Source organism: Castor canadensis, chromosome 4, assembly GCF_047511655.1.
Source record: "Castor canadensis chromosome 4, mCasCan1.hap1v2, whole genome shotgun sequence".
In the NCBI taxonomy this organism is placed as follows: domain Eukaryota; kingdom Metazoa; phylum Chordata; class Mammalia; order Rodentia; family Castoridae; genus Castor; species Castor canadensis.
This window is the reverse complement of record NC_133389.1, coordinates 155,880,379-155,952,467: the sequence shown is the minus strand read 5'-3', so window position 1 is coordinate 155,952,467 and position 72,089 is coordinate 155,880,379. Positions and strand designations below refer to the sequence as shown.

General features: G+C 38.6%; 1 protein-coding gene across 11 annotated transcripts; it reads right to left on the bottom strand.

Moving 5' to 3' along the window:
- Positions 1-26,242: 26,242 nt before the first annotated feature.
- Positions 26,243-71,468, bottom strand: Zdbf2 (zinc finger DBF-type containing 2). Of its 11 annotated transcripts, none has more exons than XM_074071553.1 (9): positions 71,211-71,468; positions 66,925-66,978; positions 66,192-66,264; positions 62,910-63,014; positions 51,895-51,986; positions 48,908-49,042; positions 44,078-44,205; positions 31,241-38,331; positions 26,243-28,071 (listed from the first exon to the last, which is right to left on the bottom strand). In XM_074071553.1, the coding sequence occupies exons 7-9, from the start codon at positions 44,134-44,136 to the stop codon at positions 28,040-28,042; spliced, it is 7,182 nt and encodes a 2,393-aa protein (XP_073927654.1). In that variant the 5' UTR covers positions 44,137-44,205; positions 48,908-49,042; positions 51,895-51,986; positions 62,910-63,014; positions 66,192-66,264; positions 66,925-66,978; positions 71,211-71,468; the 3' UTR covers positions 26,243-28,039. The 11 variants fall into 11 exon arrangements, with proteins under 11 accessions (XP_073927654.1, XP_073927655.1, XP_073927652.1 ...); XM_074071554.1 differs by having other exon boundaries at positions 48,908-49,009; XM_074071551.1 differs by lacking the exon at positions 51,895-51,986.
- Positions 71,469-72,089: the final 621 nt, after the last annotated feature.

The window sequence follows — 72,089 nt, the reverse complement described above, 5'->3', positions numbered from 1 at the left end:
TATTAACGTATATGCTCTCCTTTACCCAGATCTCCCAAAGTCACTATTTGCCATTGACAGCCTCTCAACACTAGGGGAGCTGTGAGGAGTCTGGTGTAGCAGCAGGGACCAATCACAGAGAGCAAGTGGTAGATTAGGTCTTTCTTCACCTGAATCAACTCTTTCTACTAAATCTTGAAAGTTGGTAAGAAAATATATTCTAAGTTTATTTTCTCTTTAGTCAAAGAAAAAATTTTCATTTGTAAGTGACATTAATGACATCCTCTCCTCCCAGAGAAGAGCAAATAGAGTGAAAGAGTAGTGCTAGGCAGCTACGACTTAGAGGGCACACACTTTCTGGATCTGTGGTTTTCCAGAAGGACAATGAGGTTAGATAAGGTCTATAAGAGGCAAATTATGCTTTTAATATTATAGAGTTTTGGGAGGGTTTTTTGTTTTTTTGAGGGGCTTTTTTTGGTACTGGGGTTTGAACTCAGAGTTTTACACTTGCTAGGCAGGTCTCTTGAGCCATACCTCCAGCCTTTTTTACTCTAGTTATTTTGGAGATAGCATCTTCCTTTTTGCCCTGAAGAGCCTGGACCATGGTCCTCCTATTTGCCACTTCCCATGGTAGTAGCTGGGATGATGGGCACACAGGTGGGCACACAGGTTGAAATGGGGTCTTGCATGATTGTTTTTTTTTTGGTCCCAGGCTAGCCTAAACTGCAATCCTCCCAATTTCAGCTTCCCAAGTAGCTAGGATTATAGGCATGAGCCACTGGCACTGGGCTAGGATTCAGACTTTCTTGGCCCCGTCCAATTTAGGGAAGGAAGGAAGTTTTGGCAGCACTTGACGACAAGAAGCTGCAGACAACAGTGCAGACCCACATCAGCAAGCCATAGACCCTTCCCAATGGTGGTGTCCACATGGGGGATCCAGTTAGCAAACCAAGCGCAATCTAAAGGCATTTTGCTGAGCCTCTCACAGTGGTGACCACATATGCTGCTCTCTGGGTCAATTGTAGAATTTTCTTCTACTTTGGTCCTTAGAGAAATCACTCTCAGGAAAGTAGCTATGAATTCTAGCCCTACCCTGTCAGATCTCCAGGGGAGGTAGTCATAGATGGTAGTGTGCCTTTCACAAGATACTTATTTAACCTGGCCTAATGCCTAAGTGTCCATCCTATGAACAGGTGTCCTCACAGAAACTTGTTTACACTGGCCAATGCCCTTGTAACTCTAGTCTGACTTGACCCCAGTTTATTCCTATCAAGATAGCCACTCTGCAGGAGAACCTGACCAGGAGGAGAATTAGGTTCAGGTGTGCCAAGCAGGTAAGACACAGAGGAAGCAGAATAATGAAGTTCATGAAACAACAGAAACATTTTATTACTTACATATCCACAAGAGAGAAGTTCGTGGGAGGCTTGGAAATCACAGGCTGCTCAATCAGTAGGGGACTAAGGGACCCTATAAGATAGATGCCTGTGATTCTTTGTCTGTATGGAGTAGATATTCTTTGGGGAAATCCAAAGAATCACTAAGTCCTGCTTCAAGGCTTGTGGGATCATGGCTCCACAGAACTAGCCATCATCTGCTTAAATAATGCATCACAGAAGATCTGAGGAAGGAGGTATGGAAGGTTTGAATGGTAAAGTGAGAGTAATATCAAGAAAGTGAGCAATTTTACTGGGGAGGTAAATGACAATACCTGGCAGAAGTACTGATGTTATCTACTCTCAGAGACCTTCCAGAGAAGACTTAATTCAAAGGAATGGTGACAAAGGTGAGGATTGCACATCCATGTCAAATTGGAACAGCAAAAATGGGGGCAGGAGGAGGTGAGTAAAAATGGGCCTTTCAGTGTCTCCTAAACCACACCACATACATAGATGACAAAGAGGATTAATAAGCAAAGCTCCTCTAGGTCAGCCATACATTTAGTGAAACTTGCTAGCCATTCAATGATGAACAAATGAAGATTCTAATTTGAAGAACATTGTCTCATATATCCCTCATGTCTCATTTTGTTTTATTCTCATAAAGGTGTCACTGCGTTTAGCTACTGAAAAGGTCTCCAATGTGACCAAATTACTAAGCTCTAAAACAGGCCCTTAGCTAAATTATAACATAGCTCTTTTAAGTTCCGAAGACCTGTGACCCAACCATGATCTGCAGAGTGCATGCCTAAAAGATGATTACGATAATTGCACTTACTATAAATTAGGTACATCCTGCCAAAGCTTATTTAATTCTGAATCATAATCCAGCCAGTTTATATCCCTTCCAAACTAGAGGAAATAACATTGTAGTTCCCTTCCGCTCAGCCATGAAGATAATGAATTAAAGCAGAAGAGTTAGCAAGGTAGAAAAGACACTTTCAGGGAGCTCTCATTTAAAATGGAAATGAGCTGTTAAACTGAGGACAAGAGGAGGAGAATTAGTTCAAAAGCCAACACTTGAGTTATGATAGCTCCAGTGTGGTACCATAATGACTGACTTCTAACCCATGATTAATTTAACCAGTCACATGAGTCAACCTGCCACTTATGTCAAAATGACTTGGCCTGAACAATGTATTCTGAAAATAGTTCCAGCAGATGTGAGAGCAAGTGGGGAAGAGGGTGGAGAAAGGGGGAAGGGAAGAGACAGGAGTTGAGAGAAAGGTGGGCCCTGGATGGGAAGCAAACTTCCATGTATGTGACAGTTCGCTAGCGTGACTTCAACACCACATGCTCTACAACTTAGGCTCAATTCTAGGTGTCCCACCAAGTCAGAAGTACTTCCAACTCCCAGGAAGACATTGCTTGTGAATATGTTCATAAATGCAAAATTAGCACTCATCTAGCTACACAGTATAATTTAAGAGATACTGGAAGGTCCCAGCTGGACATAGAACCTGAAATCCTCATTGTTGTAACCCTATCATTAATGATGTCATTCTCTGGAAGTTCTCTAGAAAAGCACAAATGTTGGTAATTCTGCCTGCCAGGCCACCTTGTTACCTACCTGTCTAGAAGCTGAGGCTTCCCTGTTGTCTTGGCCAACTCTGGGAATTTGTAACGAACACAGATTCTGGATGGTCTGCAAATGACTAAGCCAAGTTAATAGATTTTTTAAAAAAACATGTGGCTCTTTAAAGATGTAAGTGAAAAGGCCAAGTGTGGGTATACACTTCTGCAATCCGAACTACTTAAAAGGGTGAGGGAAGAGGATTGCTTGAGTCCAGAAATTTGAGGATAGCCTTGGCAACATAAGGAGATGTCGACTATCTCTAATAAATAATAAATAAATAAGGTGAAAATTCAGTAAAGAAAGTTCCTTGTCCTCCTAGCTCTTTTAAAAATTAGAGATAAAGCTGGGCACCAGTGGCTCACACCTGTAATCCTAGTTATTTGGGAGGCTGAGATCAAGAGGATCTAGGTTTGAGGCCAGCCCAAGCAAATACTTTGAGAGACACCCCTCCCCACAAGCTCCAAAATAACCAGAGCAAAATGGACCCGAGGTATGCTTCAAGTGGTAGAGTATGTGCTTAGCAAGCATGAAGCCCTGGGTTCAAACCTCAGTCCCAAAAACAACAATGAAAAAATGTTTAAAAAAAATTAGAGCCTGGCACCAGTGGCTCACACCTGTAATACTAGCTACTCAGGAGGCAGAGATCAGGAGGATCGTGGTTCGAAGCCAGCCCAGGCAAATAGTTCACAAGACCTTATCTCGGAAAAACCCATCACAATAAAAAAAAAAAAAAAAAAAGGCTGGTGGAGTGGTTCAAAGTGTAGGCCCTGAGTTCAAGCCCCAGTACCGCAAAAAAAAAAAAAAAAAAAGAATAGAGATCAGTTCTCTAGCCATAAAGGAAATGCAAATCAAAACCACATTAAGATTCTACCTCACCCCTGTTAGAATAGCCATCATCAAAAACACCACCAACAACAGGTGTTGGCGAGGATGTGGTTGCTAGTGCAACCACTCTGGGAAAAAAATTTGGAGGCTTCTTAAAAATCTAAACATAGATCTGCCATATGATCCAGGAGCCCCACTCCTGGGGATACACCCAAAGGAATGTGACACAGGTTACTCCAAAGGCACCTGCATAGCCATGTTTATTGCAGCACTGTTCACAATAGCCAAGTTATGGAAACAGCCAAGACGCCCCACTACTGACAAATGCATCAAGAAAATGTGGTATCTATACACAATGGAATTTTATGCAGCCATGAAGAAGAACGAAATGTTATCATTCACTGGTAAATGGATGGAATTGGAGAACATCATTCTGAGTGAGGTCAGCCAGACTCAGAAAACCAAAAATCGTATGTTCTCCCTCATATGCAGGGCAAATGCAGCAATGTGGTTGGACTTGGGTCACATGACAAGGGGAGAGCACATACGGGAGGAATGGGAATAGATAGAAAATCCAAACATGAAAGCATTTGATGTCCCCACTCCAGAGGAACTAATACAGAAACCTTAAAGTGACAGAGGTCAACATGAGAAGGGGATCAGGAACCAGTGTAAAGATCAGTTGGAGATGAATCAACCTGGGTTGTAACACTTTTGTACATGAAAGCAATGCTAGGAATCTCTCTGTATAGCTGTCCTTATCTCAATTAGCAAAAATGCTTTGTTTTCCTTATTATGCTTATGTCTTCTCTTAACAAAATTAAGGCTAAGGGCAGAACAGGTTCTGCCTGGAAGCAAGGGGGGGTGCGGGGGGGAAAAGGAGGAGGGGGGGTGGGGGGGGAGGGAGAATTGACCCAAAACAATGTATGCACATGTAAATAAATGAATAATAATAATAAAAGAATAGAGATGAGAGATGAGACTGCTTAGTAACAAGTCTTGAAGCAATGCAAATGAAGGAACAATAGTTACAAGTGCAAGCATGGATGATTCCCACAGCTAATGCTGAGCAAAAAAACAAAAAGAATACATTTATACAAGTCCATTATTATGAAGTTCAGACACAAGCAAAAGTAAATTATGCCTTAGAAGGCAATAGAGAAGTAAAGAAATGACAGTTGGGAGGGAGGGGACAACCTGGTATGCTGGTAACATTCTGTTTCTTGAACCAAGTGATGGTTACCCAGGGATTTATTTTGATAATTCATTTATGGGGGGGAGGGAGGAGAGGGAGGGAGGAAGGAAGGGAGGGAGGGAGGGAGGGAGGGAGGGAGGAAAGGAGGGAGGGAGGGAGGATAGTAGGAAGGGAGGGAGGGAGGGAGGGAAAAAGGAAGGAAGGAAGGAAGGGTAAGGATGTAGAAAAATTGGAACCCGTGTGCATTGCTAGCAGGTAAAATGATGCAGCTGCTATAGAAAATGGTGTGGCCATTTCTCAAGAAATTCAAGATCGAGTTACTATATGGTCAAACAGCTCCACTAATGGAAGCAGGGACTTCTGTTCGTAGCCAAAAGAGAGACACAATATTCTGTAGCCATACAATGGAATCTAATTCTGCCTTATAAAGGGAAGGCAATTCTGATGCATGCCACACATGGATGACCTTAAGGACAGTAAGCTAAGTAAAATAAGCCTGTCACGAAGGACCTGTTCTGTATGATTTCACTTACACAAGGCACTTAGAATATCAAATTCACAGAGGCAGCAAATAGAATGGTGGTTACTAGAGTCTGGGAGAAAGCAGAGAATGAAGAGTTGCTGTTTAGTGGGTAGAAAGCTTCTGACGGGGAAAATAAGAAAGTTCCAGAGATGGACAGTGGTGATGGCATACAGTCATGTGGGTGCCACCAAACTGTACACTTAACGTGATTACAATGTTAAATTTCAAGTCATGTATATTTTACCATGGTAAAATTAAAAAGTCAACCACCACCAAATGTGGCCCCACAACTCAAACTGTACTCTCTGCCAGCTGCACAGGGACTACTTGGGGAGCTGGGCTAAAATACAAACTCTAGGGCCCACGTCAAGATTCCAACTTAGAACGCCTGAGGTGAGGATGAGCACTTTCTCATGTGCCCTGGACTCTGCTGATGCACAGCCTGGTTTGAAGGTGAGACTCTACAGTCTAACCAAATGAGATTTAGAGGCAAAAAAACAATTTTCTATCTTTTGTTTATAACTGACTCAGTCCCAAAAGTAATGACTTTACATGATTAAATTTGATTTAGGATTTTCATGATACATAATGCTATCATGATCTGCAAGAAAAGCCTAAAGTTTATTGAATTGAAGACTGAAAGCTTGACTTCATGTACATTTATTATTAAAAGAAATGATGGCTGTGAATCTTTTAAGACTGTTTTTTGGACAAAGTCTCTCAACTCTTATTAATATTGTGTTAAAATTACTTCGCAGTTCCTGAACTAGCAGAGAAATGCCATCTAAATGCCTTTTTGCATTTGTCTTGGCAAACAAATGGCATTCTAGAAAAGTTCAGTTCCTTGCTTGTGGCATATCACAGTGTATATCTTGAAAGTCAGCTTCCACCTGAGAAAATCAGTGTCCCTTCAGTGAAGCACTAGGCAGTAATTATATTCCATTTGCATCTGCAGATTCATTCATTATTAACAGCTTTATGAATTTACATTATTGATTAGTACCTTTCTCGAGCCAGGAAGTTTTTTCTAAACTAAGAACTTAAAGGTGTCTACAGACAATTCTTGGTAGGCAGTGACACATGGCATAATGGAAACATTGAAATGAAACCCAAAGACCTAGTGTGGTAGACTATGTCCCCACCCCGATCCCCTCTTGAGGACTAAGGACAGCCAGCCCTACATATCCACCACTTATACATCTATGGATTCAGCCAAACACAAATTGAAAATTTTGGGGAAAGGACTGGCAGAGTGGGTCAAGTGGTAGAGTACCTGTCTAGCAAATCTGAGACCCTGAAGTCAAACCTTAGTCCCCCCCCAAAAAAAAAAAAATATATATATATATATATGGAAAAATGTGTCTGTACAGGAGGATTGTGTAGGTTATGTGTAAATGCTGTCATTTGTATAAGGGAGGTGAGCACCGCAGAGTGTAGCATCCATGGATTGTCCTAGAACCAATCCCCAATGGATACCAAGGGACAAGTACTCATTGCTTCATCTGAATGATAATGCCCTCGGCCAAAAGGCTATGCCTCCATGCCCCACTCCCTAACCTGATACCTCCCATCAGCCTGCACACAATGACTGGCAGACCTAGCCCCCACACTCCATCTCTGAAGATTCATCCCATCTTTTAGAGTTTCCAAGCTAAGGCTGCAACATGGTTCAACTTCTCTCCGCTAATTCTGCTTTCCTCACTCCCAAGAGCTAGTCTAATAAATCATTTGCAACAGAATCTCCATCTCAGAGTCTGTTGCCATGGAAACCAGACCTGCATCATCCCTGCTCTCAAAGTAGCTACGTGAATAGAAGTCACTTAACCAAAGCACTCTCTGAAATTGAAAAAAATCTTACTAAGCTTCAGAACACAGATATCTCCACTGTCATGCTAAAAAAAAAAGTTCTGCAGTGGCAGATACCTGTCCTTATGTTTCACCTACTATAGCCAAGTTCATAGGTTTTGCAACCAATTCCTTTAGATGGCAAGGAGGGGAAATTCTGTATCACTAACATGCTTATCAATTCCAAAGGAGCATCGAGTCTTTCGCTAGATAGGAAATTTCCTGAGGTGGCAATAACTCAGGTTGATCAACTCATAGCTTTCTCAATACCTCCCAGGTAGGGCTGGCAGAGTGGATCAAGTGGTAAGTGTGCCTGCCTTGCAAGCATGAGGCCCTGAATTCAAACCCCAGTGCCACCAAAAAAAAACCCAACAAAACCTCCTCAGTATTAGCACTAAAACTCACTGTCCCAGGAGGCCCCTTTGTCACAGATAAACTTGAATGGTTGATCACTCTACTGTGGCTTCCTATGTCCCCTGGCCCCCTTAGACTTGCACAGCTACTCATTAGCTTGAGAACTCTGGCTGTCTGCCTTGAACATGAGGTAGAATATGGGTCCCCATCCATACGATTAGGTCACTTCTCCTGATGGACACTTTCAGAGCCCTCTATTTTTCCTTTGTAAGGCTTATTATGACTGAAACTGCTGATTTGCCATTCTTTAAGTGCTGTCTCCTCAATTAGGCTGCAAGTGTCAGGCAAGTGTCAGGTGTATCATGATTGTTCATGATTGTATCCTCATTGCTTGAAACACAAGCAAAGACCAACAAATATTTGTTGAACAAATGCATGAAAAGGAAAGAAAAAAGAAGTGTGATGCATGAGCACCAGATGGAAGGAAAGACTGAAAAGGATGTGGTGTGGGCTAGTTGGAGTGAATGCAGATAAATAAGGAGTGAAGGGTCCAACACACCTGCATGCAGCCTTGTGCCGGGGTTTAGGTATCACTGTGGCTCTTGTTACTGTTAAGCTTTTCCTTAATTCTGACACCCAGATTTGACAAATATTCATAATTGTCTGTAAGATCAATGACTGGTGCCTAGAATGTAGTAGGCTCTTAATTTAAAAAAAAGAAAAGTGTTGTTTGAAATGAACGAACCATGTTAGGGAACTTTACATAAGCTCCCTGATTAAGAGATTTTAAATTCTTAAGATCATAGTGCTTTATCTTAGTAGAGGTTTGATCAAATGTTCCATTTATTCTACATATCAGAGAAACAGCATACCACATCTTGGTTTCCTTAAAATATCAATATTTATGATTTTGGTTTTTTCTCACTGGCTACCACTAAAGAATAAAGCAAGTTGTTTCATATTACAGAAAAACACACTGAAATTCTCTTTTTATATATCCTCACGAGCATTCTGAAAACCTTTTTAGTGTAACTCTTCACCCATATAACAACTTTTTTCTCTTCTTGCTTAAACTGAAAGTGCCTAAATTGAAACGTGCTTGAAAAATAGAGAATAGAGAAGGTCTGTCTTCTGCAAAGTTACTTATCAATAAATGTTAGCATTTGCAACAGTAACTCATGAAAACAGAATTCATATTGACACACCATCCTTTTAGGTTCTGGTATAACGAGAATTAATTTTGAGATATGAAAATGCACTTTCTCAGTATGAGATACCAGAATTGATTCCTGCTTTCTTCTCTATTCTTGTGGCTTCATGTCCTTGAACTATCCCACGTTCTCTGGAACCTAAACAGCTTTATTTATCAAGCTGAAAGTCTACCTTTTATCTCATCAATCTATAAAATATGTATAAAATTTCATCGTGCTCATTTTTAGCTTATAATAAAAGCATGTGAACAAAATGGTATAAATAAACAAACTAGAATAAATAGTTGGTGGTTAAATAGTTCAAAGCCTCTTTGTCCATAGCTAACTTCAATGCAAAGCTGTGGGGCCTGCAGCCCTTACCCCCTCTCGCGGGGCTTCCTGACCAAGGCTTAATGCTCGTAAGCATTAAGAAAAAGATGCTCTAAGCTGGGCGCCAGTGGCTCGTGCCCATAAATAATCCTAGCTACTCAGGAGGCAGAGATCTGGAGGATCGCAGTTCAAGCAAGCCCCAGCAAATAGTTCCTGAGACCCTATCTTGAAAATACCCAACACAAAACAGGGCTGGCAGAATGGCTCACGTGGTAGAGCACCTGCCTGACAAGTCTGAGACCCTGAATTTAATCCCCAGTGCCAACAAAAAACAGATGCTCTAAGCATCAAAGCATGACCACTGGACCATTACGAATCTGTTATATCATTTAGGAGGTCCATGAGATAGATGAAAGTATTAATATTAATTTCATAATATTAATGAGACATTATTTGGAGGGCTCCTCCCACCACCACCATAGAAATGTTGGCATTTCTATTGATAGCACAAAGCAATAATGAATAAAACATTGAGAATGTGGCACCAAAGTGTGCTATCGGTCACTAAACTCTTCAAAATGCACATATGGAAGGGAGGCAATTTCACTTAATGTCTTTGGTGAAGCACTAAGAATTGTTAATCTTATTGAATGTGCACTGTTAAATACATGTCCCTTACATATGCCATAAGATGATATGGGAAAAGCAGCACACATAAAGAAATCCTACTACACACTAGAAAAGTAAAATGACAGTCTCTAGGAAGTGTTGGTTGGTTGGGGAACTGGACTTGCTGATTTTTCTTATAACACTACTTGATTTTCAAGAACAAATGACAGGCAAAGTAGGCTAATTTGGATTAGGATATTTGGCCAACATTTTGTTGAAAACATGAGTCTTCAACTTCAAGGAGAGCAACTAACAACCTTACTGTCAAGAATAAAATACAAGCTTTCAAGAGAAAACTAGGATTCTGGAAAAATTGTGTTCATTCCTGTGAGCTTAACAGTTTGCCAATACTTAAACACTTTCTTGATGACATTGGTAGTAATATAAATAAATGTGATTTTTGTATTAGATAATGAAATGTGTCAACATTTGGGAGAGCCACATAATTCAGTGAAGTAATATTTTCCAAATGACCAATGTATGATGTTACAAAATTATGCATAGGTAAAAAAAAAGCCATTCAAATTTGTGCAAGATAGACTAGTGGATTTTCATGTAACAAGACATAAAAAGATCATTGGTATGGCTTTAGATCTATACCATAACCCTTAAGAAACTACCATTTGTCAAGTTCTGCTACAATTTCAAAGAACAAAATCCACAATTACCTTCTAACAAGGCTATTAAAATACTCTTCATTCATTCCAATTTATCTCTGTGAAGTTGAATTTTCTTCATAACCCAATCAAAGCTACATATTACAATGGCTTGAATGCAGGAGATATGAGAATCTAACTGTCTTCTATTAAATCAAATACTAAAAAAAAATCTCCAAAAAATGTAAAACAATGCCACTCTTTTAATTTTTTGTTTTTGAAAAGATAGTTATATTTTATTAAAGTGTGCTATTTCTATTAACATATGATGAAATTGTTATTGCTATTTTTAATTGAATTGAAACATAAAAATCTTAAACTTAGTTTTAATTACCAATACAATAAATATAGATGTACGTTACCCATATAAACAAAAGTTTTATAAGTATAATGAGGAGACAGGTGTGGCAACACACACACGTAATCTCCAGCACTTGCTAGGCTAAGGTAGGAGGATAGTGAATTCAACTTGAATATTCAGCCTGGGCTACACAGTAAGACCCTGCCTCAAAAAAACAAAAACAAAGGTCCTGAACCCAAAAACCCTGAGGGCCACTATTCAAGACGTTAACATGCCTATTTTGATTAAGCCAGTCTGATTCACGTTTAATCTAAACTAAAGTTGTAAATAATAAAGGGAAAGGAAAAAGAGTTGAGTTTGAAGATTGGGGCCATACCAGTATAGAGATAAAGATCTTCCCATTACTCAAAGCCCAGAACAAGAATTCAGAGAATATAGGAGAGATGACCCAAAGGTAAATGATAATTTGTCTTCCACACTCCCTGACTTAAGGAACTGTAGAAATATTGAGGGTACTCTGGACATTCCAGAAGATTTGGAAATAAGATTTATTCAAAATATTAAGAAGAAAGATGATTCAAATTCATATCTGGGTAATACAAGGTTCCAACAGATATTTTCTCCTATAGAAATTTCATTTCAAGAAATTATATAGTTAGGGTGGTCATATGCAAATCTATAAATGTAATACAGCACATCAGTAGAAGCAAAGACAAAAACCACTTGATCATCTCAATAGATGCAGAAAAAGCCTTCGACAAGGTCCAACACCACTTCATGATAAAAGCTGTAAGAAAACTAGGAATAGAAGGAAAGTACCTCAACATTGTAAAGGCTATATATGACAAACCTACAGTGAACATCATACTTAATGGTGAAAAACTGAAACCATTCCCCCTAAAATCAGGAACTAGACAAGGATGCCCACTATCTCCACTCCTATTCAACATAGTACTGGAATTCCTAGCCAGAGCAATTAGGCAAGAAGAAGGAATGAAAGGAATACAAATAGGTAAAGAAACTGTCAAAATATCCCTACTTGCAGATGATAGGATCCTATATCTTACAAGACCCAAAAAACTCTTAGACACCATAAACAGGTATAGCAAGGTGGCAGGATACAAAATCAACTTACAAAAATCATTAGCTTTTCTATACACCAACAATGAACAAACTGAGAAGGAATACATGGAAACAACTCCATTTATAATAACCTCAAAAAAAATCAAATACTTAGGAGTAAACTTAACAAAAGATGTGAATGACCTCTACAAGGAAAACTATACACTTCTGAAGAAAGAGATTGAGGAAGACTATAGAAAGTGGAGAGATCTCCCATGCTCATGGATTGGTAGAATCAACATAGTAAAAATGTCGATACTCCCAAAAGTAATCTACATGTGGAATGCAATTCCCATCAAAATCCCAATGACATTCATCACAGAGATTGAAAAATCCATCCTAAAGTTCATTTGGAAACACAAGAGACCAGTGGAACAGAATAAAGGACCCGGATATGAAGCCACACAACTATGCCCATCTCATATTTGACAAAGGCACTAAAAATATACGATGGAGAAAAGACAGCCTCTTCAACAAATGTGGTTATCCATCTGCAAGAAACTAAAACTAGATCCATATCTATCACCCTGTACCAGCATCAACTCAAAATGGATCAAAGACCTTAATATCAGACCCGAAACTCTGAAGTTACTACAGGAAGAGCAGGAAACACTCTGGAACTAATAGGTATAGACAAGGACTTCCTCAATAGAACCCCAGCAGCCCAGCAACTAAGAGAAAGAATGGACAAATGGGACTTCATAAAATTAAAAAGCTTCTGCACAACAAAAGAAATGGTCTCTAAACTGAAGAGAGCACCCAACAGAGTGGGAGAAAATACTTGCTAGCTACACATCAGACAAAGGACTGATAACCAGAATATATAGGGAACTTAAGAAACTAAACTCTCCAATGGAATTTTATGCAGCCATGAAGAAGAACGAAATGTTATCATTCGCTGGTAAATGGATGGAATTGGAGAACATCATTCTGAGTGAGGTTAGCCTGGCCCAAAAGACCAAAAATCGTATGTTCTCCCTCATATGTGGACATTAGATCAAGGGCAAACACAAGGGGATTGGACTATGAGCACATGATAAAAGCGAGAGCACACAAGGGAGGGGTGAGGATAGGTAAGACACCTAAAAAACTAGCTAGCATTTGTTGCCCTTAATGCAGAGAAACTAAAGCAGATACCTTAAAGCAACTGAGGCCAATAGGAAAAGGGGACCAGGAACTAGAGAAAAGGTTAGATCAAAAAGAATTAACCTAGAAGGTAACACCCACGCACAGGAAATCAATGTGAGTCAATGCCCTGTATAGCTATCCTTATCTCAACCAGCAAAACCCCTTGTTCCTTCCTATTATTGCTTATACTCTCTCTACAACAAAATTAGAGATAAGGGCAAAATAGTTTCTGCTGGGTATTGAGGGGGGGGAGCGGGAGGGGGTGGAGTGGGTGGTAAGGGAGGGGGTGGGGGCAGGGGGGAGAAATGAACCAAGCCTTGTATGCACATATGAATAAAAAAAAAAAAAAAAAAAAAAGAAACTAAACTCTCCTAAAATCAATGAACCAATTAGGAAATGGGCAAGTGAACTAAACAGAACTTTCTCAAAAGAACAAATTCAAATGGCCAAAAAACACATGAAAAAATGCTCACCATCTCTAGCCATAAAGGAAATGCAAATCAAAACCACACTAAGATTCCACCTCACCCCTGTTAGAATAGCCATCATCAAACTTACCAACAGGCATTGGTAAGGATGTGGGGAAAAAGGAACCCTAGTCTACTGCTGGTGGGAATGCAAGCTAGTGCAACCACTCTGGGAAAAAACTTGGAGGCTTCTTAGAAATCTAAACATAGATCTGCCATATGATCCAGAAATCCCACTCCTGGGGATATACCCAAAGAATGTGACACAGGTTACTCCAAAGGCACCTGCACAGCCATGTTTATTGCAGCACTATTCACAATAGCCAAGTTATGGAAAGAACCAAGATGCCCCACTACTGAAGAATGGATCAAGAAAATGTGGTATCTATACACAATGGAATACTACTCAGCCATGAAGAAAAGTGAAATCTTAACAGTTGCAAGTAAATGGATGAACTGGAGAACATCATTCGGAGCGAGGTCAGCCAGACTCAGAAAACCAAAAATCGTATGTTCTCCCTAATATGGAGACTTTAAATCTAGGGCAAATACAGCAATGTTGTAGGACTTGAGTTACATGACAAGGGGAGAACATATGTGGAAGGTACGGGGTTAGACAGAAAACCCAAAACATGAAAGCATTTGATGTCCCTACTCCAGAGGAATTAATACAGAAACCTTAAAGTGACAGGTCAACATGAGAAGGGGATCAGGAAACAGTGTAAAGATCAGTTAGAGATGAATCAACTTGGGTTGTAACACATTTGTACATGAAAGCAACGCTAGGACTGTCTCTATATAGCTTTCCTTAACTCAGCTAGCAAAAATGCTATGTCTTTCTTATTATTGCTTATTTCTATTCTTCAATGGAACTGGAGAAAAGCACAGAACAGGTTCTGCCTGGAAGGAGGTGGGGGAGGATGGGGCCAGGGACAGGGGGGAGAAATGACCCAAATAACGTATGCACATGTGAATAAATGAATAAAAAAAAGAAATTATACCCTTAGACACACAAATGGCAAACGAGTATATGAAAAATGCTCAATGCCAGTAATTAACAGGAAAATGGAATTTAAAACCTCAATGAGAAATCTCCTCACCTTAGTAAGAAGTGCTACTACCAACAACACAAAGTCACAAATGTGGGTGAGGACATGGAGGAAAAGGGAACCGAACCCTTGCACACACTTGGTAGGAATGAAAATTACTTACAGAGCCATTATGGAAAACAGTATAGAGACTCCTCAAAAAACTTAAAAATGGAATTACCATATGATCCAGCAATCCCACTCTTGGACATACTGAAAGGAAACAAAGTCAGTATGTTGAAGAGGCAACCAGACTCCCATGCTTATTTGCAAGTCTTTACACAATAACCAAAAAATGGAATCAACCTAAGTGTCCATCAACTGATGGATGGATAAAGAAAATGTGGTCCACATACACAGTGGAGTACTATTTAGTCACAGAAAAGGCCAAAATCCTGCCACTAGCAACAACATGAATGAAACCAGATATCATTACATTAAGTGAAACAAGCCAGGCACAGAAATTTAACTGAGAAAAGGGTTTGATTCTGCTGCTGCTGCTGCTTGATGAAACCAAAGACTCTAGCGACAGAGTGACAAGAGAAGAAAGAGCTTTATTCAGTGGCCAAAGAATGGAGAAGTGGAAACCTCTACTTGCAAATCAGCTCTGCACCACACAAAGTTGAGGAGGTACTGGACAGGACAGGACAGGAATAATGAGGCAGAGAGAGAAGCTAAGAAAGGGTAGGGATATTCCTCTCATTTCTGGGAATAGGAAGAGATCTTCCAGGAACTTGGGTGCCACCTCTTTTCACTCTTTTTATGGTCTGGTGCTTCTGCTCATGGTAGCTGCTAAGTGTCTATAACCCAAACCTTAAGGCCACAAATATGAAGACCGATGCGTCAAGCTTTCGTTCTGTTTCAATCAGCCGATCAGACATTTGCAGGTCTAAGTGAAGAGTCAGTGTTTTCAGCAAAAGCAACTTGCAAGTCCCTGAAAAGCCACGTAGACAACTGTTATCATCGTAACCTGCACAGCAGAGGTGCTCACTATAGCAACTGTGTAACCACCAAAATTAGTGATTTTTAAGTCAACTAAGAGCAAATGCAACTAGAAGGTTTACTACCACCTATTTAATTTAATTTATTTATTTATTTTGCAGTGCTGAGGATTGAACTCAGGGGCTTGTGCATGCTAGGCAAGAGCTCTACCACTGAGCTACATCCCCAGTACACTAGAGGGCTTATTTAGGTTTTTGCTTGGAAACAAAAAGGTAAGTTCTGGCTACCGGAGTGGCTCAAGTAGTACAGCACCTGCCTAACAAGGACGAAGCTCTGAGTTCAAACCCCAATACCACCAAAATAAATTAATAAATTGATTAATTAATTAAAAAGACTTCTGTATGATCTCACTGATATGTGAACTATAAAAAAGTTGAGCTCCTAGAAGTTGAGCACATCAGAGGCTGGGGAAAATGGGAGAGAAGGCAGGATAGGGAAAGGTTAACCAAAGTTATAGTTTAGGTGCCAGATGGATATGGCAAGTAGGATGACTATGAATAGCTTGTAGTTAATAGAAAGACATTTGAATGTTTTCAATATATAAAGGATTTTGAATATTTGAAAAGATAGAAATGTTTAACCTGATCTAAAACTTTTTTTTTTTTTGCATTCTAGGGAAGCACTCCTACTGAGTTACATTTTCAGCCCAGTTTAATTTGATTTAGATATTACATAATGTGTATATGTATTGGAACATCACATGTATCCCATTTATATCTATATTTTTTATGTTTTTATTTAATCTATTTATTTATTTATTTAGATTTTTTTTTAAATTATGGGGCTGAGAACAGTGCCTCATCTCTATAATACCAGCTATTCAAAAGGCAGCAATAAAGAAGATCCCAGCTTGAGGCCAGCCAGGGCAAAAAGTTAACAAGACCCTATTTCAAAAAAAAACTGGGTCTGGTGGTAGGAGTAATGATGCGCGCATAAGTAGGAACATTGCAGTCCAGACCAGCCTGGGTAAAAAATGTGAGACCCTGAAGAAAGGAAAAAATTACACCCAGATGCTCATTGCTGGCAAGTGAATAAACAAAATGTAGTATATCCATAAAGGGAATATAATTAGGCCATAAAAAGCAATGAAGCACTGATTCATGTTACAACATGAATGAACCTTGAAAGCATTGTGCTAAATGAAAAATTCAGAGCAAAAGCCACATGCTGTATGACTCCATTTATGGAAAATGTGCAGAACCAGGAAAGCCATAGAGACCTAAAACTAAGGATAGCTAGGGAGTGGGCAGTGACTGCTAATGGGCATGAGGTTTCATTGGGAAGAAATAACAATGCTCTGGAATTAGACAGAGGAAATGGTTGTACAACCTGTAAGATACTTAAAATTACTTAATTATTTACCTTTAAAGGGTGAGTGTTTCAACCTTTTAAATATCTTGATTAAAAAATTACAAAAGACAGTTGGGGGGCAGAGATTGTAAGAATCATGGTTCAAAGCTCATCCTGGGCAAAAAGTTAGCAAGACCCAATCTCAACGAATAAGCTGGGCACGGTGGTGTGTGCCTGTCATCCCAGTTAGGAGAAAGGTATAAATAGGAGGACAGCAGTCCAAGTTAGCCCTGGGCAAAAATGAAAGACCCTAGCTGAAAAATAACTAAAACAGAAGGGCCAGGAGCATGGCTCAAGTGGTAGAGTGTTTGCTTAGCAAGCACAAGGCCCAGAGTTCAAACCCTAGAACCACCAAAGAAAAATTACACAAGGCAAAGAAATTATAAATTTGTGTACTAGTTTCCATAACTTTTGTAATGGCCATAAACTTGCAGCTTCAAACAATATTTGCTTTATTCTCTCACAGGGTTCCACTCCATTACACACTCTATGAGAGAACCTCCTGTTTGCCTTCTGGCTTTGATAGTTGCACTCCAACTTCTGCCTCTGTCCTCACATTCTCTCTCTCTCTCTCTCTCTCTCTCTCTCTCTCTCTCTCTCTCTCTCTCTCTCCCCCCGCCTGTCCCTCTCTCTCTCATACCCCACTCCCAGGCCAGTAGATAATCTCATCTCACCATCCTTAATTTAATCATATCTGTAAAAGATCCATTTTCCAGACAATTCACACATTATACAAATTAGAGGGCACACAAATCCTTGAGAATGATCAACCTGCCACAGCCAGGTTACATACAAATAAACTGATGTGGTACAGCAACCATAGATGTATGCAGTTGGACTTTGCTTCAAGAAAGAACTTGCCAGTCAGCAAAAGATGTATAATTAGCCATGTCCTGGTGGCTCATGCCTATAATCCTAGCCACTTAGGAGGCTGAAAACACAAGGATCATGGTTCAAACCCAGCCCAGGGAAATAGTTCAAGAGACTCCCCCATCTCCAAAATAACCAGAGCAAAGTGGACTGGAGATGTGGCTCAAGTGATAGAGCTCCTGCTTCTTGGCAGCTCCAAACTGATAACTGAGTACAGCAGGTATACAAGGCATTTGCCCAATGCAGGACCACTCCACCAGCAGGCTTTATGCCAGTGCTCCCACTGGGGAGGCTGAGATTTAACTTGTTACTTAATCTAACTTCCATTTCTCTCTCCTTCCCTGCCCATTCCTCTCCCTTCTCTCTTCTACATTTCACAGGGTTACTCCTATGAACCTTTTGTATTGACACCTTTGACTTGGCATCTTCTTCCCAGAGCATGGGCTTTTACTTAACTTGCCAGTGATAGAGGCTAAAGTTGAACCCATGAGATGGTACTGATCCTCAAGAGGATCCTCAGTGGCAAGTTGACTACATTAGACCCTTTCTGTCAATGGAAGGCTCAATGATCTAGTCGCTCACGAATAGACACTTATTCCAAGTAAAGACCTGTCTTTACCACTTGCATCTTTCCTGCCAGCATCATCATCCAGAGGCTTAAAGTGGTTAATGTGTAGGCATGAAATCACACACAACATAGCATCCAACCTACTTCACAGCAAAGGAAATACAGAAGTAGTCCTGTGACCATGGGATCCTCAGGTCATGGCATACACAATACATCAAAAAGCAAACAGCCTGCTATAGCTGACTGACTGGTAAAATGGCCCGCCAACATGCAAGTTTATAGGCAATACTCTACTGAATCCTGCTCTCCAAATGTGTGTGATTGAATGTTGCTACATGCACTATGGTAACTATGGAGATGGACCTCTTGAATCTGCCTTCAAGAATTTGCTAGGGCTGGTGGAATGGCTCAAGTGTGCCTGCATAGCAAGTAAAAGTTCAACCCTGAGTTCAGTCCTCCATACCATAAAAGGAGGAGGAAAGGAATGAAGAGCAGAAAGGGGGCGGGGGGGCGGAGCTGGAGGAAGAGGAGGAAGAAGAGGGGGAAGAGCTGGAGGAGAGGAGGAGGGGAGCGGAGGAGAGGGAGGAGAATAATTTGCTGTTCGGCAGCCAGGAGTGCAGTTAGTTGACAGTCTCCAGCTGCAGCATCTTCAGGATCCACTAAGTATTTGGGCTGAGCACACAATCCTCCTAGGTAGCCCTCAGCCAATGACTGAGTCATTGCTATCAATACGGAACCCTTCTGTGGATAATAATGTTACTGGAGCTTCCTTGAGGACTAGTTGGGACCATCTCAGACTGGTACCACAGTCTGTGACTCTTCCTCTGTCCTCGCATGGGTGTCAAACCTGTACTGCCCCTGAAGACTTTCTCTGCCAGCTCTCACTTCCCTTTCTTTTTATAGTTTACAGGCAGTTTTGACAGATGTCTTGCAAATAACAGCTCTTCTATGTCTAACTCCATTCCAGGGTCTGCTTTCTGCAGGACCTAAACTGTACATTTTTCTTACTGATGTATATTGACCTAACTTATATATCCCACCTCAGCCCCAACGATGGACCTGTATTTCACATCATACAAGCACTCATTAATGATCTCAATTTGTACTAGAAGCTATAGCACCTACAAAAAGTCCAGAGTCAGCCACACAGCATTTTGAGCTAAAATGATTGTTTCACCCAACGAAAAATGGTGATAACTGGGGAGGACTCCTGTGAAATACAGACTTAATACCCAGAGTTAAACTTCTTCCCAGACATCCAGCCTATATCTAAGTTGCTGAAAGATTGGGAGCTGCATGTTTCTATAATATGTGCTGATGCTCTTGCCTGTAATCCTAGCTACTTGGAAAGCTAAAATCAGGACGATTGCAGTTCAAGGCCAGCCTAGGCAAAAAAGTTCTCCAGACCCCATCTTGACAGAAAGAATTGGGCATGGTAGTACGCTTCATTCCAGCTAAGGCGGGAAGCTTAAAATAGGAGGAGCATAGTTCAGGCCAGCCTGGGCAAAAAGCGAAATCCTATCTCAAAAATAACAAGAGCAAAAAAGGGCTGGTTAAGTGACAGAAGCAGTAGAGCGCCTGCCTAGCAAGCATGAAGCCCTGAATTCAAACCCGAGTACTGCACTTGAGAGCACTGGAAACACAGTAGTGAACAAGACAGAGGCAGAAGCCAAAAGCTCTGCGGGAATTAATAAGAAACTAACCCTTTAAGAATTCCAGGGCCAGGTATTTGAATTTATATAATTTACATAAATTGTTTTCGAGGTGAATCATAAAGAAAAAAAGTGGAAGCAAGATACCACTCCAAGTCTAGCCCTTTCCATCTCAAGACTCAACTTTGGAACTTGGAAGAAAAAAAATAAAAATCACACTTCATACCAAACACTTGAAAATTAAGTGTTATCTAGGAGAAATAACGAGGATCCATAGACTTCAAAGTCTATGGGCTTTGACGGGGTCATGGACAGGTGAGAGAGACACCCCGCAGTCTGTATTGAGACCCCACTACTCTGTGATCCTATAAACAACACAGCAGCATGCAAGGCCATGACCAAGACCTGGCTCACAGGTTCAAGCAGGGGAGATACACAGCCTTTGAGATTTAGACAATTTATTAGTTGCTTAGACAGAGGGTTGCCATAAGCTCCAGCTCCCTGGGGTCCTTGTCCCACGGAACAAAAAGGATGACTCTGAACAAAAGGGGTCAGCTGATTGCAATATAAGCCATGGGACACCCCACCCCCTGGCCAGGAAGCTAATTCTAGCCTGCAGTTGGCAGTACAGGTCTGTAGCCATATTTCAGAGCAGTGAGGCAGAAAACTTCATACCTTACCAGTATCTAGAAGGCAATGAAAAACTCCTAAGAGATGGCCTTGGAGCAGCTGATCACAGACCTCCCCTCCTCTTGTGCTCTGGATGAATAAGACACTCACCAAACACTCAAATTAGCTGTGTTTCAAGCCTTTGCCTGCATGATCTGTGTGGATATATGCAAAGTTTCCAATGTGCCGTAGTCAGTCTGTTCCCATACAGGCCCCATATGAATTCTATCATGAATCTGATATAAAGACTCAAACTTTTAGAATTCTCTGTGTTCACTTTCAAAGGATAGGATACCATTTGCTCAGCCCATCATACTCAGTAGGAGCCACCAGAAAGGTCAAGAATTCCTGCTCTAGAGATCATATGATTGTCAATCTACAAATAGTATGCTAGCCAAACCAAGTTAGTTTTTTCTCACTCCAAGATAAGGAAATTAATATGTGGTTTAGAGGAATAATGATACCTAGTGATAATATCCTAGAGTGATTGTGAAGACTGATTTATATTAATCTACTATAGTTGCTGAGATGTGGCAGATGGTCACTCTTCTCACTTTTTACTAATTTGCTTGTAATTTATTTATTCAACGTATTTTTTTGAAAACCTACTTCCAGTCAGAGGCTGGATAAATATTTCATGAATGGAGTTCTTATTATCCTGAAGTCTCTGTTACTGAAGAAGACAGGCACACAAGAGAAACAAATTCACAAATTATACCAAGCGTTAAGAAGGACCAAAGAAACGTAATGTACTCACGTGACTATTACACCTTCAAGGAGCCATACAACCTAGCAGGGAGGATGATGCCAAAATTTTATAGAAAAATGTATCAACAGACTTTCCAATTCCAGAATTTCTACTTGGCTCTTTTTTTTTTTTTTTCCTAATTTCTCTTTGTTAATATTCTCTGAGGAAATGTTCTTACATTTTTCTTTTGGTCTGAACTCAGGACATTGCACTTGTTAGGCTGTCGCCCTATCTCAAACCATTCCACCAGCCCTTTTAGTGTCTGGTTATTTTTGAGATTAGGGACTTGTTTTATGCCTGAGCTGGCCTGGACAGTCATCCTATTTGTACTTCCCTGTCCAGCTGGAATGACAGCTCAGTCATTGGCTGTGATAGGGTCTCACAAACTTTTGGCCAAGGCTGTCCTCAAACTGTTATCCTCCCAATCTCAGTTCACATTTTAAATTCTTTAAACAGGTTTCCTCTGGGGTTTTGTTCTTATATATCAATCGTACTAAAATTTATATTATAAATTATTTATAATTGTATTATGTAATTATATCTATTCATGTATGTATGTATATATATAAGTACATACATATGTGTGTGTATACACATATATACATTTAAACACCTCAGGGACATATTCTACTGACTATTTTTTTTCCTGTTTGACTATACTTTTATACTTGAGTATTTCAAAATTGTTATTAAAAATGTGCATTTTAGATAATATGTGGGCACCCTGGAAGTCAGATTTCCCCACACTAAGGTTGGGCTGTTATTGTTTTGTTGTTGCTGCTATCCAAGACTTTAGTGATTTTCCTATAACTAATTCTGTATGGGGCAGCCACTGAATTCTCTGCTCATTTAGCTTAGTGATCAGCTAATGATGAGCGATTTCCTTAAATACCTTGAATATTCCATCATTTGCTGAGATGCTCTGACACACGTGCATTAGGATATGCCTCTGACACTCAGGCAAGCTGAGAGCTCTGCCTTAGCCTTTACTTCTTGCTTGTGCAGGGCCTCTAGTCAGCCAGAGGTCAGAGACTAGGACCCTCTCAAGTTTTTCCTGGGCATGCATTCAGTCTTGTGACATTTGTGCAACGCTTTAGATCACCAGGGATAGATCAGAGCTTTTCAAAGTCCCTGTGGACATCTTGCTCCCCAGATCTTCTTCCAAGTTTTGGCAAGGATCTTGTTTGCCCCAACTGGTGTCAGTCACAGATAGTCATGATGCTAAACAATTGCCACTCAGTTTTGAATAAAAAACATTCTGAGGGTAGGAGTTTTCATCAATGTTAACTCTACATTAGGGGGAAAAAAAAAAAAAGACAATTCCCCTCCAATGGGTCTTTAGGGATTTTGGGGGAACTCCATGAATGGTCTTTGCCCTCTGGTAGCTGCAAGGTTTTTCACAGCAATCTTGCAACCTTGGGATTGTGAAGTTGGTGGGTTTTGAGGCAACCAGCAACACAGGGTTAATAGACACTCGTCTGATTATTTTAAACCTCTGGTCAACTTCTAGAGTTCTAAGAAATTAGTTTTGACAATTTTTACCAGTTTTCATTTTTTTTGAGGGTCAAATTTATAGAGGATTTCATTCTATCATTCTAGAAGTCCCAGACTCCTTTGGAATAAATTAGGCATGAGATGATGAAGTTTAAGACTTAGTGGCCAGAGGAGTGGAGACGATCACGGTGGGAGAAATCTTATTTTCTTTACAGCTTTGAGGTATACTTTACTACAATATTTATCTACTTTAAGGGTAGCTTGATGAGTTTTAGTACTTTTTAGCTTTAACAAATAATTGTAAATATGGGGTCTAAAATTATATTTTTAATATATGCATACACATATTGTGGAAAGATAGGAGTAATTAGTATATCCATCACCTTAAATATTCTTTGTAGTGAGAACATTTAAAATACTCATAGCTATTCTGAAATATGCCTAAGTATTACAACCTTGCTGTGAGAGAGAACACCAGAACTTATTTCTCATGATTGCACCCTTGTACCTGCTGGCCAGTGTTTCTCCTTCCTCTGTCCCTCCCAACTAGGCTCTGGTAGCCACAGTTCTACTTTTATGAGTTCCACTTTAAGAATCCATGTTACATCATGCAGCACTTGTTTTTCTGTGTCTGGCGTATTTCATTTAGTATAGTGTCCTCTATGTTGAGCTATGTTGTCAGAGATGTCAGAATTTCCTGGTTTTTATGGCTGAATAGTATTCAGCCATACTTTTTAATACATTCATCTGTGGGTGGACACTAAGATTGTTTCTTCTGTTGGTGGACACAAGATTATTTCAATGTGGGAGAGACTGTAGCAAACATTCAACTTTGTACTAGGCTCTGGTGCCAAGAAAGAAGTAAGATGGTGCGTTGCCACAACACACCTGTACATAACTAAAAGGAATTTTTGCCCATAGTTTCACCTGTAGCAGGTAAAATTACCTATTTTATGACAGGAAAGGATATAGAAAAAGAATATACCTATTCCAGGGCTGAAGGTCTAGCTCCATGACAGAGCACTTGCCTAACATGCAAGAGATCCTGAGTTCCATTCCCAACACTGTTATATATATATTTATGTATATATGTGCACATATTAATATATAAACATATATATATATATATATCAAAAGCCCTTAAATTTATATAACTTAAGCCATATCATTTAGAAGCAGTATAGTCAACAATATCTGAGAAGGCAGTCATTCTTAAATTCACACCTAAATGTAGTGGCCATTTTTCCTCAAAGTAATTCTCATCAGCATCTTTAATTCAACATCAACTCATAGATTTTAGTTTTGCTATTATTCAACCACTTATAGCCATCCTCAGGTTCTACCACATCTTACATGATCATACAGTCTGTCTTGGCTCCAAATGCTACCTGACAATTGTTAGTAATTATGGTAGGCAATATGGAGTTACTGTGATTTGTTCTTCAAAAGGTATTGTCATGCAACAGTCTGACTGTGTAGGCACAAAAAGAGGAGGAATTTTGTAGTTTTTCTAGATCATGCATGTGTTAAGTAGTAAACACAGTATGAAAACTTGAAAGTTATCAGTTCTTGGGGTCTAGTGGTTTCTCTGATTCTACAGAGGCATCGGTGTTAACTCATACACTCATCTAAATATATCCTTGATGTAAGAAGGCCATTTCTGTAAATCACAGTAATAATAATCAGTAGGCTATCATTTGCTACAGTGAAATAACAATGTTAGTTAGAACTCAAGATTTTTAGGTAGTGAATCTCCCGGTAAAAGTTTTGGTGCAAGAGGTGATAAATATCACTTACTTTACTTATTTATCTGTGAGCAGTAACGACTTCAAAAAATAAACCTTCTATTTTTCCTATTTAAAAGAGCTGACAAAAATCTCAACTCAAAATTTAAACATCTGATCAATGTAACAACTTGTTCTCAGGATGTCTGTTTCGTGTAAGATGAATAAGCAAATCTATGTAACAATCTATCTTGATGCATGAAACCAACATGAGAAACTATTCGTAACACAAACATATAAAAACAGTATAATGAAAATACTGATAATGATCAGAAATACTTGGCAAGGGATCTCAGTGCAAAACAAGTTGAGGAATTTTTCAACAACAAATACCCTACCCCATGAGTATTACCCATGTGGGTTTATTAGTCTTTTCTTTTGCGGGGGGGGGGTGGCTAGGGTTTGAACTCAGGGCTTTGCATTTGCAAAGCAGGAGGGGCTCTACCACCTGAGTCACATCTCCAGTCCATTTTGCTCTGGTTATTTTGGAGATGGGACCTTGCAAACTATTTGCCTGGGCTGGCCTCGAACCATGATCCTCTTGATTTCAGCCTCCCATATAGTTGTGACAAGAGCCACATGCCCCCAACTTATTAATAACTTTTAAAGGCGTAAGAATTATGCCAAATCCACTGACAGGTTTTCATTACCGTAACAAAAAAAAAAAAAACTAGACACAAGTACTGATGAAAGAGGTTTATTTGGCTCACAATTCTATGCTTTAAGTTGAAAAGGTACAGTGCAGGCTCAGCAAGGGCTGCCCATTGGCTGCTTCACCTGGGAGGAGGAGGAGAGGAGCAATGGTGACAGTGTATGCATAAACAAGCTACTATTTCAGCCAGGAATAGTGAGAGGGGCCAGACTTGCTCCTTTTATTTATTCTTCTAGCAAGAACTACCTTATGCCCCCAGAGGACAACCAGCACCACTTCTTAATGTTCTGCCACTTTCTAATACCACCACTCAGGAGACCAAGCTTCCAATCACATGACCCAAACCACATGCACAGCCTATGAGGATGAGCAGCTAAAGGCCTGCTTGGTTGACACTTGGATCTCTGCCACCCACCACAGGCATGTAGTAGGGGTAGAAACAGAATTCGTTAAATGCATGAATAAGCTATTGTTTTACATAGGATTAAGGGAGTTTTACTTTTGTCTCATTGTATGTAGCCCAGGCTGGCCTTGAACTTGTGATCCCTCTTGCTTCAGCCTTCTAAATGCTGGGAGTACAAGAGTATGCCACCACACCCATCCAATGTATAGTTAGGTGATAAATTTAAGTTAAAATTCTCAGTCACAGCTGCCACAAAAGTTAGTTGTAAAAAAAAAAAAAAGTGTAAACTATTTGTTGGTAACCTCTATGAGAGCCCCATTTCTGTAATGTAGTTTTTCCCCTAAGATAAGGACAAACACTGGATATCGTCTATCAGCACATTTATTCAAACTGACATCACATGGCTTCTGTTAATATACACTGAGAAAAACACAGAATTCCCAAAAATGCATAGAATACAAAGAAACATCAGACAAATTCAAACTGAGGAATATTCCACAAAGAAACCAGTTATCTTCAAAATGCCATGCTATTAAATACAGAGAAAGACTGAGGAACTGCTCCGCACTGAAGGAAACTAATCAAACAGTCATGAAGTCTATAATCCTGGAACAAATCCAGGACCCACACAAAACATTTTGGGATAAGCTGCAAAATCAGAATAAGGTCTGTGGATAGGTGTATCAAATCAATGTTGATTTTCTGATTTTGATGGCCTATAATTGTAGGGTATGTAGCAAAGTATCTTTAAAAAAAAGTGTTCACCAAAACCAGAATGCTATCACCACTTCCTGGTTCTGTGACAAATGTGGATTAGAATGGGCAACTCGGATATGATTCTTAGATTTTGTGACCTGCAAGCAATCCACCATGAAAGGATTGAGGACACGGGGTAATGTGTAGGTGCTAAAAATGAAAATTCACTGAGCAAAGGAAAAGGAAGGCCAACGTAAGGCAGTAAAGGCACAGAGCATCCATGAGTCACATAAAAGCACTCAAAAAGGTAAGCATCCTGTCTAGTCTTGAATTTGGGGAGTAGTCAAGGAAAATAAATATAAGCTGCTTAAAGGAACACGTAACCTCACATCTAATGGCTTTATGACATTTGTTATCAGGAAACATATTTGTTACTACTTTCATTAAAAATTGTAGGGTGGGGTTTAGCTCAACACTACAGTGCTTGTCTAGCAAAAACCAAACCCTGGGTTTAACCCCAGCACAATAAAAAGTAAAATCTAAAAAATAAAAAACTCTAAATGCACAACAAAAAGTAAAAAATGAAAACTCTAAATGCTATACAGCAATAAAAAAGGAATGAAATACTCATATATGGTACACCTGCAAAAACATCATAGTAAATGAAACAAGGCAGACACAAGAGACTATCTTATGGTTCATAAAAATAAAACCGTAAGTGTGAAATGCTCATGAAAGACTCAACTACAGAGACAGAAATTAGAATAGCGATGACCTAAAACTCACATGGGAAGAGGGGTTAACTGTTAATTTCTCCAACCCTAAATTTCCTCATCTAATAATGGTAATTATAGTATCTAACTCAGAAGGCTTCTTTTGAGGATCAAAGAAGATAATATAGGAATAAACCACAGAATAATGCTGCTGCATTCAGGAAGGATTCAAAATATTCACATACATAGCTTGAGAATCTGGAAAACGAATTTCTTCCCAAGCTTATTTAAAAGTTTATTAAAACAAATAAACCTAGAAAGAAATTTATCATAATATGTACTAAATTACAAAAAGGAAAAAGTGTAAATTTATAGTTACTTAAAGATTCAGCAGCAAACTACTTCATCCTAAACCTATTCCTAAGAGCTTAAAATACTTTGGAAGTTTAAAATATAACGCGTAAAAACAAACGAAAATGTACTAAATTACCCTTATTTTCCCAATATCCGGTTTGTTAAATAAAGGGTAAGGAAATGCTAAGACTCTTCCCCGCTCTACCTTCCTTCCATTTTCGTAAATCGGTATTCGGTGTGTAATCCACAATCTCGTTATTTTTCGCTGTTTTCCGTACTTTCTACACGTAAGTCCTTTACAGAAAGGGACTTCCATTTTGCAAATTGCAGTAGTTTTGTATGGAGTCGGATGAGGCACTATGTTCCTCTGCACAGCTGCCTGCCACTTTTTTCCCTTTCAGTGATGCCCTAGTAAATCTTTGCTTTCTCCTAAAAAGAAAAGAAAAAAGAAGGAGGGTTGGTAGAATGCTCAAGTGGTAGAGCACTAGCCCTTAAGTGTGCGGCCTGGAGTTCAAACCACGGTAATGCCACCAAAAAAAAAAAAAAAAAGGACAGTGAGAGAAGAAGTATGATGTTCAGTAACATCCCAGACCACAAAACTCTGGAAGTCATTAATGCTGGGCACAAAAGCATCCACACATTCTTCCATGCCATCCTGTCCTTTGTGGCATAGGCTATGGAAGTAAAGGCTATGAAGCCCTTCCTTCCCAGTGAGTGTCACAGCGACACAGCTACTACCTCCTGAACTCAATCCTTTCAATACAGGTACACAAAGTGAAAAGTTGCTAATCCACCAGTCTTATCAGACAAATAAATGGTTGCTTACTTTTCATCCTTTGAAATTATTACTTCTTTGAATATAACCTGTATATCTTTGGTTCAACTATTTTCTCACCATCAACATTTATATGCTTATTATCTTCCAGACCATTTATAAAAAGTACTTGTTTTCATCATTCTGTATTTCCAGAAAATGTTTCTAACATGAGGAGAGAGTAGACACAAATTTCGATATTTAATAAATTTTATCTTGATAACATCAAAAACAAGTTTACACTTTAAATTGCATTATAAAAAATACATCAGTCTTCACATTAGTTTTACATGGAAATATATAATTATTTGAATATTTAAATATAGCTTTTCTTTAAGCAAAAAAAATGTTACTCAGAGCCCTAGTTACATAAATAATTTAAATGCACAAATGCAAAAAACACACTTCACACAATATTGTCCACATACAGTATATAACTTAGGACAATTACAATAAAGATCTATGCAAAGACAAGATTGACAAAATATTCTTATGGTTGTAATTTGACATTTTACTATTAAAAGAATATAATGCACTCTTGACTACACAAAGTCACCAATTGTTTACCTAATCTGCAAATTAAACCAACATTTATTTAGACAAAGGGGCACATCTTGTATCCTACTGAACTCTGAAAGTAATCCATTCCCAATTTAACTAAAATTATGCATTTTATAATTTCAAGTTTACAAGTTTGCCTAAAATAATAGTCGCTGTAAGAACTTAGTAAGCATTTCAAAAATGGTAAGCAAAATCAATTCTGTATATTTTTATATTTTCAGTAATGCAAATGTTAAATACAAACCTTTTCTCTGTCCTCCCTTAAGATGGTATTTAGAAGAGTTTCCAATATGTAAAAGGTAGTGAAATTTTTTAACTTTAAATTTTGATCACTTGAATTATAAAACCTGTCCTCTCTGCATGATGTAATCATGGTATGATTTATCATATTTACATAGTACATTATTTTCCCAAGAACTCTTGCTTTCAAGCTTACACTGAAAGAATACAGAAGTTACCTAAGGGAACTATGTGTCTACTCCATAGGGAAAAAATAAATCAATACCTACCAACAGAACATATATATTACCTGTTTGTTTACTTCCTAATCAGGACAGAGCTTTCTTCCTAAATTAAAATTGGAAGATTATTTTGAACTAATGGCCCAAAGTGATATTTTTTAAGAAAAGAAATTAAAATGTTTTGTATGTAAGGAGGGAAAGTTAAGGAAATGCTACATATGTTGCCTTTCCAACTAAAAAATATACACTTGCCCACTTTTCTCAATGTACTTAGTTTAAATTTAGAAGTAAAGAAATTACAACATTATCACCATCATAACATATGCACAGGTTAAATAATGGCCCCAGAAACAAAACCACGTTTATACTTCATTAATTCTAAGGTAACACATTTTTATTTCTGAAATCAAGACACATCTTAACACTGACTCTAGTTTCAATAAAATATAGTAGTTACGCAGTTTGGGGGAAATTTCTATTTACCCCTAACAACAACAGCAAAGATCCGGGGCCTTGGCTGAACAGGATATGGGATGCACCTGTTATCAGCTCAATTAATGTCCCCTGCTGAAGGATCTAAGTATGTTTGAGGACCCTAGATTTATACAGTTTATCTGAACATCTTTCATCTGAATTATTGAAATCAATTAGGTAGTTCATGAGAAATTATCAAGTTAGTTTACCTTAGACTATCTAACTAGTTAAAGAAAATCAATTAGATAGTTTAAGATAAGCTAACATACAAATAGTTTTTTACTTGTAAAATGGGCCTCCACTGAGGTTACTAGTTTTATTCAATTTTTTGAAATGTTAAGTTATTTACTGGTGACCACAATTAGTGGCCTGCCAAAATAATACTATCAAACCAATAATCTCAGGTCAAGTTATTAAAGTAATAATATACTGTCTAAGATAATATTAAGAGATAAGGCCATAAAATTACCTGTATTTTCATACTAAACCACCAACCCTTCATGTAACAGGGAGTTAAAGGTGGTTAAAATGGAACCTAATTAGCGAAGTCTTTTTCATCATTAAGATCTAATAATGCTAAAGAAGAGATTTATGTGTACATGTGTCCAAATGAGGAAAGTTACAGATTTGCAGATCAATTTAAATGAAGGAGAATTTCTGTTATATCCATAAAATCACCAGGCACTTTTTAAAAACTGGATTAAAGATTATGGATTCTCATTTTCTGGACTGCTTTTAAAAGAAAGATAAATTATATTTTGTTTGTGATCACTTACGTCAATTGTGCTCAAAAGCTGAGAAGATACATTGTTCTTTCTAGTTATGTAGCTAGAATACCATATTGGTAATGTTACTCTGAACCATGTAGACTCCAGGTACATATGTATTTGTTCCAATTTTTTTTAAAGATGTCATTAATAAGTTTACTATGTTCATTCTCCCAATGTGTAACTTGCTGGCACAAAAGATTATCATAAAAAACAAATAAAGACATTATTTAAGGAACAAAATTCAATATACTATGCTAAATTATAACAACAAATTAAGATGAAGCTCTTCTACAGAAAATGGACAAAGGTTGTCTTTGACTCTTAAAAAAAAAGGACTCTAAAACACTGATTTTAAATGAATATAAAAGTTCTGAAAAATAATATCTATAGCAAAATAGTTTGTCAGTTTTCCACCAAAGTTGGTAAAACTATGTGCACTAAAGTTCCAAATGTGTTTCAAATGAAGTACTGAATTCTCCACTAGCCATGACACAAAAACTTCTATTTTACCTCATTACCTCTCAATTTACTTGCAAGCCGAGTCACCATTCTATCAGAATCTGGTATGAAACACGAACTTCTCAAATCATATTCTCTAACAGGTGCAGGCTTTTTCTTTCTGCGGGGGTAACTTCTGTTATCGTGCTTCTTCCTTGCTTCAGCACTGGAAGGATGCTGCACAGGCTGCTTTGGAGAAGGACCTGCAATAGCTCTTAAGTGCTCTTCAGCACCAACTGATGGAACTGATGACTTCCAAAGCATTTTAGCTGCCCTCTTCATCTTCTTAATCCTATTGGCAAGAGATATTTTCTTCTTAAGATGGTTTCCAAGAAGACTGACCCTGTGTTGACACCTACGATGCATAAAAACAGAGTCTCTAGAAATATACTTTTTAATTACTCCACTTGCTTTCATCAGAACCCAAATTGTCAGTTTTTCCGAAATTAATGCAGAATTTTGCAGGGCAGTAACTGCTTTAGAGCGGTTTCGGGACAACCTTGACTTATTTCTAGTTGCCACTTTCCTTCTTCGAATTTTTTTATTTTTATTTCCCAAAAATTCACTTCTAACTGATTTGGGAGAAATCTTGGCAGCATCAGTATTTAAAAGAGTTGGCTGAAAAATACTATCCTTTGGAACCTCACTAGCATTTGCATACTCTGAATTTTCTAGAAATGCATAAGATTCACTGATCCTATGACGTGACCTTAATTCGTATCTTGCTGGTATTGTCATAAAAGATGTTGGAGCGAGGTTTTGCATGTTACCACCACTCTCTCCAGCATTGGCACTCAGATCACTCCTGTTAAAATCAATGTCAACCCTCTCATGTCTGTCAAAGTCTGGAACCACTAGGTTCTGTGGAGAATTAATTACAGTTTTCATAAGCAATGGATTGTTACATGTGCATACAAACTGTAAGTCATTATCACAATTACAGTGCTTCATTTTAGGTGCATTGAAGGATTCACTTATCTTCGGTTCGGTATTTAAAGAAGGAACACAGACTAGGGAACCAGACTGTACAGGGTCCAAAACTTTAGCTTGTGGTATAGGAAATTCAACTGTCCCAATTTTGGGTTTTTTTTTTTCCTTACTGTCATTCTGCAAATACTTCTTTTTGGGTGATTCTTCTTCTTGTATATTTATTTTTCTTTTCTTCAATGGGTAATTCATAAAACTAGGTTGAGTTCCAGGGTTGGCTTTTACTGTCTGGCTCTGAGAAGTCACGTGCCAATTTTGTTGATGAAGCCCCTCTGCCGGAGAAAAATGAGAGGATGGTTTATCTAAGGCCACTGAAAAGTTATCAATATCTGCAATTCTACCTTCAACAACTTCTGACAGAGCCTGAATTGATGCAGCGTCCTGATTAAAGTCAGACCAGGTAGTCTTTTCTTCTTCATTCAAAAAAACTTTTTTGGTCTCAGAGTCATCATCAAAGTAACAGTGGGAATGACCTTCCGTAAATCCCTCCATAAGGGTATTAATTTCTATATCATCTTCTCTTGTTTTCTGAGACCATGTGTTTTCCATAAATGGAGGTGGGACATAAGGCAAGCCTTCAAAAACTGGTTCATTAGGATCATCTGCAAACTCCCTTGCTTCTTCCAGGTTCCTTACAGAATCAACCATGGGAACAGGGCTTGATGGGTAAGTATAGATCTGTTCTCTCAGGTCAAAAGTTACCTTCTTACGTCGGCGTATTTTCTTAACAGCTTCTTGAGGCTGGTCAGTGTTAGACTGATGAGAAGGATCATTTTGAAAATTCATCTCAGAACCATAAGATTTATAACTTGTACTTTGTAGATCTGGACATTTTAAATTCAAAGGGTTGACTATATTAGATGTATGTTGGATCACTGACACAGCAAAAGCAGCACGGTCCACTACAGGAACACCAGATTCCCAGCTCTTATCTTGTAGGTCTGTATTTTTTAGACCTCTCCAAAGGTTGACTTCATCAGCTTTCTGTAGCTGATGAGTCACTGGCTGAGAAGTGTCTTCCAAATTAAAATTTCTTTTCTCTTCTGAGTCAACACAATTTTGATCAGGCCCTTGTGACTGGTAAGACATGGACTGATCAGAAACCTTAACGTTAAAATTTATTTCATAACCACAAGACTGACAAGTGGTGTCTCCTAGAATAATATAGTCATTCTTCCGGTTTATTATTCTGAAACTCTCTTTGGACTGGTTTATCACTGACTGAGGAAAGGCTGCATAATCATTTCTTAGTTTACAACCACAAAATTCACAGTATCGAACAGAGTTTGCAGGGCTGGTGTCTTTGACAGTCATCTGAGGTGGGTCAGTAACTGGCTGAAGAGGGACATTAGAATCAGAAATTACTTCACGATCACAATCACTATCACTGGCTGCCACATCCACAAACACCACCTGTGGAGAATCTGCTTCTCCATCTGATGTTTGGACTTGATTAACTACTATTTGAAAAGAGACATCAGAATCATACATCATTTCAGAGTCACTAGGTTCATTGGACTTCTCTTCCATGTCAAGAAGCTCTCTCTCCTGAAGGTTTGTTTCACTGCAAGTCACTTGAGGTGGTTCAATTTCTGCCTGCAGGTGAACACCAGAGTCATATCTTATTTCAGAACAATGGGGTTCATAGTTCTTATTTTCTAGGTCATTGTGATCCTCCTTTTGCAAGTTTATTTCCTTATCAGACACATCCTCCACAGATGGATCCACTACAAGCTGAACAGGAACATCAGAATCATAACTTGCTTCAAAATCAACTAGCCTATAACTCTTATCTTCCAGGTAAATATGGTCTTCTTTCAGATTCATTTCTTTGATAGCCTTCTGAAGCTGGTCAGCCGCTGAACAACAAGGATCATTGGAGTCAAAAGTTATTTCATGACTACAAGGATCACTACTATGACAAGGACCATTGGAGTCAAAAGTTATTTCATGACTACAAGGATCACTGCTATGACAAGGATCACTGGAGTCAAAAGTTATTTTACGGCCACAAGGATCACTACTATGACAAGGATCATTGGAATCAAAAGCTTTTTCACGACCACAAGGATCACTGCTCTGAATTTCCAAATTGGCATGCCCTTCTTGCAAAATTTGTGGTTGCTGAATCACTGAGCAAAAAGGGGTACTTGGAACATAAATTATTCCAGAACCACAAGGTTCATAGCCCTTATCATCCATATAAGCATGTCCCTCCCTCAGAAGATTTATTTCTTTAACAGGTTCTTGAATTTTACTAATCACAGACTGAAAAGGGTCATCTGAGTCAAAATTTATTTTTGAATCACTAGGTTTGACACTCTTATCTTCCAAGTTGACATGTTGTTTCCAAAGGTTGGTCTCCTGAGCTACTTCAGTTTGGCCAGCCACTGGCTGAAGGACATCAGAATCATATGTAATTTGAAAACCCTTAGCTTCATCCTGTTCACCTTCTACGTCAATGTTTTCATTCTTCCAAAGATCCATTTCTTTTCTGGTGTCACTAAGCTGGTCATATTCTAAAATATGCTTCTTCTTTCTCTTCGCTTTTTTACCAGTTCTTTGAGATTCTGTCACTGACTGAAGACATTCACCAGAATCAAAAACTTCAGAATCACAAGACTGATTGCACTTACTTTCTTGCTCAATGTGCTTTGATTCCAAAATAGTTATTTTAGGTTGATTAACTCTTGACTGGACCAAGAAATCAGAATCAAAACTTGTTTCAGAACAACTATATTGGCTGCTCTTAGTTTCCAAGTACATTTGATCTTCATTCTCAAGGTTTATTTGTTTAACAGCTACCTCAGTTTGATCAGCTACAGACTGAAAAAAAACATCAGAATCATGTGTTACTTTTGAACCATTAGGTTCACTAATCTTATTTTTAAGGCCAATGGCCTCTTCCTTCCACAGGTTTATTTTTGTAATTGCTTTGTGATGTTGTTTAGACAATGACTGAAGAGAGTCAACAGAATTAAAACTTATTTTAGAATCACTAGGTTTACTGTTTCTGTCTTTCAGATCAACATGCTTTTCCTTCCAAAAGGCCAGATGAGGTTGATCAGTGACTGAATGAAGAAAGCCATCAATATTCAAATTCATTTCAAAACCTCTAAGTTGAGTACTTTCATCTTCTGGGTCAGCATGGCCCTCCTTCAAAACAGCTAGTTGAGGTTTTTGTGTGATTAACTGAGGAAGGACATCAGAATTCAAAATCAGTTCAGAAGCACCATATTTATCACTCTTCTCTTCTACAATATGCTTTGTCTTTCTCTTTGCTTTTTTACCAGCTCTCTGAGGTTCTGTCACTGGATAATGAAGGACCCTAGAACCTGAATTTATTACAGAACCATTAAATTCAGCACTTTTACTTTGTAACTCAGCATGCTTTTCTTTTTGAAGCCATATATTTTTAACAACTACTTGAGGTTTGTAAATAACTGAATGAATAGAAGTATCAGAATCCAAGCCTGTTTCAGAAACATTTAATTCATTACTCTTGTTTTCTAAGTGTATGTGTTCTTCTTGTTGAAAGTTTATGTCTTTAACAGGATCTTCAGAATGTCCAGGATTTGAGTGAAAAATATAATCCAAACTTAATTCAGAATCAGCAGGCATGTTTTCCTTAATTTTTACATGTACCTGCTCTTCTTTTTGAGAATTTTGCTTTTTAACAGTTACTTCGGGAGGATTAGTCACTGAAGGAAGAGAGGCATAAAAATCCAAATTTATTTCACAATCACTGGGTATGTCATTCTTCCTTTCTAAGTGTACGTATTCTTCTTCCTGAATGATTACTTCAACAGCTACTTCAGGTGGATCATTTCCTGAATGAAGAGGAATATCAGAATCAAAAGTTATTTCAGAAATACAAGATTCATTACTCTTATTTTCCAGATCAACAGGTTCCTCCTCATAATCAGCTACTTCAGGTTGGTCAACTACTGAGAAATTAGGAATATCAGAATCAAAAGTTATGTCAGAACTACTTGACTCACAGCTCTCATCTTCCAGGTTAATGTGATCTTCTTTTATTCTTTCAACATCCAGCTCAGTAACTGACAGAAGAGGGGAATCGGAATCAAATGTCAACTCAGAACTGGAGCACCCATTGCTCTTAACTTCCATGTCGACATTTAACTCTTTAAGATTTACTTCACCCAAAGCCCCTTGAGGTTGATCATTAGCTGACTGATAAAGAAAAGCATGAGAATCAAAACTTAGATTAGAAATGCTAAATCGAATACTCTCAATCTCTAGATCAATATCTACTTTCTGAGGGTTTACTTCTTTAACTGCTACTTGAGATTGATCAGCCACTAATTGAGCATCAGCATGAAAACCCATTTCAGGACCATGAGACTCACAGTTCATATCCACAAGGTCAGCATTCTTCTCTTTCAGAAGATTTACCTCTTCAATATCCCTCTGGGGTTCATCAGTCACGGTCTCAAGAGACACGTCACAATCAAGATGTGCTTTAGCACCACTGGGTTTTCGTTTCTTATTTTTTAGGTGAACAGGTCTATCTTTCAGGTTTCTTTCTTTGACAGTCATTTGGGGATGGTCCAGAGAAGCATCACTATCAGAACTTGCTTCAGAAAAACTTGATCCATAGCTCTCATCAACCAAACTAATGTGAGCCTTCTTCCTACATTTTATTTCTGTGACAACCACTGGGGGTTCATCAAGTGAGAAGTCATCACTTACTTCAGAGCTACTAGATCCATAGCTCCTATCAACCAACTCAATATGCACTTTCTTAGGAAGGCTTCCTTCTTTTTCAGGCTTTTGGGGATAATCATTAGTTGACTGAAGTGAGTCACCACTATCAAAATTCATTTCAGAGCCACTAGAATCATAGCTTTCATCAACCAAGCTAACACGTTTTGTATTCTGACGACTTATTTCTTTATCAATCACTTGAGACTGACTGGTAACCACCTCAACAGAATCAATGCAAACACCACCTGCAGCTGTTTTAGAAAAACCAGATTTATTATTCTTATCCTGCACCTCAGCAGGTATTTCCTCTGAAAGGTTTATTTCTCTGGCAGTCAGTTCAGAGAGGGCAGTCAGTGAATGACAAGAGGAACCACAATCAAAGCTCATTTCAGAAGCTCTAGCTTCGTAGTTTTCATCTTCTTGGTCAACTCGATCTTCATTGGAAAGCTTTAAGCCTTGTACAGCCTTTTGGAATTGATCAGACGTTGACTCAAGGGAGCCATGATCAAACTTCCTTTCAGAATTCACAGAGCACTTCTGTTTCAAAGTTGCTGGCTTGTTTAAATCGGGTTGCTTTTCTTTGGGGGTACAATCTGTATTTGAAAAGGATTCCTCATGGTGCTCTGGAATAGCATCTGCAGAGATTCCTTTATCAGAAGGTATGTCAGTTTTATTCAATTTTGCTGAATTTGCTGCTGATTCTGAAGAAGACTCAACACTTACAACACTTACAGAACCCTCAGTGCTTTTAATTTCACGGAATTTAAAGACAGGTGTCAGAGATTCGCCCTTAGATTTTGCATTTTTCTGTGAAAGCCATTTATCTAAATTTATACATACGCTTTTCTTATTTGATTCTTTAGGCTTTTCTGAAGAAGTTCCTGGGTTAGATGACCCAGAAGCCTCATCTAGCTGATCAAAGAACGGTTCACTGTTTAGATAACATGGGCTAAGTGATTCTGAAGAGACTGCTAGTGCTAACCTAGTAGTCTTAGCTGCAAGTGGTCTTTGATAAGAGCTTTTAGATAAACGACTAGCAGGAGCATTACAAATCACTGGGGGGCGAATTAATTTTTTCCCATTATTTGTAGCTTGACCAATTTCTACTGGATTAATTTTTTTCATACCACTCTCAATGTTATGAACAAACGGCAAGGACTGCTGCTGTCCCTTCTCCAGTTTCTGGATAACTGATGGCCGAATTGAAAACTCGTCTGCACACTCCTGAGAATTAATAGGTCCACAATCCAGCTCTTCATCAGATTCAGAATCATCGGAGTACATCTCTTCACTGCTATCAGTAGTATCTTCATCCTTTTCTTCAGGAATAAATTCATCCAAAACAACCAAGTCAGGTGATCCAGGATTTGCAGCAGGTGCCTCATTTTGTGCTGATCTAAAGGGAAAACCATAAAAATATTCTAGTATGTGTTTAAAATGCATTAAAAATGCTGTTTTCTTTCTATCCCGGACCTTTCTTAGAAGACAAAGAATCAAGGTAATCACACCAGAGTGTACACTCTCTGTACTTTATGAAGGTAGGTAATTAAGTGCTGAATACAGAGTTAGCTCTACCAATTACTACCTAATAAACACAAATGGTTCCTAAACATGACAAAAATGCAATGAAGCCATGAATCATTTTAAGTTACCATAGTAAATAGCAAGAAGTTTGACACAAGTTACTTAGCCTTATATGCCTCATATTCCACGTCTGAAATAATACTATTTTCAGTCATGAGATCATTCTGAGAAGTAAATTAGCTGATATAATGTAAGGAGCATTAAAGAGAAAAAAAAAAAACCTAACACATAGTAAGCATTACAAATGTCAGCTATTATTTTAAACATTATTTTGGCAACGGTGTTAACATATGAACTTAAAATACTTTGTCAGCAGGGGTACAGATTAGTTAACTTCAGGTTATTAATCTTTATATAGACTGGAATCCTCTATGAAGAGCAAACTGACAATGTCAATTAAAATTTAAAATGTACACACACTCTGACTTAGTAATTCCAATTTTGGTTTCCTCTGTGTTTAATGAGGAATCAATAAGAATATTCAGTGCTATTTTGTTTTTATTTTTGGTAATAGCAAATGACTAGAATCTACTTTAACACTCATCAATTGGAGCTGAGTGCCAGTGCCTCACATCTACAATCCCAGTTACGTGGGAGGCTAAAATCAGAAGAATCACAGTTTGAGGTCAGCCCCACCAAAAAGTTCATGAGACCCCCATCTCAACCAACAGCTGGACATGGTGGTATGCATCTGTCATCCCAGTGAAGCGTAAATAAGAGAATTATAGTCTAGGCCAGGCTAGGTACAAAGTAAGACCCAACCTCCAATATAACCACAGCAAAAAATCTGGAGGTGTGGCTCAAGTGGTAGAGCATGTAACTAGCAAGTTTGAAACTGTGAGTTCAAATCCCAGTACTACCAAATAATAAAAATAAAAAACACTCATCAATTAGGTACTGGTTAAATAATTAATGGTACTTAATAGATTACAAGTAGGTTTTAGAATAAGGCAACTCTGTAAGTACTAATAACTATCAATCACTATAAGCATTGTTGATGAGAAGCACTGTTGGTGAGAAGCAAGTATACAAAGAATACTAACTACTAAAATACTAATACAAAAATAGAAGAGAATAAACTATACAGTTAGGAGTAGGGCAGCTATTTCAGTGGTAGAGTGCTTGCCTAACATGTTCAAAGCCCTGGATTCAATTCCTGCTATTGTCAAAAATAAAAAAACATTTTTAGGTGGGCACGGTGGCACACATCTATAATCCCAGTACTTGGGAAGCAGAAGCAGAAGGACTGTGAGGCCTGTCTGGGCTACACAGTAAAACAATCTCAAAAAAAAATGTGTATACACATACTCCTTTGGAGTATCTGTAGAAACACGTGTAAGAAACTGGTTACACTGTTACCTACAGAGACGTGAACAGGATCAGCTGGAATATAAAGATGATTCCTTTTTTTTTTTATTTCTAAGATGATGGTTTTGCTCTGCTGCCCACGTTGGCCTCTAACTCCTAAACTCAAGCAACTGTCCTGCCTCTGCCTTACAAGTAGTTTGAACTACAGGTATGTACCATCACACCTGGTTTAAGATTCATGTTTGAATGTGTCATCAAAATGATGCCTATCTGTATATATTTCTCATTGAAAATTATAAATTACATTGTTTTTAAGACATAAAACTTCCTATCAAAAATAATCAATGCAAACTTATCATTAAGACAACATGCTTGATTCGGTGCATTTTAGGGATTACTCTTTCATATGTACACAAGCAGCTGGCTTTAAGGATATTGTCATATTCTGATTTTTTTTTTCCAGTACTCCTGGGGGGTTTGAACTCCATTTGAGCCATGTCTCCAAGTCCTTTTTGCTTTCATTTTTCAGATGTGCCTTGGGCTTTTTGTGCAGGCTAGCCTGTGGTACTCTCAACTACACCTCCCCTGTAGCTAGGATGACTGCAGATATGCATGATCACACTGAGCTTGTTTACTGAGATGGAGTCTTGATAACTTTTTGCCTGGGCTGGTAGGATGACTCAAAGCAGTAGAGCCCCTGCCTAGCAAACCTGAAGTCCTGAGTTCAAAACATGGTACTGGATGTGAGGGCGATCTGGCTGCGACATCTGTCACCCCATTGATCGCCAGGGTTGACTCGGCTGGCTAGGCAGGTGTCCCCTTCCTCCCTCACCGCTCCATGTGCGTCCCTCCCGAAGCTGCACGCTCAGTCGAAGAGGACGACCATCCCCGATAGAGGAGGACCATTTTTCAGTCAAAGGTATAAGAGTAGCTGTGTTCCCCTGCTAGAACCTCTAAACAAGCTCTCAAAACATGGTACCACCACCATACATATATATACACACATATATATATGTACGTACATATACATACACACATATATATGTACGTACATATATATACACATATATATGTATATATACACATATACACATTCATATATGATAAAAATGCAAAAAATCCGTAATTTTTCTATTTTTGAACTCTTGTCAGTGAAACTGCAGTGCAGTAATTATTTTACCTTAAGTTTCCTGGATCCCTTCATCTTCATTCATCATAAGGACTATCACAACATACTCAAAATTAATTGTGTAGTAAGATAGAAGAGAAAAAGGAAGGAAACAAAAAGGAAAGGAGAGGGAAAAAAGTGGAATCTCAATTTTACCTTTTGGTAACATCTGATAAGGCTTAGGAACCACCACTTGTTTTTATTTGCATTTGTATGTGTGTTTAAAATTTGGAGGGCTGGAAGCATGGCTCAAGTGGTACCGTGCCTACTTAGCAAACATGATGCTCAGAATTCAAGCCCCAATACCAAAAAAAAACTAACTCATAATCCATATTTCTAGTCATTCATAATTAACTTTAGAACAAATGGCCTCCAAAAATCTAACCATTAAAGGAAAAACCATTCTTTATAACTCAAACTAAAAAAGGTTTAAAAAACTGCAAGTAAATAAGTTGAAACAATTACATATGAAAATCTCTCTGAGGGGCTAAGCTCAAGTGGTAGAGTACCCGCCTAGTAAGCATGAGGACCTGAGCTCAAATCAATTGTGCCAAAATCTATAAGATATGGCTAAAACCTCATATTTTTAAAGACTTTCATTAAAAGATGAATTGGGTCAGGTATAGTGGTTCACCCCTGTAATTCCAGCTATTCAGGAGGTAGAGACTGAAGAACAGAAGTATGAAGCCAGTGGATGGGAGTTGGCGGGGGTGCACAAGCCCTATATGAAAAATAACTAAAGCAAAAAGGGCAGAAGGTGTGGCTCAAGTGGTAGCACACTTGCCAGCAAGTGCAAAGCCCAGAGTTCAAACACCAGTATTGCCAAAAGAAAAAAAGAAAAAATTAGTAAAACAAACCAACAGGATACCCAATCCAACAAGATGGAAAAACAACAACCAAATTGTCCTAGTACAAAGGTAAATGAGATAAATTAAGAAAAACAAAAAACAAAGTAAAAATAAGGCAAAAGATGATTTTTCAGGACAGTTAAAAGTAAGAAAAAAGCCTACAATATCCAGACAAGGGAGGAACAGAGGAGGAGTTTAAAAAAAAAAAAACCATAAATGTTATAATCTAGAAAACTTATAAACAAAGTAATATAGCATTGGTATGAAATTTTTTAAAAACTGAAAGAACCAAGTGGTATTCAAAATCAGATACACATACATAAACACACAGACTTACAAAAATACAGGGATGAGATTATGTTACAGGTGGTAACATTTTATATCAGCAGGGATAATTAGAGATATATTTATAAAAATTAAGTAGAGTCCTGCCTCCAATTACATATAAAAAATTCCACGATGGGGGTTGGGGATTTAGCTCAGTGGAAGAGCGCTTGCCTGGCAAGTGCAAGGCCCTGAGTTCGGTCCCCAGCACCAGGAAAAAAAAAAAAATTCCATGATGATTAAAAATATTTATAGGAAGAAACAAAAATATAAACATAATAGGAGTCATAAAGGAAATTTCTCCTTAGATCTGATTACATTAAAATGCCTAAGTTCTATATGGAAAAAAAGAAAAAACATATACAACTAAAAGATAACAGATTGTAAGACAGTATGTGACAGTATGTGTACAAAGGACTATTTAAGCTATCATATCCAAAATATACCAATAAATCAACAGAAAAATGGGCAAAGCATGTAAGCAAACAATATACAAGACAAAATATGGCCTATAAATATACAAAAGAAGTTCTTTTTTACTTGTTTTTAAAAAAAGGCTAATTAAAAGAGAGATACTTTTTTGGTATACTATGTTTGGAGGAGGGTAAAACAAGGTTGAGACTCCCAGTGTTAGGAATGTCACGGAAAGAGCATACTCATATCCTGCTGGTGCCAATATAAATTAGTCTGGGCTTTCTAGGAAGTGTCTATCAAGGATTTAAAATGTCCACACATAATTTGAGTAACAAAATAAATTATAAATAGTAACAGAACAAAACCCAAATAAAAGAAATATACATGAGACTATAATGATAAAAATTAACTGAATAAATAAACAAGAGAACAATCTATTTTGGTTTACCTTGTACACCTGGGGCTGCAAACTCACTTTCATATGAAATACGATTTTACAACAGTGTTGTTCTTTAATATAGGACAGGACATTAACTCTTAAATGTTATCAAAATATACTTATTTTTTAATGACCAAAACAAACTGATACCTTAAAAAAAAACACCAATATACTGACAATTATAAAGAGACACAATTTTATTTGTTATTTCTACCGAGTTAAGCAAGCTGTTCTATTAATGTGGAATTAACTTAGCTTTTAACTTTTTACTTTTTTGACTATTCTTACTCTGCTTCTTACCTTTATTTTCTTTTTGTTTTTTTGTTGTTGCTGTTCTCTTTTTATTTATTTTTTTTGTTTTTGCTTTTTTTTTTTTTCATTTTTCTTTTATTATTCATATGTGCATACAAGGCTTGGTTCATTTCTCCCCCCTGCCCCCACCCCCTCCCTTACCACCCACTCCGCCCCCTCCCTCTCCTCCCCCCCCCAATACCCAGCAGAAACTATTTTGCCCTTATTTCTAATTTTGTTTTAGAGAGAGTATAAGCAGTAATAGGAAGGAACAAGGGTTTTTGCTGGTTGATGCTTCTTACCTTTAAAACATCTTTTTGCTCCCACCTTTCTTGTCCCTCCCACCCCTAGTTAATCCTTTGACACACTGACTAAACACCTTAAAGATATATAACTATTTATTGATCTAAGACTTTGGAAAATCATCATATAGTCCATATCTTCTGCATTGAAATTTCTTTTCTTTTCTGTAGTATTGGGGATAGAAACCTTCTACCACTGAGCTGTATTCCCAGCCTCAGATTAAAATGTCCTTACTTAAGCTAGAAAAATTTAAAACTGTAAATGGAAGTTACTAGGTAAATTTTCACTTGAGAGATGGGGGTGCAGCTCAGTAATAGAGCATTTGCCTACTCCTAAAGTAAATTTTTATCTACTTTTGTATTTCTTAATTCCAGGGCACATTTACAAAGTTCTGAAACAGCAACACAAACACCAGTTGTAACACAGAACTTTGTGGTAGTATTCCACTGAGTGGTTACCTTACCTGCTGTCTTGGTAATTATATGGGTGGTGTCGCAGTACATCCTGCAAGAAGCGTTCCATCAAACTGTTGGGACATATTCGACGTCTACTCTGTCTGGTCAAACTTCTGTGCTGAGCACTGAACAAATGCTATAAAGAAAACAGAAAGTGAATAATTTTAAATGAGAAACAATCATTAGTGGTGAGAATTTTACAAAATGGATTCATTTATATATTCCTGGTAGAAGTATACATTGATACCTTTTTCCATACAAGAATTCTAAAATGTACATCTAAAACCCACAAAAGTATCTTTCTCTTAAATACAGAATTATATTTCTCCAAATATATCCTAAGAAAATGATACTAAGTGTGGATACTTATGCCAAAAAAGGGTGATTTCTATCAGAGCATGTAACAAAAAACCAGAAACTCCCTGTCTAATAATAAAATCCTTCAATTATTATATGCCCTAAGATGTAATATTGTGTAGCTGTCTAAAATAATACAAAGAAAATTTAACATGGAGAAATGTTACGTATTAAAATAAAAATGAAGGATGCAAAAGTCACATGCATGGTTTTACCTCAAATTACCATTTAAAAATATACAGACAAGTAAATGGAAGAAAATATACCAAAATCTTAAAAGCATTTATATGTATGGTATGGTTATGGATAATTTCAAATTTTAATAAATTCTTCTATTTTTCAATGAGCAAATAATTTTATAATAAAAATCTGTGAAAAGAGAGAACAGGGTTGGATCCTTGTGCTAAAAAACAAAGATTAATTCACAAAAAGCCCTTCACTTATTTTTCCTTCAGAGATTAAGAATCCTGAAGGCAGGATTCTTTAATGTAAAATAAATACATTAAGTTCTTCGTCTTGTCCACAGTTAAAAAGACTCTGCCTTTACTAATGCCATTTAGTGGACTGGCAAACAGGGTGGGAAAGAAGTCTGATGCAGACTGAGACATATGAAATACCAAATGCAGTACCATTCTGTTTACATGGTAACCTCAGTGAGAATAGAGACCTCTTTTGACACAAAGACACTGGGGCACAAAAAAAGTTAAATTCCCCAAAGTTATGCCAGGATTTGAACAGTAAGTTTAACTCTAAAGTTACGTTCTTTTTATTGTTATGCTAGCACTAATGTTATTTATAACTTAGTAACATGCTTTAAATTTAGCAACACTTGAGGAAAATTGTGTCTTTCATATCTCGAAGTAAATGTGCTAAAAGAGCTTACATCAGGTTGCTAGCTCCTGACCACTATTATAACTCTTGAAATTATTTCCTTCCTGTTGTTCTATAATTGTTCTTCCATGTTGTTCCATAGTGCTATCTTGGTCCCAATAATCATCTAAATTATCACAATCTCAAAATCTTCTTGAAACAAAACTCCCCACCATCCAGTACCCATCACCAGAGCGCTAAACTACTGGTAGTTGAAGGGGACAAGTACACAAGAGAACAAATAAAGATTCAATTAAATCCAACCTTGTCCTCTCTCTGCCAGGCAATCTGAATGGAAAACTGCACTTATACAATTTGCAGTAAACTACCACACTATAGATATATTCCAGATGGGTCAGTTCCTTTAGAATTTTTGAATTGGTATGTAATATACACAAAAACACAAATCATATACATATAGCTCAATAAATTATCAAAGTAAAGACATCCATAACCATCTATCCATGAGAATAAGTCCTAGAACTCCGATGCCCATACAAATCTAATATCCCTCCCTCTTCCCCCAAAGTAATTATTATCCTAATTTTAACACTATTTTAAAAGGTTCTGAGATTTATATAAATGGAGTCATACAACGTGTATCATTTTACATTCAGCTTCTCGTGTAACACTTTATTTATATTCTTCCAAATTAGCTGCAATCTATTCATCTTCAGGTCTATTCCATGTATGAATGTATCGTGTTTTATTTATCCATTCTGCTCTTGATAGATTTGGGGCTGCTCCCAGTTTTGGGCATCACACAGAATGCTGCAAAGAACCTTCTTCTATGTCTTTTTAGTGCTAATACACACACATTTTTGTAGAGTATATTACTAGGAGTAGAACTTCTGAATCATAAAGTATGCAAATATTCAGCTTTAGTATTCACTGAAGGCCAGTCTTCCAAAATGGTTGTACCAATTTATACCTCTTCCAGCAGCGTACCACAGAGTATGTATCGAGGAAGAGCAACAATGGATATTATCAAGTCTTTTTAATTTTAGCCAAAGTAGAAGGTGTTCAATGTTATATCATTGTGTCCTCCACATGCAATTTTCTGGCCATCTGGATAGCCTCTTTTATGATGGATCTGTTCAAATCTCTTCCTGGTTTGGGGGTGTTTTTTGTTTTTTGTGGTACTGAGGCTTGTGGTACAAGGCCTACACCTTGAGCCACTCCACCAGCCCTTTATTTGTGAAAGTTTTTTCGATATAGGGTCTCACGAACTATTTGCCTGGGCTGGCTTTGAACCACGATCCTCCTGATCTCTGCCTCCTGAGTCGCTAGGATGACAGGCGTGAGCCACCAGTGCCCAGCCTTATGTTGTTTGTTTTGAGGGCAGGTCTTGCTGTCTCCCAGGCCAGCCTGGAACTCTCTATGTAGTTCAGGCTGGTCTCAAACTTGAAATCCTCTCGCCTCGACCTCTTGAGTGCTGGGATTACAGATGTACACTACACCACAGCATCTTCCTGATTTCCAAATACAGGGTTTTTTTTTTTTTTTTTTTGCAGTACTGGGGTTTGAACTCGGGCCCTCACGCTTGCTAGGCAGGCACTCTACCACTTGAGCCACTCCACCAACCCAATGTCCTCTTTGTTAACATGTAGAAATTCCTTATCTATTTTGGACACAAGCTCTTTGTTCAAGCATCATCTTTCTCTCTTGAGAGAGAAAGCCTTCTGTTGTCTCATAACTTTGCTGCAGCCTGCTGTGTGTTGTCTTTCAGTGCTCTTTCAGTTCTTCCTCACCTAAGTCATGAAGACTTTCTCCTATTTGTTTCTAGAAGCTTTACTATATTACCTATCACATTTACATCTATAACTCATTTGGAATTAACCTTTATATACAGGGTGATTCAATGATAACATATCATTTTTCTTCCCAAATGGACATCCAATTGACCAACTATCAATTATTGAAGGGAAGTCCTGTCTTCACTTCTCTGTAGTGTCACCCTTGTCACAAAACAAATACCCATGTAGTATGTCTTGTTTCTGTAGTTTCTGTGTTTCCATGGTCTTTCAAATTCTGCACCAAGACTGCACTGTTTGAAAGTCTTGAAAGGTTTGAACAGCTGCACTGTCTTAATAACTGCAGTTTATAAGTTTTGATATCTGCTTTTCACTCTGTTCTTGAATATTATCTTGGTTTTTCTTAGCTTATTGCATTTTCTTGTTTGTTGTGGGACTGGGGTTTGAACTCAGGGTTTCATGCTTGCAAGGCAGGCATTCTAAGCCACACCTCCAGTCTATTTTTTCCTGATCTTTTCAGAGATGGGGTCTTGCAAACTATTTGCCTGGGCTGGCCTCGAATTGCTATCCTCCCAATCTCAGCCTCCCAAGTAGCTAGGATTACAGGCGTGAGCCACCAGCGCCCAGCTTTCCATATTTATTTTTGATTGGCTTAATTTTCATTAAGAAAACTTTCTGAGATTTTCATTATAGTTTCATTGGATAAATATAACAACTTGGGAAGAACTGACATTTACAATATTGGTTCTTCCAATCCATGAGCATTAAGACTTCTCTCAATGAGCAGACTTTCTTGTTTGTTTTTAAACTGGTACTAGGGATCAAACTCAGGGCCTCAAGCATGCTAAGCAAATGCTCTACCACTGAGCTACATCCCCAGTGCTCAATGCTTGTAGATTTTATATAAACATCTTATACGTATTTTGTTTAAGTACTCCTTAGGATTTGGTGTTCTTTGGTATTACTGTAAATGGTATCTTCGTTAAATCTTATTTTCTGCATGGTGTTTGCATATAAAAATACAATTTCTTTTTCTGTTGGTCCACCAGCTATGTGTACGTGCATGCATGTATGATTTGCCCGTGTTGCCCAAGTGGTCTCAAAATCATGGAATCAATAAATCCTCCTGCCTCAGCCTCCTAAGTAGGTAGGACTACCAGCACACAGCACTGCACCCAACTCCAACAGCCTTTTTAAACTCATTAACTCTAATAGTTTATGTGGATATCTTTTGGATTTTCTATTTCCATAATCATGCGTGTAAAAAATAACAGTTTTCCTTCTTCTTATCTGACCTTTATCATTTTAATCTTTTTTTCCTTACTTCTGTGGCTAGATCTCCAATAAAATACTGAATTTTTTTTCTTTTTGCACTGCTGTAGATTGAACTCAGAGACTAACACATGCTAGGCAAGCACTCTGCCACTGAGGCTCATTCCACCACCCACAACTCCCAGTCACTGAATAGTTTTAATTTAACTCAAGCATTAAATCTATTTTCACTTAACACATCACTTGGATATATGTAACTGAAGTTTTTTAATCTGTTTTAATTATTCTTACCTACTACACAATATTCTTTTTTCTTTTCTTTCTTTCCTTCTTGTGGACTCTGCTTTACTATTCTAACTTTCCCCTTTCTGTTAACTTGGTAGTTATACTACCTAATCTACTAGAGTAACAAATTATAATAACCCACCCTGAACTATTAAAGTCTAAAATTACTTGCTATCTTTATTCTCTTCACGAACAATGTAAGATCCTTAGATATTAACTCCATTTACTGCCCTCCCAACCTATATGGCATTGTTGTTAATCCCACAAAACATTATTTATTTAGATTGCCTACATATTTACCTTTCATTGCTCTTCATTACTTCCTGTTAGCTCTGAGCTTCCATCTGGAATCATTTTCCTTCTGCCTGAAGAACTCCTTTTAGTTTTTCCTTTAGTGAGGGTCTGCTGGTGACAAATTCCCTTAATTTTTGTTTCCTGAAAATATTTTTATTTCACCTTACTTTTAAAAGATATACTTAAGTGAGTAGAGAATTCTAGGTTGGCAGTTGTTTTCTTTCTTTTGGCTTCCATTGTCTCTATCGAATAATCCACTACATCTAAACCCCATATTTCTTCACTGCCTTAATAGTTTTCCAAAGTCTTGAAACATATATTTTTTCCATGCGGTCATAGTTAATATAAATTACCCTGGCTGTTATCAACAGATTCTTTTTTTTTTTTGGCAGTACTGGGGTTTGAACTCAGGGTCTACACCTTGAGCCACTCCACCAGTCCTTTTTTGTGAAGGGTTTTCTGGAGATAGGGTCTCGCGAATTATTTGCCCGGGCTGGTTTCAAACCGCGATCCTCCTGATCTCTGCCTCCTGAGTCGCTAGGATTACAGGCGTGAGCCACCGGCGCCCGGCTAACAAAATCTTTTTAAATGTCAATTTAGTGCAAAAGTATCCAAATTAATAAAAATTATTATTGTAAATGTGAGGCAAAAAAAATTGCACTAAGTGCTTATTGAATAGAAACCATAGTTAAAAGAATTAATGTTTTACCATTGTCAGAGGTTCGACAAAGTAGTCTTCTAGTCAAGTAATGAAATAACTTATTAATTATGACAGAAATACTAATCAGAGTCTTGAGATTTATCTTCTGCCTCCTCATATTTATGACCAGGAGCATTAAAAAGTATTTTGTTTAAAAGGGCAGAGGGGTAAAAATCACAATAATCAAAATTTCTTAGTATGAAATTATGTGATGAATACTACTAAATAAAACAAATGCCACCACACAGCAGAATTTTTACATATTATACACTTATCTTAAATATCATCTAAGATATAACAGGTTAGCATAGCAGAACTAGAACACTGTTACATTACCACTTAACCTATGACAAATTTGGACCATGAAGAAAAACTTGAGACTCAGCTAAGTTAAAGACCCTCATCAGAAAACTGTAGCTACTATTACCACAAATATTTATGTTAAAATCTCCATACACGATTCTTCATAAACTCTTCCAACAAAAAGAGAATAGAATGCTACTCAATTCACTGTATAAAGCTGGTATTGCCCTAATACCACAATCACAAACAGACATCACAAAAGAAAACTACAGACCAATATTCCTTACAAATACTTAGGTAAAATCCTCAACACATTATTAGAAAACCAAATCCAGCAACATGTAACAGGGTTGTACACCGTGACCAGGTGGGAGCTATTGCAGAAATGCAAGACTAGGTTAATATTCAAAAATCAATGTGGGGCTGGCGGAGTGGCTCAAGTGGTACAGTGCCTGCCTAGCAAGCATGAGGTCCTGAGTTCAAAACCCCAGTATCACAAAACAAGTCAAACGATATAACTACTACAGACTGCCCCGAGTCCCCCCAAAACTTGAATGTTGAAGTTCTAACCCTTAATGTGACTACATGTGAAGATAAGGCTTTTAGAGTATATTAAGGTTAAGTGGAATCTGAAGGGTAGAGTCTTAGTTTTGATTGGCTTGGTGGCCTTATATGAAGAGAAAGAAGAGCATCCTTTCTCTCTCACAAGTGAAGACACAATAAGAAGGTAGCCATCTACAAGCCCTCAACAAAATCAAATCAGCCAACAGCTCGATCTTGAAGCACCTAGGCTTCAGAACTATCAAGAAATAAATTCCATTTGCTTCAGCCATCTGGTCTATTGTATTTTATCATGACAGCCTGAGCTAATACAGTAATATACTCTATTAATAGACTAAAGAAAAAGCACATAATTATATAATAAATGCAGAAGAGCATTTGACAATGCCTACACCTTTCATAACAAAACTCTTAAGAAACAAGGAATAGGTCATTTGCAATAAACCACAACTAACATCATTTGCAATGCTGAGCTGTCTCCGTAAAATCAATGGAGACAAGGAAGTCCATGCTCATGGCTTCTATGCTCCTATTCAAAGGTGATTATCCTGGAAGTTCCAGCAAAGGAAATTAGGTAAGAAAAAAAAAATAAAGATATTCAGATTGGAAAAGTAGGAAAACTGCTTTGTGGAGGACATGATCTTACATATGGAAAATCCTAAGGAATCCAGAAAAAAAAATTAGTAGAGTTAACAAGCAAGTTCAGCAAGGTTGTGTGATACAAGCTCACTATTTTAAAAAGCTACTGTAGTCTTGTACGCTAGCAAGGAATGATCCAAAATGAATTTAAGAAAACAATTCCATTTACAACAGCATCAAAAAGATTAAGATGGTAGGGAAGTGGCCCAAACAATGTAACTGTAAAAATGATAAAATAAAAAAAAAGAGTAAAATACAAATGAACTTAAGTAATGCAAGTCTTAAACACTGAAAACTACAAAACACTGTTGAAAGATTCTAAAGCTCTGTAAAAATGGAAATACACATTCCCTGCTCATGGATTGGAAGACCTAATAATGAGATAGACACTCCTCAAACTTATCTGCAGATTCAATACAATCTCTATCAGAACACAGCTGCCTTTCTGCAGAAATTGACGAGGTAACCCTAAAGTACACAAAGAAGTACAAGAGACACAGAATAACCACAACAATCTTGGAAAAGAGGAACAAAGTTCGAAGACTTAAACCTTTGAATTTCAAGACTTTATACAAAGATAGAGTAATCAAGACTGAGAGAATGTCAGGAAGATGGCTAGCTAGAGGTGTCCAACAAGTTTCCCTGTGACCGAAACAAAGCACAATAGCCATTTCACCAGAGTGTAAAAGGCAAAGCTCCAGAGTGAAGTGGGAATAAGGCAGAGGCACTGTGGAGTAAGGACTCTTCTGACAGCCTTGTGAAGAAGGTGTATTAGTCAGCTTTCCATTACCTGAGATATTCAGCTTACAAAGAGGAAGGGTTTACTGAGGTCCAGTTTTGGAGGTTTTAGCCTGTGACTGGTTGGTCCAGTTGTTTTGGGGCCTGTGGTAAAGAAAAACATCATAGTGGGGAGGCAAAGCTGTTCACCTCAAGATTAAGAGTAAAGAGTTGGAGTCCCAGTGTCCCCTTCAATGACCAGAAGACCTCTCACTATATTCTACTGTTTTTAAGTTTCTACCATCTCCCAAGAGTATCAAACTCAGAATCAAGTCTCTGACACAGAGACCTTTGGGGGGGCATTTAAAATCCAAAATACAGCACAACTAAGCACATACCTACTGTCCATTCTCTCAACATCAACCCTGAATTAAGATGGACTTGTCGCCAGGCACCAGTGGCTCATGCCTGTAATCCTAGCTATTCAGGAGGCAGAGATCAGGAGTATCTCAGTTTGAAGTCAACCTGGGCAAATAAAGTTAAGACCCTATATTGAAAATACCCAACCCAAAAAGGCCTGGTGGAGTGATTCAAATGGTAGAGCACCTGCCTAGCAAGCTTGAAGCCCTGAGTTTAAACCTCAAATACTACCAGAAAAAAAAAAAAAAGAAGATGGACTTGTCATGGCAGAAGGCCTCCCACACAGGCCACAGACACCTGAAACATTTACTCCTGGAGAAACCTGCAGCCCTACAGGTACTGGGCCCACTATGGGAAGCTGCTGGGTTACCACACCAGCATTGCCCCACAGAAAGAGCCAAGCCCACATTGTGCTGTCCCTTAGCCAAGAGCCTACTGCAACTCTTACCCAAGCACCTAATGCAAAATTCCATCCTGACATTTCATACTTGCAGGGAAGTTGTCCACAGAAGCTCGTTGACCTAGCTGTGCAAATCAGATGGGTGGCCCACCCAAAGTCAGCTTGACCCAAAGAAGGTAGGTCCTAAGAAGCTCATCCCACAGAGGCCCCAGAAAGCAGTGGGGTGCCCTATCCATCTTCTCACTAGCCTGGGAATAGCTGGGTAGTCTGTCAAAAATAGCTTGATCCACTAAGGCTGCTAGAAAGCAGCTGAGAAAGCCCTGCCCATCCTACAGAGGCTCCAAGAAACAGTCCACTTCTCAACCCATCCTGAGAAATTTGGTCAACTGAGGCCCTGAAAAGCAGATAGGCGACCCCCCCCACACACTCGATCCCAGGAGGCAGTCAACTTAAGCAGGTTGGCCCTTGAGACCCTATAAAGTCAGTGCAGCTCTCAGACACTGACAGTAGACCTCTTCTGGTGCAAACCAGTCCCCACTTGGCCCTCATACATTGACAGGCAACCCAATCCACTACCAGGGACACTGCACCAGACCCACCTGGGCCCACTGAAGCAGACCCACTTCTGCCCAACTCTTCGAAAATATTAGACTGTGCCTCCACTACTGTGCCAGCCACACCTCATGTGCTCAGGTCCAACAAAATGGCCTGTGAGAACCACAAAAACTGACAGATACATGCACCCAGAGATGCCAGTGAACCTACACTACCTAAGAAAGCCACATTCCAGAAGGCAATGCAATTCTAAAAGCTCTACTTCTAGGTTACTATGACACTTGCAGGCATCACCAAAACTGATTCCAGCAGAAGGTACACAACATCAAAACGCTGACCTGGAACCAAGGCTTTACCCAACCAACCCCCTAGGGTATATTGCCAGCAAAATGTCTTTTACTATGAAAGTCAAATGTATAAAATTGGTGGACACAACTGATTTGCAAGTTGCACAAGCATCAATGCAGGACATAAAAAGCACGAAAAACGAGGTGACATGATGCCTCCAAAGCAGTTTAATAGCTCTCCAGAAGCAAAACTCAAACAACAGGAAATCAACAAATTGCTTGAAAAAGAACTCAAAATAATGATTGAGGAAATTCAATAAAATATAAGAGAATGTAGAAAGATAAGTCAATGAAATCAGGAAGACAATCCATGATCTCAATGATGAATTCAACAAAGACACAGAAATCACAAAAAGAACCAAACAAATATCGGAGCTAAGAATTCAGTAAATTGTCGGGCGCCAGTGGCTCACACCTATAATCCTAGCTACTTGGGAGGCTGAGATCAGGAAGATTATAGTTCAAGGCCAGCCTGGGAAAACAGTTCCTGAAACCCCATCTCCAAAATAACTGGAGCAAAATGGACAGGAGGCTTGGCTCAAGCAGTACAGAGCCTGCTTTACAAGCACAAAGCCCTGAGTTCAAATATCAGTCCTACCCCACCCCCAAAAAAAGAATTCAATAAATTAAAAAAAAATACACTTAAGGATTTCAAAAGCAGACTAGATCAAGTGGAAGAAAGAATTTCTGAACTTGAAACAGGTCTTTTGAAATAACCCAATCTAGTAACAACAAAAAAAATTTAAAAAGAATGAAGAAAAGTTGGATGTAGTGGCACACACCCATAACCCCAGCATTCAGGTGGCTGAAGAAAGAGGACTAAAAGTTCCAAGTCAGACTGAAAAAAATCCCTGCCTCAAAATTAAAAAATAATAAAGACTATGAGGTGTAGGGGCAATGACTAAGTGACGAAACAGCTGCATATGGGCTTTCCAAATGAGAAGAGAGAGGAAAGAGGATAGAAAAACCTTTTTGAAATTTCCCAAATTTTGTAATGATATGGACATTCTGATCTGGGAAGATCAAAGGACTCTAGCAAGCGAGATCCTCTATGACAGTGTGAATCTGGGATGCTCCCAAAGGCCCACGGGTCAAAGGCTTGTTCCTCAGCGTGGCAGTGTTAAACATGGTGGGAATTTCAAGAAGTGGGTTCTCATGAAAGGTCTTGGGTCACCAAGAGCATCTCTGCAAGGGGACTGTGGGGACCCTGTTGCTCCTCTCTTTTCCACATCTCAGCCATGAAGAGAACAGCTTTGCTCCATCACACACTCCCTGTCATAAACGTGTTGCCTCAACACAAGCCCATAAGCAATGGGGCCAACCAATCATGAACTGAAACCCCAAAAACTATGAGTTAAAATAAGGCTTTCTTCTTCATAAAGTGATTATCTCAGGTGTTTTGTTATAGTAACAGAAAGGTGACTAACACTCTCCCAGTCATATAATCAAGTCATATTATGAAGTAAAAGTAAAAGAACGTGAATGCTGGAGGCATGGTTCAAGTGGTGCAGCAAGGACAAAGCTCTGAATTCAAACCCAGTGCCACAAAAGAAGAGGAGGGTAGAATTCTAAAACAGCAAGTCACACATATAAGAACACACTGCTACACTAGAACAGACTTATCAGCCAGAAACCTTAGAGGCCAGGAAAGATATTCTTGGGGGAAAAAACTGCCAACTATGAATACTATACACAGCAAAGCTATCCTTCATCAATGAAAGATAAGTAAAGTCTAAAACAAGCAAAAAGCTGGGGATATCCTCCACTATCAGATCAGCCCTAGAAGAAAGGGTTAAGGAAGTCTTAAATTAGCAGCAAAAGGACAACTACCACTATAAAATCATAAAAGTACAAAACTCAACAGTAGTGCAGATACATAAAAAAGGAAGAGAATCAAACCTTATCAATACAAATAATCATCAAACCACAGCAGGAAGAAATGAACAAAATCTATAAAATGATCCCAAAAAATTAACAAAATTACAAGAGTATATATTTGCTTACCAATAAGCTTTACAATAAACATATTAAATTCTCCAAATAAAGGATACAGACTATCTGAATGTATAAAAAAAGACTCAATGACATGCTCCTACAAGAAACTCACTTCACCAGTGAAGTTACCCATAGGCTAGAACAGGGTAATGAAGATGATATGTGAGCAGGAATCAAACGCAAGCTAAGTTACACTCCCTCAGATAAAACAGACTAAGTCAAACAGTATATAAAGTGACAAAAAAGACTACTATATAAATGACAGAGATAAATTCAACAAAAGGAAATACATACACATGTGTGTGTGTTTGTGTCTGTGTGTGTATATGAATGACACATTGGTAGAGTACCCAATTATATGAAGCAAATTAGACCTAAAAGGAGAGATAGATTCTACATAATAGGAACTCAAAACCCTAATTTTATCTATAGACAGATCAACCAGACAAAAAGTCAATCAGGAAACATCAGAGTTAAACTTCATTATAGACTAATGAACCTAACAGACATTTACAGAACACTTCCTCCAACAGCAGCAGAACATTTTCATCAGCACATGAAACATTCTGCGATTTGGCCACAGGATAAGTCTCAACAAATTAAAATTAAAATAAAAATCAGCATATGTACCTTCTCTGACCAGAATGGAATAAAGCCAGCAATCCACAAGAGTAACTTTAGAAATCATATAAGTAAGGGGCTGGGCATGGTGGTACATACTTGTAATCCCAGCTACCTGAGAAGCCGAGATCAGGAGGATTGTGGTTCAAAACCAGCCAGGGCAAAAAGTAAGCAAGAACTCATCCCAATCAACAAGCCTGACGGCACATGTCTATAATCCTAGAGGCATAGGAGGCATGGGTAGGGGGGTCACACTCCACAGACCACCCAGGCAAAATCTTGAGACTATCCAAAAAATAACAAAAAAACAAAAAGAACTGAGGATGTGACTCAAGTGGTAGTGCACCCGCTATCAAGTGATAAGATCCTGAGTTCAAAGCCCAGTACCACCAAAAAAAAGAAAGAAATTATACAAGTTAAACTACATGCTCTTAAATTGAACAAACAGGTCAATGAAGTCAAAAGAAAATTTTTAAATGTCTTCAAACAAATGAAAATTTAAACAACATACCAAAACCTATAGAATAAAACAAGAGCAGGACTGAGGGGAGTTTATAGCAGTAAGTGCCTATATAAAAAAGAAAGATTTAAAATAAATGACCTAACAACGCAACTCAAGGAACCAGAAAAGCAAGAACATATGAAACTTCTTCTAACAGAAAGAGGTAAGTACCAAAGATCAGAGCATAAATTAATAGAATGTTTGTGTGTGAAAGAGAGAGAGAGAGAGAGAAAGACAAAGAAGAGACAGGATTCAAATAAAAATCAAGAGGGAAAAAGGGGGCATCACAACTGATAGTACAGGAATACAAAGGATCCCTGTGAATAGTAATATGCCAATACACTGGAAAACCCAGAAGAAAATGTATTTTTCCACACATTTAACCCATCAAAGTTGAACCATGATGAAACAGAAAGCCTCAAAAAATAAGAGGGAACAAGACTGGATCAGAAAAGCTCAGGACCAGATAGACTCACTCACTAAGGAAATTCACCAACTCTTTATAAAGAACTTAACACCATGTCTTCCCAAACTACTCCAAAGCTGAAAGTAAGAGAACCCTTCCAAACCCATTTTACAAGGCCAGCATCATCCTGATACCAAAACCAAACAAGGACACATCAAATTTAAAGAAAACTATAGACCATATCCCTGGTGAGCACAAATGCAAAAGTTCTGAACAAAATGCTAACACATTAAATCCAACAGCACATAAAATAAGATTATACACCATGATCAGGTGAGCATTTTCTAGAGACACAAAGATGGTTCAACATATGCAAACTGATAAACACAATACCATCAACAGAACAAAGGCTAAAAAACTTATCATCTCAATAGATGTACCAAAAGCATTTCATAAAACTCACCATCTCTTCATGATTAAAAGCCCTCAAAACAAAAAAAAAGGTATGAAAAGAACATATTTCCACATAATAAGGGCTATATATTACAAACGTACAGCCTGTATAATACTGAATGAGGAAAATCTGAAATGTTTCTTCGATAATCAGGAACGAAACAAGGGTATCAACATCTACATTCTTATTCACCGTTCTTCCAATAACAGATTTATTGGAAGTCTTAACCAGAGCACTAAGATAAGAAATAAGAGGCATCTCAATAGGAACAGAAGCGGTCAAATTATCCCAGTTTACAATGGACTAATTATATAAACAGAAAAATCTAAAGACTCCACCAAAGTACAGTTAGACTAAAAAACAACTTCAGTAAAGTTATAGGATACAAAAACCAACCTATCAACATATAAAAATCAGTCATTTTTTCAAAATTGCAGTTGGATATACTGACATTCAGGAAGCCAAGGCCAGCTTGGGAAACACAATGAGTTCAAGGCCAGCCTGGTGCATAATGGGACCCTATCTCAAAAAAAATTGTCGAAAAGCAAGCTCATTCAAAATGGCTAAAATTAAAAAATAATACCTAGAAATGCATTTAACCAAAACACTAATGATTCCTACAATGAAAATTATAAATACATAAGAACATTGTGAAGAGGACACAAAAAATTAAAATATCTCATGTTCATGAATTGGAAAATTAATATTCAATGCAATTCCTATCAAAATGCCAATGACACTCTTCACAGAACTAGAAAAAGCAAGCATAAAACTTGTATGGAACCACGAAAGACCCTGAATAGTCAAAGCAATCCTGAGCAAAAAGAACAAAGGTGAATGCATTACAATATTCAACTTTAAAACATACTAAAAAGCTACAGTAACCAAAACAGCATGGTACTGACATAAAAACAGACACATAGACCAAAGGAATAAAAAAAAAACAAACCCAGAAATAATCTACATCCTTACAACAGAGAGCAGACAGGATACACACTACTGGAGAAAGGGAAGTCTCTCCTGTAATAGGCACTGGGAAACTAAATATCGATGTGCAGGAGAATGAAACCAGACGTCTATTGCTTACCATGTACAAAAGTCAACTCAAAATGAATCAGACTTAAATGTAAGGCCTGACACTATTAAACTATTAGAAGAAAACATAAGGGAACTGCTTCAAAACATTGGTCTGAGAAAAGATTTTTTGGATATCATCTCAAAAGCAAAAACTGACAAACAGCATTACCTCAAACTAAAATGCTTCTATACTGCAAGAGAAATAATCAAAGAGTGAAAGGCCAGATGCCGTGGCTCATACCTGTAATCCTAGTTACTTGAGAGGAAAAGATTGGGAGGATCATATTTCAAGGACAGCCCAAGCAAAAAGTTAGAGACCACATCTCAACACATAAGCTGGACATGGTGGTTTCATGCCTGCAATACCAGCTACCAAGGAGGCACTGGTAGGACGACTGTGGTGCCAAGCTGGCTAGGGCAAAAAGCAAGAGCCTATCTAAAAGATAATCTAAAGCCAAAAGGACTGGAGGCATAGATCAAGTGGCAAAGCACTTGCCTAGCAAATGTATAAATTTGAACTCCAGTCTCCACGCCCCCACCAAAAAAAAAAAAAAAGCATGGCTGGAGATGTAGCTCAGCCATAGAGTACCTGCATAGCATGTGCAAGGCCCTGGGTTTGATCCCCAGCACCACAAACCCCAGCACTACCAAAGAGAGAAGGGGGATGGAGGGAGAAAGGGAGGGAGGGAAGTACGGAAACAACCTAAAATTTCTGCAAATTATTCATCTGACAAGGGAATAATTTTCAGCATACATAAGGGACTCAAACAGCAACAGCAAAAAAATGTAATAATTTGGTTTAAAAATGGGCAAATAACCTGAATAAACATTTTCAAAAGAGGATATGAAAGTGACAAGCAACTATATGACAAGATGCTCAGCATCACTAATCATCAGGAAAACCTAACTCAAAAACCACAGTGAGATGTCTTGACACATCCTTCACTTCAGTAAGAATGGCTACTATCAGAAAGATAAGGACAGGGGCTGTAGGTCGGGCCCAAATGTTTAGCAAGCAAAAGTCCTGAGTTCAAACCCTGGATTCCCTCCTCCTGCCAAAAAAAAAGACAAAGACAAAAAATAAGGAGAACTCTTATATAGTATTGGTGGGAATGTAAATTAGTATAGCCACAATGCAAAAACAGTACAGAAAACTGAAATTGAAAAAAATAGAAATAGAACTCTACCATGTGATTGCGCAATCCCACTGCCAGGTATATATCCAAAGGAAATAAAATCAGTATATGAAAGAGACATCCGTGCTCCCATGTTTATTGTAGCACCATTCACAATGGTTAAGAAACAGCATCAACCTAGGTATCCACAGATGGATGAATGGAAAAAGAAAATGCGATATATACACAGATGGATAGATACCTAGATAGATAGGTAGATATGAATATAAATATATATACATATACATAATGGAATACATATGTAATATTCCATTTTTAATGGAATGTATATATATTATTCCATTATATGTACGCACATATACACACAAATAATGGAATTTATTTAGCCTAAGAAAGAATGAAATTCTGTGTTTGCAATAACATACATGGGACTGACTAGAGGGTATCATGTTAAGTGAAATAAGTGGCACAGAAAAAACAAATACTACATGATCTAACTTACACGTAGAAACTAAAAAATACATCTTGTAAAAGTGGCAAGTAGAATACTGATTATCATCAGAGCCTGAGAAGGGGATGGGGTGGAGAGAGAACAGTGAACAAGTACTGGAGTGTAGTTGGATAGGCAGAGTAACTTCTGTTCTACATGCACAACAGGATAACTATGGTTGACAACAACTTATTGTGTATTTCAAAACAGACAGCAGAGAGGACTTTGTTCCAAATATAAAGAAATGATAAATTTCTGAGGCAAGAGATATGACAAATACCACAATCTGACCGTTATGCATTGCATACATGTACTGAAATGTCACATGGTACCCAATAAATATACACAATTACTATGTTGATTAAAAATGTATTTTCAAAAATACTGTATGGCACTAGCATTAAGTTAGATATATAGACCAATGGAATAGAATCGAGAGTAAAGAAATAAACCCTTACATTCATAGTCAATTGATTTTCAACAGCTATCAAGACAATTCAATAGAGAAAAGATAGCCTTTTCAACAAATGGTGTGGAGATTACTGGATATCACAAGCAGAAGAATAAAATTGGACCCCTACCTCATTCCATAAACAAAAATTAACTCAAAATGGACAAAAGACCTAACAGTAAGAGCAACTATAAAGTCTTACTGGAAAACATAGGAATAAATCTTCATGACCTTGATTAGATAATCCTCTGGCATCAAGAACCCAAGAAACAAAAGGGGAAAAAAACACACAAATTCAGCTGGGCATAGTGGCTCACACCTGTAATTCCAGGACTCAGGAGGCTTAGACAGGAGGGTTGCCAAATTTGAGACCACCTGGGCTCCATAGTGAGACCTCAAGGAAAATTTTTAAATTTGCTATCATTGAATTTATCTATTCTTTTTCTTTTTTCGACACAGGGTCTCACTGTGCAGGCCAGGCTAGCATAGAACTCATGATCTTCCTGCCTCAACCTTCTTGACTGCTGGGATTACAGGCATGAGCCACTACACAGAATTTGCACATCAAATCATACTATTGAGAAAGTAGAAAGAAAACCCAGAGAACGGGGAGAAAGTATTTGCAAATCATGTAACCAATAAGTAGCTGGTACCTGAAATACATAAAGGCTTACAACTCAACAATAAAAAGACAAACTCATTTAAAAAAATAGGCACCTGATTTGAATAGGCATTCATCCAAAGACACACAGATGACCAATAAGCACATGAACACATGCTCGATGACACTGGGAGATGTAAATCAAAGTCACAATGAACTATCACTTCACATTCACTATCATGACTATAATCTTTCTTTTTTTTAAAGGTAAGTACTGGCAAGGATGAGGAGAAATTGGAATCCTCATGCATTGCTGGTGGTGACACAAAATAGTAGAGCCACTTTGGAAAACAGTGAGGCAGTTCCTCAAAAAAAAATAAAATTAAGCAGTTACCATATGCCCCAACAACTCCACTCCCACATATACACCCCAAGAAAACTGAAAACGTACGTCCACACAAAAACTTATACACAAATACTCATAGCAGCAATATTCATGGTAGCCAAAAAAAGTAAAAACAACCTAAACATCCATCAATTATTGAATGAACAAACAAAATATGGTATTATCTTTATAATGGAGTATTATTCAGCCATAAAAAAGAATGGAGTAATAATACATGCTATGATGAATGATAATCTTATACTAAATGAAAGCCAGACACAGAAAGTCACAAAGTATATGATTCCATTTATATAAAATACCCATAATCATCAAATCTATTCAGACAGAAAGAAATTAGTGGTTGCCAGGGGTGAGGGATAGAAGGGAATACAGAATGTCTGCTTAATCCATACAGGGTTTCCTTTTAAGGTGATGAAAATGCTCTGGGATTAGACAGTACACCACTCTGTGCACACACTAAAGATCTCTGAATTTCAAGCTTTGAAAGGGTCATGCTTATGGTGTAAAAATTATACTGCAATAAAAAACAAGTTTGAAAGAACCACCATACCAATTATTCTCCCCAACGTAGCAAGAATGATCCTTTTAAAGCACAAGTTAGAGGATTTAATTCCTGGGCTCGGAACACTGAGATGGCTTCGTACCTCACTTGGAATAAAACTTGGTCCTTGCCTTAACCTACAGGGTTTTATGGAAATCTCCTCAGTCTATCACTTCACACCCACCTCACCATTTCTACTGTGGTCACACTGGCCTCCTGGCTGTTGGTTAGTGTGACGACATTCTTCTGCCACAGAAGAATCTGTCCTTGCTCTTCCTTTCCTCTATCTGGAAACTTTTCCCTATACATGCACACCTGGCACCAAACTCCAAACATCAATTTAAATATCACTTTTTTAAAAGACCTTACCTGGCCACCTTACTTAAAAATAGCACTCCCTTCCCTGCTTTATTTTCCTCATGAAATTGATCACAATTACGTACTAACATTGTATGACTACTTATTTTCTGTCTTACTGTACTAGAATGTAAGCTCTGTGAAAAAAGAAACTTGATTTTGTTCACAGTCATATATATTCCTAGAATCTTAACCAGTATCTGCAAACTAGTGAGTTTTTAAAATAATCTGTTCAATGAATGAGTCAATGAATTCAATTGAATGTGAAAGAACAGAAATTGACAACTAAGCTCCTTTGAGGTATTATCGCATCAGTGGGAACCTCTCACCTGTTCCAGGTTAGCATACTGCACACGGCAATAGCTGCAATATCCTTGTCTCTTCTGCATCTTGAGTAACCAAAGTCAGATGGCTACTCTCCTCCAATACTCACACTGCAAAAAATCATAACAATTTCTTACTATCATGACAAAAATTACTCAAAAACATACTGTTCTTCATTTGTATTTTGAGATAGTCTGGAACCTGCTATGTAGCCCAGGCTGACCTTGAACTTGTAATCCTCTTGCCTCAGCCTCCCAAATTCAGGCATTATAGATGTATGTCAACACACCCAGCTTCCTTGCACTCCTATTTCTAATAGTAGTTAAGAAAAATACATATTTGAAGATCTAGATGACTAAATTTCTTATTAATTCTCTAATAACACCAGTTACTAGGAATTGGTTCAGTAACAAATAATACACACAGTATTCACATTGTAAAGAGAATTTTTAAAATTTTTTATTAGGATATTTGTTGTGGGGGGATTCATGGAGGCAATTCCAATCACGCTTGTATTATACATTAGTTACATCGCCCCCATGGTCTCTTCCCCTCAACCCTCTCCCCACCCCACTTAAAGCAATTGCAAGCAGTTCTTTGTTCTATTTCATATAGGTATATAAAGTCCATCTACCATGTATCCTCACCTTAATCTCCTTCATTCACTCTCCTACACACATACACTGTACCTATTTTATAGTTCTTTCATTATTAATGTTTAAGTTGATATTCCAAGAAGTTTCTCAGTATATCCCCACTGTGGGTACACTTTAGTCTGGTCCATTCCACCCCTTCCATAGCTCTTCCTTACCCCTTTACTTGCCATCCTCCCATTTTTCAACAGCTTTCAATGAACATATCCTTACATCCTCTACTTCACAGCTGTAATGTTTTATGATATTACTGCTTCTCTATCATTCTCTTTTCCTTTCCCTCTTTCCCCAAGCTCCATACTGAGGTTTGAACTCAGGGCTTCATAATTGATAGACTGGTGCTCTACCACCTGAGCCACTCCACCAGCCCTTCTGTGTTGGATTTTTTTCAAGATAGGATCTCACTTTTTTTTTGCCAGAGGCTGGCTTTGAACCTCACTCTTCCTGATCTCTGCTCCCAAGTAGATAGGATTACAGGAGTGAGCCACCAGCGCCCCAGCCAAGGCAGATTACTTTTAAGATATATTATATTTACTGTACTCTTATAGGGTACCTTAATTTTCCCCCAGGTTTCCATTCAAAATTCCACATTATGTGAACTCTCAGTGTTATATATAATGATATCTAATTCTCTATTATGGTGACAGTAAATGTAACACATGGCAGTTTGTAATAAACTCACAAAAGAGGTAACATTTTTGGATAATTTTGGCAGTTTGTAATAAACTCACAAAAGAGGTAACATTTTTGGATAATTTATCCAACAAAGTTGCTAAAAATCTGAATAATTAAATTAACCTCTAAAACACAAACCTTCCTCTTATGACAATTATATAAACCAAATAAACATTAAGATTTTTTTTTCCTATCAGTGCTTTGAGATTTCTCAGCAAATAGTTTCCACTCACCTAAAAACTGTAATCCTTCAACCTCATATACTGCAGTACTTCCCACACCAGACTGAATGCTAAAATCGTTCCTTAATATTCTGAGTTAAGTGTGCTAGTAAGAGTGGCTCAAACATGATAAAAGCTTTAGCACACAAGGGAGGGGTGAGGATAGGTAAGACACCTAAAAAACTAGCTAGCATTTGTTGCCCTTAATGCAGAGAAACTAAAGCAGATACCTTAAAGCAACTGAGGCCAATAGGAAAAGGGGACCAGGAACTAGAGAAAAGGTTAGATCAAAAAGAATTAACCTAGAAGGTAACACCCACGCACAGGAAATCAATGTGAGTCAATGCCCTGTATAGCTATCCTTATCTCAACCAGCAAAATCCCTTGTTCCTTCCTATTATTGCTTATACTCTCTCTACAACAAAATTAGAGATAAGGGCAAAATAGTTTCTGCGGGGTATTGAGGGGGGGAGCGGGAGGGGGTGGAGTGGGTGGTAAGGGAGGGGGTGGGGGCAAGGGGGAGAAATGAACCAAGCCTTGTATGCACATATGAATAATAAAAGAAAAATGAAAAAAAAAAAAAAAAAAAAAAAAAAAGGTGGTAGTAATGAAGTAAAGAGAGTGGGAACCTTAAGACTATGAGGAAGAAATCAGTAAGAGGGCATAGTGCTATAGAAGGGCATTTTGGGGGCCCATGGGATTCTGAAGACCTTGCTCCAATGTGTTAGGGTAAGAAAGTTATGAGACTTGCAGGTCTGGATTCTAGAAATTATTTATTATTGCCATAACCTTTAAATAAAAATTGCATTTTGAACCTTCAAAAAAAAAAAGAGTGGCTCAAGTGGTAGAGCGCCTGCCTAGCAAGCATGAGGCCTGGTGTTCAAACCCCAATCCCACCAAAAAAAAAGTTAGTGGAGCTAAGTATAAGCCTAGGATTCAGAATTTTAAAAATTCCTCAGGTAATTTTGATAAACAGCTAATTTATTAGCTGACACAATGTATATAGAGTTATGCATATTTTAAGGAAAAAAACCTTCATTCAATTCAGTGTTCTTGCTGGTTTGTCAAACTAAAGTTTTACTTTCTGTTTGTTTTTTATTTTTGGTGGGACTGGGGTTTGAATTCAGTCTCACACCTGCTAGGCTCCTGAGCCACATCTCCCAGCCCTTTTGCCTTAGTTATTTTTCAGACAGGGTCTTGCTTTTGCCCAGAGCTGGCTCAAATAGGGAGCCTTCTACCTATACCTCCTTTTTAGCTAGAATTCAAAGTATGAAGTAGATACAAACTACAGGAGCAGCTTGTTTGTTGAAATGGTGGTCTCACTAACTTTTTGCCTAGGCCAGTCTTGAACCATCCTTCTGATCTCTACCTCCTAAGTTTTTAATTCTATTTTAAACATTCTTGTCTATTGGAAAATATGTAACAGAATCACTCTAAAATGTGTTATGAGTATTTTTTCTGTTTTGGTTTTTTTTTTTTTTTTTAAATAGGGTCTCCCTATGTAGCCCAGGTTGGTCTCAAAACTCCTGATCTTCCTACTTCAGCTTTCCAAGCACTAGGATTACAGGTATGCACCACCATACCTGGCTCTGTTATGTGAGTACTTCTAGATAAGATTATTCTGCAACAGAAAAAGCTTCATTAAAATTAATGAGTGGAAAATGAAATCACATCTTAAAACCAAAAAGATGAAAATACAAAAGCTTCTTCAAGTCAAAATTCCATTATAACTACTTACCTATTTTTATTGAGAACCTTTATTTTTCTGACTTCCCACACTTATGGGGAAAATAAATCAATTAAACCAGCATCTGAAATATACATTGAAATTAATTAAAATTTGGTCTTTTTCCTATTAATTTAGATTTCATTTATTACTGTGAAGGCATAAAATGAGATAAATCTTGTAAATCATACAGATAAGGAAACTTTTAGGCTAAGAGAACCCTAGAGCTTAAACCTACACTTTAAAAATCATAACTTTTACATAACATAAAATTACATAACAGACTTTTTAAGAGATTTATTGAAAACAGTTAAAACATTCACTGAATGAAAATGAGTATAACATCACATGCACAAAAAATACTCTTATGTCCTATAAGCCCTAAGGCATCATTACCTGCCATTTCCATCATCCTTCATGCCATGACAATAAATTACAACAAATCAGAAGCTCAGCTGGTATTTTTAACAATACACATGCCAGAACCTCACCTGAAACGTGCCAATATGCCCAGTGTACAGGGAGGGAGAGCCCGTACACATGCATATTATGCACAACTAAAATACTCCAAGGTAGATTCTAAGTTATCACTTCTTATGAACTATTAAAATTCTTTCTTATTAACAAGATCATTTCTTTAGAGTCTGGGATTATATTACTTTGCATGACTGAATCAATGGGTCTTTAAAACTCTGATTTCCACTAGAACCAGATTTTTTTTCTTATAAAGTAACAAATGACTTACCTTGAGCAGAAAAAAGGCAGGTATTTCATCAGGTATATTAGCGTTGGCAAACATCTGTAAATTGAAATACGTTTTTAAAATGTTGAGTCCCACAAGTGTCGATAACTGACCCAACAAGCATCCCCACATCATAGTGAACTTTGAAAAGTGTAAACACACTCATGTTTTCAAATAACAGAAGAAAACACTAACTTTTGAACACAAAGCGCTTCAAGTGCTATCACTCACTGAACTTCACAACATGACTTCCTAAGTGTTCTGGAGCAGAGCGAGTGATGGGCCATCTAACCCACCATCATACACTTCTGATCTCTGGGTTCCAGGAGCAGTAGCTGTAAAGAAACATAAGGCGCAAGTGTGCCTCTAGTCAAGGTTAAGGACAAAGCTGCTATCGCTCGCACTGAACGGGCTTCAGGAAAAACTTTTAAGAAATACATTTGTAAAACTAAGATGGGTCCTGGATAACGACTCAACTCTCAAATATTCCGTTAGTTTTAATGAAAAAGACTGCGAATTCCTTTACTATGTACCTGAATCAATGGACAATTCAGCAGAATGACCAGTCTTTATTCTTAATTCCTCTGCTTTGTTGTGGGCAAAGTGTTCACCCTGCTCAGGACCACAGGTTTAAAAAAATTCCAACACTTGGGCTCATCAGAGCCAGTGACGGCGTTGTTTAATCAAAGCACACCTACTAAGCACCTACCCTGCGCAGAGTTCTGCTTTGAGGTACAGACAAAGGTGAGACAAGCCTTCTTATCATCTCCTCAGAAAAGGAAAATCAATGCAAGGTTGAAGCGGTGCCTGAATAAAAACGAGTGCTGGCTCAGGGTACACCTCAGGGGTTCAGCATGAGGTAGCTGGACAACTAACACCACAAAAAATAAAATAAGAGCAACAGTCAATTACAAAGTTTAGCTTTAGCAGGAGTGGCCAGGGATGTCAAAAATGGGTAATGTATGATGGGCTGGAACATGGCAGCACCTGCCCAGCAAATTCCAGTACTGCCCACTCCCCCCAAAAAAATGTGTGTACGGTTTTTAAACTGTATTTTTGGAAAACTGGAAGGATTCACTTTAAGAAAAGGCCGGGGGGGGCGGGGGGGAAAAAAGAAAGGCCAGGAAAAGATTCCAAGCAACAAACATAAGTACAAAAGCACAGGTACATTTGGAGACAGTAAATTAACATGCTCAACTGAATCTAAGTTTTCATTTCAGAATTTTAGGGGCAGTAAAACAAAAAAGGTAAGCTGAGTTTTGACATGGCAGGATTCAAAAACAGACTAAAGAATTAAGACACACTTTAGAATGTGTATTTTTTTATTTTTGGAAAGAGATATTCCAACAGTACTTAAAATTCTAGAACAATGGCTCCCTCCTATTCAAAGGAGCCTTTCAAATGGTAAGGAATCTAACCGTTAAACTACTCAGCACCGTTTCCCAGGATACTGGAGAATTCGTTAATACTCAAAATGTCCAAATTGAAAAAGTCAGTATACCTTAAAGCATAAGTCTCTTTAAGACTTGTAAATAGAAAACACACATTTTATTTTTTCCCTTCAAAATAACTTCTATTGATTTTTATTACAAAAGCAAAACAGGTTTATTGTAGAATTATAAAAATAAAAATCATCTATAAGCCCACCACTCCCAATCAACATGTGTCATATAGCCTTTGTTCTAAACACATTTTTACAGAAAATGGAATGTACTGTACATTCTGTTCCCAGTTTCCCTGAGCCATGGGGTGAGGACATTTACATCCCACTGTATATAATTCCAAATCAGAATGCCTAACGAGTGCGTTGCATTTTATCAACGTAAGATGAAATCCCTCATTTGATAGGAACCAGCGGTTGTAAGATAATTTTTTAAATATATACACACTAAATATAATTTACACACACATAACCTTAATATTTTAACTTAAAACATGTAACTCGTGTGTAAGGCTGGATTGGCGTTTTTGCTTCATTGGTTTGGAAGGGGTTTTGGTTCTGGTTTTGTAACAAAGTAGAATTCCAAGTTATTTTTTTCCCAATAGCCATATCATAATTTATCCTCAACAAGTTTCCCTTTTTATTACTCTAAAACAGAGCAAGAACCTGAAGACATTTTCAAATCTGAGAGAATTATTAATGCTTAAAATTTTTCCCAACCTCTTAACAGTTGTCCTAAACACTTAAAGCTTTTGCAACAAAAGCCTATGGGAATCCAAAGCATTCCATTTATTTTCCATAAAAATTGCACTATTTTTAAAATGACAACATTCACACTCCTATTTCATTAGTTTTTGTAACATTTGAAATTGTATAAACTAACGGGGAAGTGAACAAAGATGTCTGAACTGTTCCCAATGCCTTTTTTTTCTTTAACGGAATGTTTCTTGCACATCTGACATCTGTGCAGGGTAGCGGTCAACACCAATAAAAATACTGTTGAAATAACTTTGGAGTTGCAGTGTGTGTTCCCAAGCTGACTGTGGCATTGAAATAAGAGCAAATAAACTCTAGAATCCTCATAGGAAATATTTTTCAATTGCCTGACAAAAGAGATAGCAACTTAATAGAAAATAAGAAGACAAAAGAAGGATATCTTTTCTTTTTAATAAGACAGCGTGTCATAGCAGCCCACATCTGTAATATCAGCAAGTATTCCTGATGCAAAAGGCTCACGATAAAAGTCCACGGTGTCCCTTTCTCCATAAAGCACTATTAACTAATTTTCACCTTTTCTTTCTTTCTTTTTTTTCCCACCCCTTTGGATTACCCATGCCATGCTGGTTTTCCTGTGTCGATAAGCATCGTGGACACTTCCATTCGGTCTTAATAAAATAGTAATAGCTGACCGTGAACACTTTAATCTGAGTCGGGGACCCAGTAACAGCCTCAAACGCACTATTTTCTCTAAATATCAAACAGCCTTAAAAGATACAAGGAGTGATAATTCCCACTTAACAAATCAGGAAAACTCGGGTTTATGAAGAGGAGGTATATTGTTTCAGGTCTCATACGAATAACCACCTCTCCACTTGTACAAAACGTTTGTGTGTTTTTAGAAATGTTTATTGTTTTAACACTTGATGAAAACAAGTAAGCAGGAACCAAACTGGGTGCATTTAACAGTGTCACTATTTCAAAAGCAACAACAAAAAAAAACAACGGGTAAAAGTAACATTTAGTTTAATCACCTTATTATTCCCATTCTGAGTTTGGATTCGTGACTTGGAATTTATTTAGCATGACACCATAGAAAGCGATGCATTTTATGTTAAAACCCAGCAATATACACAACACAGGCACACATGCGCAGTGAAACCAAGGCTTCCCAAACAATACCTTCCCAACGCGCCTTCTGGCGCTTTCCACGCTCCCTTCTCAGGAGCCACTACAGCAATGTCGCATTCTGGGGCTGCCGCGGGCTGCGGCGTGACCACGCGGCTCGCAGTGATTAGTGACGGCTTCCAGGGAGCCCGGTTGCTATCCGAATCCAGCTCTCTGCAGCCAATGGCCGGGCCGCTGCAGTGCGCGCCACCGTCCCGGGCCAGCTTCCCGTGGCCCTGCACGCCGTGCTGGCCAGCGGGACCGGGAACAGCTCGACGTAGCAACCGAACTATAAGTCTAAGTATTTGCTAAAAAGAAGGGGGCGGCACCCCGAAATTCTGAGTAGGCTCTGAGTGTTGACGGGGTGACGGGTTCTCCACCCCTACGCAGTACACAAGCGCGCTCACATAAACACAAATAAACCCGTAATGGACACTTCTCTTTGGGGACGAAAACCGCGTCCCGGAGTCGGGGCGCTGGATCCCCGAGAGGAGCCTTGAAGAACAAGGAATGACGACGAGGAAATTTGCCCGGATTCACACAACTAACTGTTGCACGACGGCAACAGTCGTCCTTAACGCGAAGAAAACAAAACAAAACAAAACGAATGGTGGCCCGTGTGCGGGGACGGAGAGTGGGGAGGTGGCTCGCGAGCCCACCCCGGGGACGCAGGAGGGACTTGGGGTGCCGGGGCCCTCGACCCGCTCCTCCCCCCAATTCGGCGGCGCGAGGCCGCGTCCACCCCCCCACCCCCGCCTGTCCCCGAGCCCACCTCCGCCGCCACCCGGCCTGGAGCCGCCGCGGGTGCGAGAGCGCGGAAGAGAGGGAGCCGGGGCCCCGCCAGCCGTCCGCCGTCCCCCCGGGATGAGAGGGCGCAGGGTGCCCTGCTGGGACACAGCAGGCCCCGCCCGCAGGCGTCGCCCGGCCGCGCGCCGCCCCGGCCCGCCCCCACCGCGGCTCTCACCTCCTCCGAGGCCGCCTGGATTCCTTCCGGGCCGCGGTGGAGCCCGCGGCCGGCCTGGGCGCTCGTCCTCCTCCTTCCTCCGCCGCTTCCCAAGCCGTCGCGAGCGCCACGGAGCCGGACACTGGAGTCCACGTCCACCCCTACCCCGGCCACGCCTGCTCGGAGAGGAGCGGGAGCGGCCGAGCCCGGAGCGCGTCTCGCCAGACGCGGGCTCCGAGTCACGACTGGGCTCTGGCTGGTGTCGGCTGGCGACGGCACCGCAGCCCCGCTGCAGGTTTGACGTCAGGGAAGGTGCGAAAACAGGGCCCCTCTGACGCACGAGCGCGGCGCCGCCCCCCGCCCCCCGGCCGCCCACCCGGCCGCCCGCCCGCCCGCCCGCTCGCTCGCTCGCGCGCCTGAGCCCCTTCCTCCCCGTCTTAAAGCGGACACTGCCTGCTGGCCAGGGCCCCGCGCTCAGGCTCGGCACCGCGCTCCTGCAGCGACCCAAAGGACTTAGGCTCAAAGCGCGGCCAGGTCGCCCTTGGACAGATGAAACAAAAATGGCCAAACAAAAAAAAAATGGCTCTCCGGTTCAAAGCGACACGCGAACGCGGAAAAGAAAGAGGGGGCACAAGGGGTTAATGGAGGCCCCGCTCCCCTGGGTATCCGCAGTGAGGTGCGTTGCACAAATGCAGCTTTTTAATGAGCACTTACTCAATGCTAGGCACTGTTAATTAAGGTTGATCTATATTTCATTTCATTTCAGAGTGATTGAGAAATGAACCCTAGGATCCCCTTTTCCTAAACGCTCCTTTAAGGTTAGGTATTCGAAGCCCTACACTGCACACGAAAGGGTTACGAATATTAACAAATATCCATCTGTCATTCAATTACAGTCAC

What these genes read in the sequence shown, in the direction of transcription:
- Zdbf2 (XM_074071545.1), bottom strand. Translation starts at nt 62,969, where the DNA reads ATGCAGAAGAGACAAGGATATTGCAGCTATTGCCGTGTGCAGTATGCT. An exon ending in AGTATGCTAACCTGGAACAG is followed by an intron (nt 44,206 to 62,909) that starts GTGAGAGGTTCC and finishes TTTTCTTTATAG; the next exon opens with CATTTGTTCAGTGCTCAGCA. An exon ending in TATAATTACCAAGACAGCAG is followed by an intron (nt 38,332 to 44,077) that starts GTAAGGTAACCA and finishes TTTTCCCTTTAG; the next exon opens with ATCAGCACAAAATGAGGCAC.